Genomic DNA, 72,089 nt, shown 5'->3' with positions numbered 1-72,089 from the left:
AAAGAGGCATAGGCAGTAGCAGCAGCAGAAGTATTTTGTAGGGTCCTAGTGAGCCATCTGCTTAGGAGTGTGGACCTCCGTGTGCCGTAGAGTAACCGCTCTCCTCCATATGAGTGACCAACCAAAGAGCCCATATAATACACAGAGTGTCACTCTTTCCCTGAACGCTCATTTCCTGAATGAAGACTCAATGCCTGGTTGAGACCCACAACCAGTGGTCACAGAGGTGTTCCCCTGAGCCCAACATCAGTCATAGCTTATACTGGAATTGATACACATGATTCAATTTGGGGACACAGTTAGGTCCAGGCCATGGACTGGACTCCTGAGTCCCTCACAGACCTCAAGCAGGCTAGATTAGGCATGTTATTATAGCAAGGCTGAGATACGACAGCAAGCAAGTCCACCTGAGTCAGAGAGCAAGCAGAAGTGCACGAAGACTCAGAACTAGCACATGCCACCTCTGCCATATTCTGTTGGACAAAGAGAGTCACAAGACCATCACAGAGTAAAGAGAAGGTAGGGACTACAAAAGTATAGGGCAACAGGTATGGGTATAAGATGGCCTTTCATTGGGGCCATCAATGTCATCAAAATATGGGAAAGTCATAGTTCCTTGGGCTAATCACCTGACTTCAATAAATCAACACCTTCACTTGTAATATATCCAAAAGTTTGTTGGATACAATATCTGACACACAGTAGACCCTAAAAAAGAGCCATTTCTCTCTTTTCTCTATGTCCAGGGACAAGCTGTACTTCTAATAAGAGGAGTCTCCTCTCCTGACCAAGCTAAATGATGCAAAGATGAGCACCTGATGAAAGTCAATCCAATTACAACTATTCCTTCTTTTTTTAAAATCAAGTTAGTGATAAGAATCAGTGCGAATTCAACTTTTGTGGCTATGAAATAGAAGTCTGGGGAGCTATTAGTGACTCTGTTTCCTACCATCCTACTAAAAGAGGCAATCTAGAGTACAAAAGAATAAAGTGCACATAGAATAATTTATGAACCAATGCCAAAGAGACAGAGGGTCTTGAGGAGGTTCAAGTGCTTATTTCTAGTTGTCTTTGGAACCTACCAACCCCAATGGCTTCTGTTAGTGAGATACTCCCATATACATGCAACAAATTTTCCTTTTACCAATGTCAAGTTGGATTTCTGATACAACTACTAATACAAAGGAATACATAGGTTCCAGTCAAAAATTGCCCTACTTGGAACTATTGCACAAGTAAACAAGAAAAACTAGAAACTGTTTTGATAGCTTTCAAGGATTAACAAAAGAACATAAGACAAATAATTTAGGTGACAATAAAATTTAAAACAAAATAACATTTGCATTTTATACTTATATGAATTTTAAAAATTTGACATATCAATAGTATGCTCTGAAAATATTAATATAAGTTTGTTTTATACACAAGATTTGAGATAATGCAAATTCCCTCAAATGAAATCATGAATTTCAATTCCCAGGTGTGTTTATGCTCAACACATGGCAGTGTCAACTTAACTGAAAAACGCAAATATTGATTATTCTTCCTTATGATTAATCTCAAATTTTGCACAATTTCAATTATGCAAGTTTCGAAGGCTGCAACCATCATGTAAAATATTATATTCTGTGTGATTAACAAATAGTCTGGTTGAAAATTGACTGAAAATTGTTATATGTTGGTTGGTCAAGAAATTTAAAGTAGCGGGAATTTGCTGGTGGTCCAGTAGTTAGGACTCCGTGCTTCCACTGCAGGGGGCACGGGTTTGACCCCTGGTCGGGGAACTAAGATCCCACATGCTTCTCGGTGTCTCCAAAAAAAAGAAAAGAAAAGAAATTTACAGTAGCATCATAAAAGCATAGTCAGACACCGATTTTCAAATTGCTGGGTACAAAACATCTATAATTAATGGAAAAAACCCAGACTATTACAAAAATTTCATTTGAATATAATCAATTTTAAGCATTAATTATTAGAACATAATAAATGACTTGAATTATTGGGAGAATGGACATTCTCTTTTTTTAACTTTGTCTAAGATCCTTAGGGTATCAACGAAAATTAGTTTAAATTCTTTTTGTATTTACAGCAAAGATGACCAGTATGTAGTAGGTGTAATAATTGGTTAGATAGCTATTTACAGTATACACTGAAAAATTGAAACTGGATCAGAAATACAAAATATAATGACAAGCGATACAAATAACTAACACCTATTGAGTGTCCAGATGTCTTTCAGGGTGTTCTCTATGTATTAAATCATTTAATCCTTAAACATTGTATGTAGTAGATCTTATAATTTTAAAATGAAGAAACTGACACATAGAAGTGCTAAGTAACTAGACCAAGGTCAAATAACTAGTTAGTGGCCAGTACTTGAACTGGGTAGTCTGGTTCTGGGGATATGCACTCTGAACCACTATTCTATTCTGTCTCTCATTATATTACTGGTCAGAAATTTTTGAAATTAAAGTGTTATGGGCTGAATATTTCTGTTATCTAAAAATTCTTATATTGAAATCCTAACCCCCAATGTGATGGTATTAGGAGGTGGGGCCCTTGGAAGGTGACTAGTTCATAAGGGTAGAGCTCCTTTCTACCATGTAAAGACACAGAAAGACGACAGCCTTCTATGAACCAGGAAACGGACCTTCACAAGATACCAATCAGCTGGCATCTTAATCTTGGATTCCCCAGCCTCCAGAACTGAGAAATAAATGTTTGCTGTATAAGCCACCCAGTATATTTTATTTTTGTTATAGCAGCCTGAACAGACTAAAATAGAAGGTAACCATTCTGGCCTTGGTAGCAAGAATATACTCTATCCCTACATTCGACATGAAGCTACATTTTGTGTACTGGTTGAAAGAATTAGGGTAGGGGAGATGAGGAGAGTTGGGGGCAGAGGTGGAGCATTTTGAGTCCCACAGAAACAAAAATCCAGAAACTCATGATATTCTGAATGACAATAAAACTGTAGGTCAGTCACAACTGACTCTAGGGCCCAGTGGGTGAAAATGACTGGTGATACCTTTTAATAAAAGAACAAAGGACATTTACTATTTAGAAGCTACTAAAAAGTAGTTGGAATGTAGACACTGTCAAAGCTGGAAGAAATATCAAGAGTAAGTAGATAGTGTATGAAATAAACTGCATTTAGTACTGTGCTCTAAGAAAAGGAATCTTGAATATGTAGGTCTGCTCACAGGTGCTGGGGAACATTGAAATCAGGCCACCCTGGAGTGGGAGAGTCCTAAAGGCTGCCTGAAGCAGTGTTTAGGCTAGAGTAGGAAAGCTTCAAGGCTCTTTTTGAAAGACAATGCTTTCAAACTCTGAAGGGTGAAGAAAAAGTAGAAATGAAAGACCACATGGCAATATCCATAGTTAACATAATTGAGAACAAGATGAAATGAGACTCAAGAAATAGCTGGAAATTGTTACTTGGAGAAGACAATTAATTGTAAGTCCATACCAGTATGTCACTTTTATGTGGTTGTGGGGTGTCACCATGTACTACATCAGAGAACCCTAGACACTTGTCTTAGTCTGTTCTTGCTGCTATAACAAATATACCACAGACTGGGGAGCTGCCCAGTAATAAACAACAATCATTTATTTCTCACAGTTCTGGAGGCTGGAGGTCTCTCCAGGTGCCAGCATGGTCAAGAGAGGGCACTCTTTGGTTGCAGATTTTATCCTCATGTGGTAGAAAGGGCTAGGGGTCTCTGTGGGGTCTCATTTACAAGATTATTAATCCCATTCATGAGGGTTCATCCTCACGGCCTAAAAATCTCCCAAAGGACCCTCCTCTAATACCATCACAATGGAGTTATGATTTCCACTTGAATTTGGGGGTGGGGGTCACAAACATTCAGACCATAACAACACACTTACAATCATTTTCTGACGTATGTGACTAGGAGAAATAAAAGCAAGGTGTTCTTACTGTAAGAAGCTCACAAAATAGTTGAGCACTATCTGTGCAACCTTGTCCTATATAAAAGTTTAAATTGTTTTGAAAGCAGGTAGTGTCTTGGGATTCTCAAGAAAAGGTTAAAACAATCTTGACTTCCTGACAACAGAGGAATCCTAAAAACAGATGGAGACGCAATTCCAGAAAATCATCTTTTCAGCTTTATTCTTCCTGTGATGTGAAACAGCACACCCTTTCCACCTCCCTTTTGTAGGGGATGAACAATGGGTCAGTGCACCAAGTTCTGAGCACACCTATGCACAAGTTTCCATGTTTTTTACACTAGTGTCTTTGGATAGAACTTTAAATTTTAAATTTAATCAAACATCTGTGGGTGGGAATAGACGGACCTGACACTTCTCACAGAGCCCATTGAGCTCTCTCTATAGGCCAAAGGCCAGACATGCACTTGGGCCCCAAATATTCATATGCACTCATTTTGTGAGCATCTACTATGTAGAGGACCCAATTCTAAGTATTTGCTACACCTCAATAAAAAAAAAGTCCTTTCTCTCACACAGCTTACCTGTAGTAGAGAAAACAGATTATTAAAAAATATACACATGAATGTATAAATTATCAAATGGTGGTATTAAGAAAACAGACAAGGAGGACTGGTTCAAGATGGTAGAGTAGAAGGACGTGCTCTCACTGCATCCTGCAAGAACACCAGAATCACAACTAACTGCTGAACAATCATTGACAGGAAGACACTGGAACTCACCAAAAAAGATACCCCACATCCAAAGACAAAGGAGAAGCCACAATGAGATGGTAGGAGGGGCACGGGCACAATGAAATCAAATCCTATAACTGCTGGGTGGCTGACTCACAAACTGGAGAACACTTATACCACAGAAGTCCACCCACTGGAGTGAAGGTTCTGAGCCCCATGTCAGGCTTCACAATCTGTGGATCTAGCAACAGGAGGAGGAATTCCTAGAGAATCAGACTTTGATGGATAGTGGAATTTGATTGCAGGACTTCAACAGGAATGGGGGACACAGAGACTCCACTCTTGGAGGGCACACACAAAGTAGTGTGCACATCAAGACCCAGGGGAAGGAGCAGTGAGCCCATAGGAGACTGAAGCAGACCTACCTGCTAGTGTTGGAGGGTCTCCTGCGGAGGCGGGGGGTGGCTATGTCTCACCGTGAGGACAAGGACATTGGCAGCAGAAGTTCTGGGAAGTAGTCCTTGGTGTGAGCCCTCCCAGAGTCCACCATTAGCTCCACCAAAGAGCCCAGGTAGGCTCCAGTGTTGGGTCACCTCAGGCCAAACAACCAACAGGGAGGGAACCCAGCCCCATCTATCAGAAGACAAGTGGATTAAAGTTTCACTGAGCTCTGCCCACCAAATCAACAGCCAGCTCTACCCACCACCAGTCCCTCCTATCAGGAAACTTGCACAAGCCTCTTAGATAGCCTCATTAACCAGAAGGCAGACAGCAGAAGCAAGAAGAACTACAATTCTGCAGCCTATGGAACAAAAACCACATTCACAGAAAGATAGACAAGATGAAAAGGCAGAGGGCTATATACCAGATGAAGGAACAAGATAAAGCCCCAGAAAAACAACTAAATGAAGTGGAGATAGGCAACCTTCCAGAAAAAGAATTCAGAATAATGATAGTGAGGATGATCCAGGACCTCGGAATAAGAATGGAGGCAAAGATCGAGAAGATGCAAGAAATGTTTAACAAAGACCTAGAAGAATTAAAGAACAAACAAACAGAGATGAACAATACAATAACTGAAATGAAAACTACACTAGAAGGAATCAATAGCAGAATAACTGAGGCAGAAGAACGGATAAGTGACCTGGAAGACAGAATGGTGGAATTCACGGCTGCGGAACAGACTAAAGAAAAAAGAATGAAAAGAAATGAAGACAGCCTAGGAGACCTATGGGACAACATTAAATGCAACAACATGTGCATTATAGGGGTCCCAGAAGGAGAAGAGAGAGAGAAAGGACCAGAGAAAATATTTGAAGAGATTATAGTCAAAAACTTCCCTAACATGGGAAAGGAAATAGCCACCCAAGTCCAGGAAGTGCAGCGAGTCCCATACAGGATAAATCCAAAGAGAAACATGCCAAGACACATAGTAGTCAAATTGGCAAAAATTAAAGACAAAGAAAAATTATTGAAAGCAGCAAGGGAAAAATGACAAATAACATACAAGGGAATTCCCATAAGGTTAACAGCTGATTTCTCAGCAGAAACTCTACAAGTCAGAGGGAGTGGCATGATATACTTAAAGTGATGAAAGGGAAGAACCTACAACCAAGATTACTCTACCTGGCAAGGATCTCATTCACATTCAACGGAGAAATCAAAAGCTTTACAGACAAGCAAAAGCTAAGAGAATTCAGCACCACCAAACCAGCTCTACGACAAATGCTAAAGGAACTTCTCTAAGTGGGAAACACAAGAGAAAAAAAGGACCTAAAAAAACAAACCAAAAACAATTAAGAAAATGGTCATAGGAACATACATATCAATAATTACCTTCAACTTGAATGGATTAAATGCTCCAACCAAAAGACATAGGCTTGCTGAATGGATACAAAAACAAAACCCATATATATGCTGTCTACAAGAGACCCACTTCAGACCTAGGGACACATACAGACTGAAAGTGAGGGATGGAAAAGATATTCCATGCAAAAGGAAATCAAAAGAAAGCTGGAGTAGCTATACTCATATCAGATAAAATAGACTTTAAAATAAAGAATGTTTCAAGAGACAAGGAAGGACACTACGTAATGATCAAGGGATCAATCCAAGGAGAAGATATAACAATTATAAATATATACGCACCCAACATAGGAGCACCTCAATACATAAGGCAACTGCTAACAGCTATAAAAGAGGAAATCGACAGTAACACAATAATAGTGGGGGACTTTAACACCTCACTTACACCAATGGACAGATCATCCAAAATGAAAATAAATAAGGAAACAGAAGCTTTAAATGATCCAATAGACCAGATAGATTTAATTGATATTTATAGGACATTCCATCCAAAAACAGCAGATTACACGTTCTTCTCAAGTGCACACGGAACATTCTCCAGGATAGATCACATCTTGGGTCACAAATCAAGCCTCAGTAAATTTAAGAAAATTGAAATCCTATCAAGCATCTTTTCTGACCACAATACTATGAGATTAGAAATGAATTACAGGGAAAAAAACGTGAAAAGCACAAACACATGGAGGCTAAACAATATGTTACTAAATAACCAAGAGATCACTGAAGAAATCAAAGAGGAAATCAAAAAATACCTAGAGACAAATGACAATGAAAACACAACGATCTAAAACTTATGGGATGCAGCAAAAGCAGTTCTAAGAGGGAAGTTTATAGCTATACAAGCCTACCTCAAGAAACAAGAAAAATCGCATATAAACAATCTAACCTTACACCTAAAGGAACTAGAGAAAGAAGAACAAACAAAACCCAAAGTTAGCAGAAGGAAAGAAATCATAAAGATCAGAGCAGAAATAAATGAAATAGAAACAAAGAAAACAATAGCAAAGATCAATAAAACTAAAAGCTGGTTCTTTGAGAAGATAAACAAAATTGATAAACCATTAGCCAGACTCATCAAGAAAAAGGGGGAGAGGACTCAAATCAATAAAATTGGAAATGGAAAAGGAGAAGTTACAAAGACACCGCAGAAATACAAAGCATCCTAAGAGACTACTACAAGCAACTCTATGCCAATAAAATGGACAACCTGGAAGAAATGGACAAATTCATAGAAAGGTATAACCTTCCAAGACTGAACCAGGAAGAAATAGAAAATATCAACAGACCAATCACAAGTAATGAAATTGAAACTGTGATTGAAAATCTTTCAACAAACAAAAGTCCAGGACCAGATTGCTTCACAGGTGAATTCTATCACACATTTAGAGAAGAGCTAACACCCGATCCTTCTCAAACTCTTCCAAGAAATTGCAGAGGAAGGAACACTCCCAAACTCATTCTATGAAGCCACCATCACCCTGATACTAAAACCAGGCAAAGATACTACAAAGAAAGAAAATTACAGACCAATATCACTGATGAATATAGATGCAAAAATCCTCAACAAAATACTAGCAAACAGAATCCAACAACACATTAAAAGGATCATACACCATGATCAAGTGGGATTTATCTCAGGGATGCAAGGATTCTTCAATATACGCAAATCAATCAATGTGATACACCATATTAAATTGAAGAATAAAAACCATATGATCATCTCAATAGATGCAGAAAAGGCTTTTGACAAAATTCAACACCCATTTATGATAAAAACTCTCCAGAAAGTGGGCATAGAGGGAACCTACCTCAACATAATAAAGGCCATATATGACAAACCCACAGCAAACATCATTCTCAATGGTGAAAAACTGAAAGCATTTCCTCTAAGATCAGGAACGAGACAAGGATGTCCACTCTCACCACTATTATTCAACATAGTTTTGGAAGTCCTAGCCACGGCAATCAGAGAAGAAAAAGAAATAAAAGGAATACAAACTGGAAAAGAAGAAGTAAAACTGTCACTGTTTGCAGATGACATGATACTATACATAGAGAATCCTAAAAATGCCACCAGAAAATTACTAGAGCTAATCAATGAATTTGGTAAAGTTGCAGGATACGAAATTAATGCACAGAAATCTCTTGCATTCCTACACACTGATGATGAAAAATCTGAAAGAGAAATTATGGAAACACTCCCATTTACCATTGCAAAAAAAGAATAAAATACCTAGGAATAATCCTACCTAGGGAGACAAAAGACCTGTATGCAGAAAACTATAGGACACTGATGAAAGAAATTAAAGATGATACCAACAGATGGAGAGATATAGCATGTTCTTGGATTGGAAGAATCAATATTGTGAAAATGAGTATACTACCCAAAGCAATCTACAGATTCAATGCAATCCCTATCAAATTACCAATGGCATTTTTCACAGAACTAGAACAAATCATCCCAAAATTTGTATGGAGACACAAAAGACCCCGAATAGCCAAAGCAGTCTTGAGGGAAAAAAACGGAGCTGGAGGAATCAGACTCCCTGACTTCAGACTATACTACAAAGATACAGTAATCAAGACAATATGGTACTGGCACAAAAACAGAAATATAGATCAATGGAACAGGTTAGAAAGCCCAGAGATAAACCCACACACCTATGGTCAACTAAACTATGACAAAGGAGGCAAGGATATACAATGGAGAAAAGACAGCCTCTTCAATAAGTTGTGCTGGGAAAACTGTATGGCTACATGTAAAAGAATGAAATTAGAACACTCCCTAACACCATACACAAAAATAAATTCAAAATGGATTTGAGACCTAAATTTAAGACCGGACACTATAAAACTCTTAGAGGGAAACACAGGAAGAACACTCTTTGACATAAATCACAGCAAGATCTTTTTTGATCTACCTCCTAGAGTAATGGAAATATAAACAAAAATAAACAAATGGGACCTAATGAAACTTAAAAGCTTTTGCAAAGCAAAGGAAACTGCAAACAAGAGAAAAACAACCCTCAGAATGGGAAAAAAATATTTGCAAATGAATCAATGGGCAAAGGATTAATCTCCAAAATATATAAACAGCTCATGCAGCTCAATATTAAAAAAACAAACAACCCAATCAAAACATGCGCAGAAGACCTAAATAGACATTTCTCTAAAGATTACATACAGATGGCCAAGAAGCACATGAAAAGCTGCTCAACATCACTAATTATTAGAGAAATGCAAATCAAAACTACAATGAGGTATCACCTCACACCAGTTAGAATGGGCATCATCAGAAAATCTACAAACAGCTAGTGTTGGAGAGGGTGTGGAGAAAAGGGAACCCTCTTGCACTGTTGGTGGGAATGTAAATTGATACGGCCACTATGGAGAACAGTATGCAGATTCCTTAAAAAATGAAAAATAGAATTGCCATCTGACCCAGCAATCCCACTACTGGTCATATACCCAGAGAAAACCATAATTCAAAAAGACACGTGCACCCCAGTGTTCATTGCAGCACTATTTACAATAGCCAGGTCATGGAAGCAACCTAAATGCCCATCGACAGATGAATGGATAAAGAAGATGTGGTACATATATACAATGGAATATTACTCAGCCATAAAAAGGAACGAAATTGGGTCATTTGTAGAGACGTGGATGAATCTAGAGACTGTCATACAGAGTGAAGTAAGTCAGAAAGAGAAAAACAAATATCATATATTAACGCATATATGTGGAACCTAGAAAAATGGTACAGATGAACCGGTTTGCAGAGCAGAAATTGAGACACAGATGTAGAGAACAAACATATGGACACCAAGGGGGAAAGCCGCGGGGGGTGGGGGTGGGGTGTGATGAATTGGGTGATTGGGATTGACATGTATATACTGATGTGTATAAAATTGATGACTATTAAGAACCTGCTGTATAAAAAAATTAACAAAATAAAATTCAAAAAAAAAATTCCCCTTGGTACTCAGTGACTTTAAAAATGTACACAACTTTTTAAAAAATAGTATTGGGATGGGCTTCTCATTATAGAACAATTTGCCTTGGGCAACAGAGGCTCAAATATCCTTAATATTAAAAAGTATATAATCGTATGTATTAGAGGACTATGAATACTAAAATGGATATGCCACACGCAATTTAGAAGAACATGGGCTCATCGGATTTCTCGTAGTGTTAATTACCTGCGTAAGGAGGGTCCACTAAAAACTTTTGCATTAGAAAGCGATTATCACTACTTAATAAATAATTCTATCCCACTAGAATTACATTCCATTAGGGCAAATATTTTTGACTGCATTTTCATTACCTTACCCCCAATTCTTAGAACAGTGCCTGGATGAACAAAAGTGTGAATGAATGTGTTACTAATGCTAGTCAAAATACTATAATTAACAGTATAACAAAGAATATGCTATGAACAATGTGTCACTATACTTATGCCAAATGACTACAGATTAGGCTAGAGTTCTGTTTTTAAAAGGGGGGGGGGTTATTTTATGTCTTCTGATTTGTTTTATCAGTCAACATTTGTAGAACCAAGAAATTTAACTCCTCATGAATTATCCATGATTGAGAAAAATGATGTGTTCTAAAAATACAAAATAGAAAACAAGTTATTATGTTTGTGTGTGTGTTGAATTGAATGTTTATATTTGCCTAGGTGCTTTAAGTAAACTTTTTCCATTTAGACTTTTTTCATTAAACTCATATTATTTTATTAATCAAGGTTGATAGGTAAAGCTTACATACAAATCTTTGTCTAACATCAAAGTTCAAGCTCTTTCCACTGTTCTAAGAGATTGCTTACCCCATTAGGAGAAAGCCATCTACCTTATCTACCAATGGTGATAATCTGTTCTAATCCAGTTAGTGGGAAGTACTCTGGTATTGCAGTCAGGTTCTGAGTTCTAATCTCAAAAAATCTCAAGTACCATTGGTATTGAGTCAACTTTCTTGTTTGTAAAATTAATGTTCTGCCTATCAAGGCATAAATTGCTGTCTAGAACAAAGGAAATTAAAAGTATAGGAAAGCAGTTTATAAACTGTAAAGCAATACTGAAGTGCATATGATACTGTTCACATTAGCACTTACCTATATTCATTCATATTTTTAAAAAACTTTTTAAGAACTGTGACCTTATACCAAATTTTCTTTGTGGGGATGCAGTAGATTCCCAGATATCTGAAGTAAGAGGACAAAAAAAAAAAAAAAATAGAATAACAAATAGCCAGTGTTTAAATTGTATTGTATCCCTTTACATTTAACTGGACTCCTTTTTCAGAGTGAATCCTCATATAGCATTCACATGGCAGGACTTTGAAACAGGAAAGGGAGAAATATGTAAAGTTTTCGTTATACATTAACCTCCTGTTTAAAGTCTCCACATTTGAAGTTAAAGTCCAAAGTAAACTATCTAACAGGTAATCAGATTCCATTTTTTAAAAGAAACTTGATTAGAAATAGAATGAGAATAAAATTTTTTCTGTTACCAGAAAACAACTTTTCTTTGCTAGTGCTTTTTATCCCCAACCCAATTAGAGTTTAGATATGACATCAAACTGAGTTCATCAGATCCCTTTCTCTCTTAGTCACACATTTGAGTGTTCCAAATGGTGGTTTGACTGAACTAGGCAGCGATTTGACTGTTATCCAATCAATTCAATCAAAACAATGTGTGAATAGCACTAATTAAACTCTGGGATATCAAGAATGAGAAGAGCAATGTGAAAACAATGTGACAATTTTGTATTGTTTAATTTTTTTTTAATTCCCTGTAATTAGACTACCCATGCTAATTAGACTGCCCATCCTAAGGGTCTTGTTTTCCTGTGAAAGATCATCTTGACCTAACCTAATGATTTTGCATGTGGATACTTCTAGAAGGTAAATGTCAATCCAAAAAATATATATTGTATATACATATATACATATGTATACACACACACAAATAATATTAAACTTCAAACAAACACTAATTGTACTAATTAAATGCACTGGAGAAACTAAGACTATTAAAATAATGAAGTGTTCACCAGAATAGGTAATAAAAAATAATTAAAATGGTGAATATATGAAGCTATTACACTAAAGGCTTATATCAAATACGCAGAGTCAAGACATCTGTTCAAGCAAAGCAAAGAAATAAAGGTATTATTCAAGACTACAATAAAGTCAATTAGTTCAAAAAATTACTTCGTTCACTTCAACAAAATTACAGAAAATTTAAGCTGGTTTCTTCAAACACTTGATCTTTCCAATACTAAGATTAATTTCCATCTTAGCATTAAAATAGACTTTCAGAACAGGTAAAAAGAAAAAATTACACAAAGTTACAGGAAAGTTGAGGAGAAATATAAACATTTAAAAATTAAAGTCTAGTCATTTTAAAATTTTAGAATATGCCAGTAAAGTTCTTGAGTAATTATTTATTATTGTTAACATTTATAGGCAAAGTTTTTTTTATATTTTTGGTATTTGTAATTGTGTTTATACATTTATAGTATTTTCCCTTCTGGGTATAAAGGAATAGCAGGAAAGTCAAGTACCATACTAGAGTTCAGGCTGTAAGAAAGCATTAATGAAGTACCTGTTTTCAGGACTGGACCACAGATAAGTTTGAGATCCCTCTGGGTAAGGACCCTCACAAAGGTGAGCCCCAAGGTTACCTTGATTCTCTATTTGTGTAAAATGTCCTGACCTTCGTGTATCAAGCTGAAATCCAAAAGTGGAGCACAGTGATCCCACTGAGCTGAGGAGGCAGAGATTAGAATTTAGGGCAGCTTAAACAGTGGAATTTGCAGAGTAGGGTACCAGAGGGGAAGAATCTGTGTGCAGGCAGGAAATATACTCAGGGGGCATGGCTTCCCCATAGGTCCCACACAGAAGTCTGGGCTGTGTGTGCACAGGGCAAAGACATATGAGGCTTGCTAATGGGTAAGCCATTAGAAAAAATAATATCTGCTTTATTGAAATAATTCACATATTATGTAATTCATCCATTTCAAGTATTAATATATTCACAGATACATGCAACCATCACCACTGTCAATTTTAAAAAATTTTCATCGCCTCAAAAAGAAATGCTATAGCCTTTAGCTATCACCACACGGATCCCCCATTCCCCCAAACCTAGGCAACCACTAATCTACTTTGTCTCCATGGATTTGCCTATTCTGAATATGTCATATGAACAGAATCATGTGATGTGTGGTCTTTCATGGCTTGCTTCTTTCACTTAGCATAATGGTCTCAAGGTTAATCCATGTTAAGCATGTATCCATATTTCAGTCCCAGTATTCTGTAAGGATATACCACATTTTGTTTACCCATTCATAGGTTGATGGACGGTTGAGGTTTTTCCACCATTTGGCTAATATGAATACTGCTGCTATAAACATTTAAATTTTCATGTGGACATATGGCTTCATTTCTCTTGGATAGAAATCTAGGAGTAGAATTGCTGGGCCATATGGTAAGTTTAACCATTTGAGGAACTTACAGATGATTTTTCAAAGTGGCTGCACCATTTCACATCCCCACAAGCAGTTTATGAGGGTTCAAATTTCTCTACATCCCCAAGAACACATTATTATCTGGCTGAGAATATAGTCATTCTAGTGGGTATGAAGTGGTGCCTCATTGCCATTTTGGTTTGCATTTCCCTGATGACTAATGAGGTCAAGCATCTTTCGTGTACTTATTAGCCATCTGTATACCTCCCTTGGAGAAATGTCTATTCAGATCCTTTACCAGTTTTAATTGGATTGTTGTTGTTGAATTGTAAGAGTTCTTTATGTATTTTGGATACAAAGACTTTTTTCTTCCTTTTGGCTGCGCTGCACAGCTTGTGGGATCTTAGTTCCCCAACCAGGGATTGAACCCAGGCCCTCAGCAGTGAAAGTGCCAAGTCCTAACCACTGGACCACCAGGGAATTCCCTGGATACAAGACCCTTATCAGATATGATTTGCGAATATTTTTTCCTACTCTCTGGGTTGTCTTTTCACTTTCTTGATAAAAAAAAATTTGCACTTCAAAAGGATACTAATTTTATCTATGTTTTCTTTTGTTGTTCATCCTTCTAGTATCATATATAAGAATCCATTGCCAAATTTAAGATCCTGAAAATTATCCCCATACCTTTTTCTAGGACATTAATAGTAAAATAGAAAGTATAGAGTGTCAGCTGAGCTGAGCACCCAGCGGAGGGAACAGGCATCAACCCCAGATCCCCTTGGCTTGTCTCTCTTGTCCTGGGGCTCCCTACAAGCCGAAGCAAGGGCAATTAGCCATGCCAGGCCCAAGGTGGAGTCTACATCCCACAAGTGGGGGCTGGGAGGAAAAAGGGCACCAACTTTTAGGCCACACTCACCCGGAACTTAGCCCCAGCAACAGGTAGGTAAATGTACAAGGAGAAATGCTGGCATCCTGCCCCTCTCAAGAAGATAGCCTTCTAACTGGGAGATGGGGTGAAAGGGAGCCCTGAGTACTCAGTTATACTTGTCTTGCTGAGCTGGAGCTAGGAGTGAGTGAGTAGGTCTTGGCTCAGATTCCACAGACTGTCACTTTTCTTACCAAGTTTAGTCGATTTTCTTAATTAAACTTTTCATTTGCTACATGCCCTTAGAATCATTTCCATAGACTTTCACCAGTTTCTTTGGGGAGGAAGTCCATGGAGCTCCTCATACTATCATGCCAAAAGGAGAACTATAGGGCTTCTCCTTGGGGCAAAGAAAATGTTCTAAAATTAGATAGGGTGCTGGTTGTCCAACTCTAAATATACCAAAACCCACTCAATTTTATACCATAAATAGGTAAACATTATGGAATTTAAATTATATCTCAGTAATTTTGCTTTAAGAAAATTATATATATAGTTTTATATTAAAAATTATATGTAATTATATATATAATTATATATATGGCTTACCAAAAAGTGGCTAGTAAGGTGTTGAGAAAGGAAAAGAGACTAGAGGTCAAGCAGTGCTAGAAGACTTTGGAGACCCCACCTTGATAGTGGGAAAACCTCATTATCACCTTTTTAAACACCAAAGCACCCAGCTAAGACACTAGAAAGACTATACCTTGGAAGTAGAGACCTCACTGTAGAGTAAGGCCTACTCCAGACTCACCTGTACAGAGCCTAAAATCTACATCCTTACAAGAGTAATAGAGTTTAGAAGGGTTGAGCCCGTCCACGTTACAGGGGCTTGGGAAACGCTTTGTGCTCTCCACACATCCACCCTAAGAAAAGACCATATTAAGCTCACACGAGTTTAAGATGATTGGCCAGTAACTGAAGTGCCAACTGAAACAAAATTCAAATCTTTACAGGAATATAATGGAATACAGAGTTATTATAACACATCTTCAATAAAGTCCAGTGTATAGTGAAAAAATTTCTACACTTGAAGCAAATATCACTGATAATCCAGATTAAAAAAAAAAAAAATCAATAGAAACCAACTCTGAGATGGCCCAAACATAGTATTTAGTAGACAAAGACTACAAACAAAGCAGCTTTTATTAATATGGAGAAAGATTTAAAAGATAACATGTTTAAAGCATTTAAAGCAAATACGGTCTTGAGTAAACAGAAACTCAGCAACAAAACAGAAACTAAGAAAATCAAATAGAAATTCAAAAACTGAAGAATGCTAAATTTATTGAATGAGATTGGAGATACAAGAGTAATGAACTTGAGACTAATGAACAGTAATTATCCAAACTGACGAGCAGAGAGAACAAAGGTTAGAGAAGCTGAGTAGAACATCAGGGATGTGAGATAATATCAAATAGTCTAATAAACCACCGGGAGCATGTGTAATTATTATCCTGAAGAGGATGAGAATGAAGCAGAAAAGTCCTTCAAAAATAATGTCTGAACCTTTCACAAATTTGATGAAAAACACTGACCTACAGAAACAAGAAGCTCTATGAACCCTTATCAAGATAGATAGGGGGGCTTCCCTGGTGGCACAGTGGTTGAGAGTCTGCCTGCTAGTGCAGGGGACACGGGTTCGAGCCCTGGTCTGGGAGGATCCCACATGCCGTGGAGCAACTGGGCCCGTGAGCCACAATTGTCGAGCCTGCGCATCTGGAGCCTGTTCTCCACAACGGGAGAGGCCGCGATATTGTAGGGCCCGCGCACTGCGATGGGGAGTGGCCCCCGCTTGCCGCGACTGGAGAGGGCCCTTGCACGGAGGCGAGGACCCAGCACAGCTATAAATAAATGAATAAATAAAGAACTGATTGAAGGACTTAAAAAAAAAAAGATAGATAGGGAAAAAACCACAACATGCACATCAGATAATAAGTACTGAAAACCAAAGGTAAAGTGCTAATCTTGAAAGCAATTGGAGAAAAAAAAAGACATACCACATACAGAACAGCAATAATAACAATGACCACTAACTACTTGTCAGAAGTTAATAGGAAAACATGTTTAAAGGGCTAAATAAAATATAAGGCAAAAAGAATAGCTTTGAAAGAAAGATTTATAAAACAAAGAAATACAAAGTATGACAAAGTACAAAGGATGGGATGGATAAATGGTATTATGCTGTGTAAGCTTTCAAAATATGTGAAATGGGAATGAAAATATGAAGTGGAAAGTAGGAAATAAAAACTATCAGATGTGAAATGAGAAGTGGGAAATAGAAAGTGTCAGATATAAAACCAATAAACTTTGATTAAAGATGAGTATTGTTAGTCCTAGAGCAACCACTGAAAAATAAAAGTGAAGCTGCAAAAAATTAATAAAACATTCAACAAGAAGAGGCAAGAAAAGAACAAAGGAACAAAATACAGAAGAGAAAAATGGAAAACATTCAAGTACATAAAACAAGATGATAGATTCAATTATATCAATAATAACATTAAACATAAATGAACTAAACACTCCAATCAAAAGATGGAGATAAGTCTTAATAATAAAGATGCAACTATACTCCTTTTTCAAGAGATTCACTTTAAAAAGACACAAATAGCTTCAAAGTAAAAACATGGAAAAAGCTATACCATGTAAAAGTATAACAAAGCTGTCATGGCTATATTAATATTAGACAAAAGAGACTTCAAGACAAAGTATTACATAAAGGACATACCAATAAAAGGGAACATGTATCAGAAAGATAACAGTTAAAAGTCTGTATGTATATAATAACAGAACTTCAAAATTCAAGACTCTACAACAGTAGAGGAATATAAGAAAAAATGGAAAAATCCTCAAGAGCTGGAAATTTTAACATCCCTGTTTTCCTGCCCTTTCCAACTTCTAGAGGCTGCCCACATTTCTTGGCTCATGGTCCCTTTCCAGCTTCAAAGCCAGCAATCACATTACTCCAATCTCTGCTTTTCTCCTCATAGCTTTCTCTGACTCTCATTTTCTGCCTTATTCTTCCACATTTAAGGGACCCTTGTGATTATATTGGGACTACAAGGATAATCCAGGAAAAGTTCCATATTTTACAGCAATCCAATCAGCAACTTAATTCCCCCTTGCTATGTAGCATAACATTCACAAGTTCCAGGCATTAGGATGTGGGCATTTGGGGGGCGGGAGGGGGGAAGGTTGGGGGGATGGGCGTCAGAGAGGTCTGCGGGGAATTATTCTGCCTATCACAATTAGTTTCATAAAATTTCCTATTTCTTAACTTTCCAGACCCACCTAAAAAGAAATTCATAAAAACCAAGGTAATACATTTTCCCCCAAGTAGAATTTATTAGATTATCTAATATGAACTAGTGTCACAATATGCTCCTGAAAACTTCAAACCCATATAATCCAATTTAAGTATCACTTTTTATTCAAATTGCCAGACTTTCTTCTATAGAGTCCTGCTTATTACAGAATATATAGGAAACAGCATTATTAGAAACTCTTAATGAAGTTTAACACAGGCTATGAATATTAACACAGTCTATCTTTATAGACCCTATTCTGAGAAAGTATTTTAAAATTTGGAAGAGAAATATGTACATTTTGGGCACAACAATCTGTACTATTCACAACAGATATTTTACCATAAGTAGACTCATTTTCTCATTCTCATTTTCTTTCATCTTTTATTTTTCCCCCATTCTCTCATTTTCTCTTTTATCAACCTCTGCCTCTTTCTCTATAAATGATACAAAAAATATACCACCATTGGCAATGCTCTAGAAAATAACTGCAGTTTTAATAGGCAGACCTGTTTTCACCAATTAGTTGGTTTCAGTGTTGGAAAATAGCTGAGCAAGAAGTTGCTATAAAGTGAATTCTTTTTAACTGAAAGTAGACATCTTTTTTTCCCAATAGTACTAAGAATACTTAGCTGACAGTTTACTAGTTATGACTATGCTTATAACAGTGGTGACTATGGAGTCTTCATTCCATCAGAGGCAGAAATATGTAGCTGTTTGTCCAGGGTTATTGATGAAAGCTCCGATGAACCTTGTTCCTGGATTCCTTTACTTTCTTTGTCTTTCCAGGCAGAATATAAAATTGTTTTCTAGTCTGAATAAGCATTTCTCTTAAATATCTATGGTTCTCTTTAGCGATGTGTGTTTCTTTATGAAAGTGTTCTTGGGAAATTGATGATTTGCCAGTTTATCATATAAGACTTCTTAAACTACTGCAGTCTTGGTAGATAGAGCCATGGTAGAAGACAATTTTCTCTAATTTTAGTTCAAATTTTCCTTTTAAAATAAATGAAGCCATCTTGCTTAATAAACCATTTGTGCCTGTGAGATTTTTCTAACTTCTGCACTCTGTTGAAAATATTTATCTAATAGCCTCTTTTGTTTTAAATACAAAGGAATCATTCACAGATTTGCATAAAAATCCAAGTAAAATTATAAATGAATTAGCTTGTTCATCAAAACAGTGATTTGTTCAAATTTTACCTGGATTTCAATGAGCAAAATCAAATTATAGACTTCTATCATAGTCCTTCACTTTAAACACAGGATTGACAAACTCACAAGATATTTAAATTCCTCCATTAAACTGATTGTTTCTCAGGATTTACCATGTTGAGTTTCTGTGCTAGCTGCTGGGAATACCTAGATGAACAAATTTTAGTTAGACTAAGAGCACTGTGGGAGAGCACAGCTCAGAGAAGGAAGACTCAGTGAAGACTGGAAATTCAGATCTCTTCTGCACTCCAGGGTAGTAGTTAACCCTTGATCTCCTGGGGGGATTGCTTCCACAATCCCCACAGATATCAAAATCCCAGGATACTCAAGCCCCTTATATAAAATGGTGTAGTATTTGCATATAAGCTACACACATTCTCTGGTATACTTCAAATCATCTCTAGGTTACTTATATCTAATGCAATGTAAATGTTATGTAAATAGTTGTAAATACAATATAATGCTATGTAAATAGCTGTAAATACAACATAAATGCTATGTAAATAGTTGCCATGGTCAGCAAATTCAAGTTTTGCTTTCTGGAATTTTCTGGAATTTTTAAAATATTTTCAATCCGAGGTTGGTTGAATCCAAGGATGTGGAACCTGCAACTATAGAGACCCAACTGTATATCCATGTACCTAATCAAAATTCTCCCTAACACATCTTCCCCCAAACTATGTGTCTCCTCCAGTTTGTTCTATCCCAGAAAATGGCATTAATACTCACTCACTTGCTTAGGCCAGAAACCTAGGGAATCACCTCTGACTCCTACTCCCTCCCAACATCTAGTCAATTATCACCCCCTAATTCTGTCTTCTAAGTAGAGTCTCTTCATCCCATTGCCAGTACCGCAGGCTGAGCCACTGTCATCCCTTGCTTGGACTTCAAAGCAGCCTTCAGACTGGTCTCTCTGCATCTACTTTTACCGCCTCTGCTTCCGCTTCCGTCCTGCACACACTCACCATTCAACACATTTGTTGTTTTCATTATCTGCTTTCCTAGCTGAATTAGAAGATCCATGAGGACCGGGTAGTTATGTACACCGTTATAATACCAACTATTTGCATGACAGCTGGCGTAAAGTGGTGTCAATTTAATATATGTTAAATGAATAAGTGAAAGCCTTCTTCTAGTAAAAGATAAGAGCAATCACACAAAATGCCAAAGGGGGTCTTTCAAGGAAAAGAGTGTGAACAAAGACCTTTGGAGGCCCAGCAGCACAATGTGTTCAGTGAACCACAGGCAGTTCAGCTGTACTAAATTTTAATATGCAGAGTACCCTACAGAGGTAGGTAGCATGAAGTCACAAACTTTAAGCACGGGCATTTAACTGAAGGGTTATAAGTAGGGAAGCAATAACATGGTCCTATTCACATTTCAGATAAATAATGACAGCAACAGAGGGAAGACTGGTCTAAAGTACATTAGTTAGGATGCTTTTAATTGCAAATAAATGCAGCTTGAATAGGCTTAAGTAAAAAGGGAGACTTATTAGGATATTGGAATTTCTCATGGGAGTCAAGAAAAGCAAAGTGATTGGGTTATGAGAGTACCCTGCAATCTAGACTGTCCTCCATTCCTGCTCTGCACATCAACTTTAAGGATATCACTTTATGCTACTAATATCCATTTCACCAGGTCATTTATCAGGGAAAGATGCTGATAATGCACTTTAACAATATAAAGAGAATCTGAATGAAAACACTCTGGCAAATGAAATCGATTTGAAGGTCATGTTTACTGGACTACTATAATAGGAGAGTTTTAAGCAGCCCGTTGCAGCATAAAAATGTTAAAGATACTCTTTTAGTAAAGGGTGTAAGATCTAAGAGTTACTACAAGAAGAAAATGTGATAGCGAAAGAACTAAAGATGGGCTTTATCTCATAATTTTGCCTAGAACTAGCCCTGTTTAGGGGAAAACCTACATTTCTTCTGAAGCCAATGGCAAGATAAAGAGGTGGGAGATTACTTCAAATCAGCTTTTTAACTGGTTTATAATATTATATCAATTTCATGTGTACAACAACTTATTTCGACTTCTGTATATGCCATTTGATTCTTTATGGGCAAAAAATTCCTGTGAAATTCTACTGCTTATTTAATAAATAATTCTTCTAAAATAACTATTTCTATTATAAATTTCTGAGTTGCTGTCACTACTGCTGTAACTGTGGCAGAAGATTTCACTTGGTCTTTTTTATCTTTTTCCCCCCCATTGGACTTACTAGAGTAGTCATGACAAGATGAGATGTCTCAATTAAGCCAATTATTTCTTTCCAACAGAATGATGGTGAGCTATCAACATGTAAAAGAATTAAAGGAGAGTTATATAAATAAAACTGAGAGAAGGTTCATGTATTTAGCTATTAGCACATGAGTGCTGATTTTCAGTTGGAAAAAGGTAAACTCAGCCAAGAGAAGGCATTTGGCAGCTTGTGTAGAGATTTCTCAGGAGGACCTAAATGAGATGTTGCAACTCTTGCTACATGTAGTTTATCATTAAACAAAAGTGGTAGATGTTATTGCAAAATCAGAGATAAAGTTATAATTGTTTTTTAAATGAAATAACAGGCTAATCTTAAACTGTAGAAAATTAATGGGAAACAATCCAGTATATCTTTGAATGAACTAATCATCAGAAGATGAAATACTGTTAAATACAAAACTCTATAAAAATGGATATGTGTATTATCTTAAAAATGGAAACTATAATGTGTTAATAATATTTCTGAGTTCTGGGCTTCTTAGTTATTTTTAAGTGTTTTGGCACTTAAGATAACACTTGATTATTAGTGCCACTTGATTATTTGGCACTTCCAAATAATCTATAGTAAGATTAAAACACACTTTTAAATTAACTTGCAAAGTAAACTAAGAGTTTAGCCAAAGGAAAAGTTCAGAAGACTTGTAGTAGGAAGGAAGTTCATCTTTGAACAGCATATAGTTGGTCCTTGAACAGTAAGGCTATCTTCCCATATTGCCCCTAGCAATATTTAGAGTATCTTTTTGTCTCCTCTAGCATGTGAATTTCTGTTGGCTTTATAGCGATATCTCTGCTTTAATCTTGCTTAGTTATCTTTTTCCAACTACCTGGACTGTATTTTCTGAACTTAACACTCAACAATTTTCAATATAGATGGAGAATCTTACTAAAAATGTAACTGCTTATGCAATTTGAGATTTTGATGGAATCTGACCATGTAGTTAATCCTTAGCTACTAAATTGATATCAGAATTCTTTACCACTTATCTGTGATGGTCATAAACTCATAATACAAGCTGGCTTCAAGATTTTCCACTGAGTTCTAAGTCTCATTAGTTTCAACAACCTTCTCAGATATTATAAATTTGGAGAGCCAGTGAAAAGAGGGAGCAATAACTAGAATAAGAGCAATAGTTAACATTAATGCATGCTACCATGTGTTTGTTATTATGGTAAACCTTGCACAACATCTTAATTAAGCTCACAACACTCTTGTAACAAAAGTACTAGAAGTTATCATCATTTTGCATAGGAGAGAGATGAGGCTTAGAGAGATGATTTCCCAAGGTTATATAGCCGATAAGAGCTGAGTAGGGATTTGATTCCAGAGCTGGTGTACCCAACCCTTATCTGACCCTGTTTCCTGAAAAGATGACTACTGCAAGAACGAGATGCTGACCTGTTTCCAATGATGGAATGAATGACAACTACCTGTGCCTCTCTGGGCAAGCCACAGAATCTCTGGGGTTTAGTTCCTTCTTCTGTAAAATGAAGATGGTGGATTCTGCATTCTACAAGGCCAACTGTGTACTCTCAAGTTATATTATCCTAAAATATACTAGTTGTATAGTACTAGTAAAAAGAACTTTAAATTAGCTATGGGGAGTCCAAGATTTGCCACTAACTTTTGTGATTTCAAGGGTTATTTCTAATATGTATGTCAGTGCTTTAGAAATATATTTGTGTAATATAGCACATAAATATAAAGTACTATCCCAATCATCTTCAATAAAATATATAGGATTAAAATTATAGATTTGAGCAATTGTGATAAATTGGGTTCTCACTTTTTTTGCCCTTATTAAACACCTAGTCTGCGATATTTTAAGATAATCTTTATTTGTAGTAGGTTTAAACAAAGAGACACCTCCAAGTTTCCATTTATACACATGAGAAGGGTAGGGAATGTCCAAAGACAACACAGAAAGAGGGAGGGAAAATGTGCCCATAAATACATTAGATAAGCTTTAGCAAAAAGCAGAAGTGGGGGGAAAAAATCTATATATACCCTGACTCTTTTGCAGTTTGACAAAGTTAATGATTAAAATCTCCTAGATTTTCCACTACTTTTCCCCCAGGTTGTCTATTTGCCTTGATTGATGATATTTTATCTCTTGTGGCCCAAGGATGACTGCCCTTCCTTCCATGTAGAGATTAATAATTGATTAGCTCACAGTCAGGAGTCTTATTAGTAAAAGGGAATTGGTTACTTTTGGATGCCATTTTTTTTTTTAACTGGGTAACATACAGGAGACGGGGGTGCTACAGGACTTGCCGGCAGAAAAATGAAGAGGATCCTGGTTTTCCTGCTTGCTGTAGCATTTGTGCATGCTCTAGAGAGAGGTAAGACTTCCAGTGCTGTGACCATTTACAAGAACTCTCAACTAGTCTAATTTTGTTACCATTTTGAAAATTATACACAAGGTGAAAAACAGAAGAATCAGTGAATATGTTGGGGAGAGAGGGAGGAATCAAAGGGGGGTTAATCTGAGCTCAAATGTCACATAGAGTGTTCAATTAGAATAGCCAAGAAATCACGATAAGAATCTCATGAAAGAAAGAAAAACTATATAATTTGTCACTTATCTTTCCCTGTTTTCTTGATAACCAAGATCTAAAAAAATGGTTCAAAATTAGAATTTTTTTATTTGTTAAAGAAGAACTCAAATGGAGGCTGTGATCCATCACTGAGCTTTGTTTTTCAGACTTCAAATATTCATTGCCATTGAGAGTACAATATACCATATCAATGATGAAGTCAACAGATATCTTCGATCTTCAAGGAATCCTCTATATGTAATATTTGAAAACGCATTATAGTTTCTAAAATATCTCACATAAAAGAATTCATTAGCTAAGAAATATGACTATCAAGGTCTCTGAGCTATATTTTTCATTAAGTTCATTCATCACATGGTGTCTTCGTCTTTGAGCAATATACAACTTTATAAGTTCCCAAGCTGCGAAATTTATAATCATAATCAGTTCCAATTTACTTTCAGGCTGATTCTTTAATGCTTATAAAAGGAATCTGCATTCATCCAGCTTCAAAAAATTAAAATTTTCTTGTAGTGTTGCCAGTTAACTGCTTTACCCAAGTCATACATTAATACTCATATTAATAACATTTAACCAGTGGAATAAAATGCGTGTATCCCAGGAATCAAGTTATTAACTATGACAAGAATAACCTTACTCCTGACTTTCTTATTCTTTTTACATTCATTTTTTTTAAAAAACCTCATTTTTGTCATTCAAATTATTTTAAGTTTTGTCTTATTCATGTCCCTTGCAAGACCTCTGAATAGCCCAGGTCCCAAGGAACCCTGAAAGCTTACTCCTTCACCCATGGTTTCCCTGAGGCAGATCTGAACCTGAAAAGTCCTCCTGAAGTAGGTTCAGATCTGGATTTTCAAAACACAGAAAGTCCAGTAATGGTTACGTCCTGGGATTATATGTGGATGCCATAATGTGCCATTTTGAACTACTGACTCAGTAAATGTACATTGGCTTCACTTCAAAGAATTACAGTGCTTTGGAGAATAACAGTATTCTGCAACCTCTATTTCAACATCCTTTAGCATTCTCTCAGCCTCTGATGAAACAGATGCTAAAAACTTCAAGTAAGCTCCCTTGAAGGTCTGAACTTCACAATGAACTCGATTACCTATGTGCCATAGGTCAGATCATGACTCCTGAGACATAAAATACAATTACCTACATAATAAATGTCCAATATTTGGGGACAGTAGTCCTGACCCATCAGTCCTCTGTTCTGTAATACCTGAGCATAATCCAAATACCAAGTCAGTGTTTTACCTGGAAGCTAGGTGTGCTCACTCCTGGCAGGAAGTGTACAGATTGAAGGAGTTGAGAGGAACTTTGGATGCTGGAGGATTGGTTTGGGTGCAGTTCTCTGCCTAGTTTTACAGAGCTGACCAACCACCCACAGCATTTGTCTAGAACCTCTTTTCCAAGGTGTATTTCCTTCAAGACTCATTTTGGAAAGATGTTTCTATGGCCAAACATATTTAAGAAATAAGCCAGACATTAGTCTTTCTCGGTTGGTTCGTAATCAATGCTTTTGTTGTCCTAAGAGTTCTGAGAAATCAAAACAAGATAATTTAACTTTATTCAAAACAATAAAGTTTCCCAAACACATGGGATCTTTTCTAAAATGCCTATATCCCATTGAAGCAGTCTTTGGAAAACCTCAGTTCTAAAGTGGATACAATATGAACGTTAGCTCCAGTCAGGCTCATCCTCTTCTATCAAATGGCATTGGGGATTCAGTTCACAAGCCCTTGGGTACATCTTGAGAGAGAAGGGCTTACCAAATATGCCAAATCTAAATGATATTATAATATCCACTTTAGCTACCCTGTGAGAGGCAAGAAAGTTATGTTTGCCAATTGCCTCCACTTGGCTTCTTTACTCAAAACTGAAATGGATAAAGCACTAATCTAAATCATATCTTTTCCTCTTCCCAAGAAACAAGAAGGCTACTGACACTGCTACGCAATTACCAAAGAAATAATGCTACAGGAAGTAAAGCACTGCTGTTTATAAGAGCTATCGACAAGAACATTTTCCTTTTGTTTTAAGCATTTCATTCTCAGCATAATTGTATTAAACATGGTATCATATAGCAAGAAGAAAGTAAATTCCCCGTGAGGTGGGGGGGGGGAAGTTGTATTTCTCCTTCTCCCACTTACTTGTCAAAACAGCCCTAAGATGATGTGGTTCATCCCAACCTTTCAAACCACCACTGAATCACTGTTTCTCTTTTCTACAAGTTTTCCACCCCTTCATCAGGAGCCATGTGAAAAACAAAATTGTCCTCAGTTTGATTCAGGAACATAGCTGTACAGAATGCTAAAGAGAAGTAATTTAGAATAAGAAGATATTCTATTGATACTTTCCCAGATATGTCTGTATATGCTCTCTGTAAAATAAGCATAATGGTGACTGAGGAGGCAACATAGGATTTGAGATCTACATGATGAAAAGAAGACAGCCATGCAAATATCTAGAAGTATGTTTCAAGCTGAAGGAACTCCGGTGCAAATGTCCTGAGCTAGGAACAAATATGGCCTGATCCAAGTTCACAAAGCACCCAGAGTAAAAGCATTAAAGAGGCTTAGCTGAGAAGGGAAAGGAGGAAGAGCTGAAGTCAAAGAGGTAGGCTAACTCCATCATCAAAAGCAATGTTAACCTAATAGCAAAATTATGCTTCATTACTATGAGGTGCAATGCCAGTATGAATTCACCATCACATATGGGGTATGGGGATGAGTAAGCATACTTTAAAAGGCCACAAGGTTGAGCTATACAGAGAGATGAAGAAATGCTTAAAAGGAACTGATTACCCTCCCCCTAGTATTTATGGTCACTTAACTTCTTTATTCTGCCCACTGCTACCCTCCTCTCTATTTTCCCCCAGTTCACTCTGTTTCAGCCACGCTGGCCTCCACACTAGCTCCCACTCTCTGAATTCTGCACCCCAGGGATTTACCTTAGGCTCCTCCCTCCTCTTAGAACATGGATCCCCTCTGTCTGCTCCAAGTTCACATATAGAGAAGACTTCCCTGACCAATCTACCTCAAATAGCACCTACTACTCCATTTTTCTCTATTCCCTTACCCTGTTTTTGTTTTGTTTTATTTTGCTTTTATTTTTAGCACTCATCACCTTATTACCAGCTGTTCATTTGTTTATTGTAATGAAAGTAAGATGTAGAATGTAAGCTCCATGAAATCAAGGACTTTTTGTTCCTTGCTGGAATTCTCAGTTTTAGAACACTACTTGCCATATAGTATGTGTAGTAGTTTTTTGTGTGTAAAATCACAAAACTAAAGTTATTAGAGTACCTACCTCATAAGGTAGTTTTGAGTATTTAAGAAAAATTAAATATCAACTAGGACACATAATAGATATCCTGGAAGGAGTAAACTTTAAGTCTTTTGTTATTTTCGTTATAAGTTTTATATATAGTATCCACTGTGAAGCATTGGCACTAGATTTTATCCATTGAATAAAATAGCTAATAGTTTATTTGCAATATGTTAACATGTTTAAAATCTTTCAGATAGATTTCTTTCATCCTTTTAACACCATGATGAGCTCAGTACTATTATCCCCATTTTATAAATGGGGAAAACTGAGGAAAAGAGGGGTTAAGTAACTTATCCAAAGTAACTGAGCTAGTGTCAGGATCAGAATTTTACATCAATTCACTGGGTTTACAAAGACAATCACTCAAAATCACTGCTTTGCTGCCTCTCATGAGACACATACCTGAAATACTTTCACTAATCTTAGAATAAGTGTAAGAGAGAACCAATCATTGACACCAATTTAGGGGGAAGTAAGTGAAATTCATTCTGTCCACCACGGTCATCCACAACTGATCCAAATCCCAGTTCATCCCTATTCCATGAAACCAGCTCTGTCTTCTAACTTCCTGTTTTCCTGGCACTATCACCTCTAAATCGTTTATGTTCAATCCTGTAGAGCACTGTTGGATTTTATTTTATTCATTTTTGTTATCAGTATTCAATCATTTCTATATTCTATAAATTTCAGCCCTAAAATATGTCAGCCTTGTACCAAACCTTCTCAGTGTTCCCTTTTGTCTGTCTCCTTTACCCCCTGCATAGATCTAGTTCTCAAAGCCTGGGAACACTGGCTCTTTTGTCTACTACATTTCCACTTTCTTATACTGTCCTTGTGCAGGCCCTTATTAACCTTCACCCAGTTACTGTAATGGCTTCCCTAACGAAATCCCTACCTCCCATCCCTTCCCCAATCAATTCATATTAAAATACAACACAAAACCTGACATAACGTGGTAAGTGGAGTCCAAAAATGAAATACATAAAAATTAGGCTCACTGTTGGGAGGTCAATGAAATGCTAGGGGTGAACATGTAGAGCTGACTGGTGGGATTCTAGCTATCAGACTGTCTGATACAAACCCACCCCAATTCTGGTCTCTGTTTGGAGTCATCCGAGGGTGGGTACAACCTCAGGCTTAAATAGTAATGTGTATGTTGGGCAGAAAGAGCATCCTCCAAAAATGTTGACATCCTAATGCCTGGAACCTGCTAAGAGGTTAGCTCACATCACAAAGGGGAATTAAGGTTTCAGACAGAATAAAGGTTACTAGTCAGCAGACCTTAAAGTAGAAAAACAATGCTGGATTTTCTGAGTGAGGCCAATGTAATCACAAAAAGGGAGCAAAAGAGAATCAGTCAGAGGATGATGTCACTAAAGAGAAAAGGCACAAAGAGACACAAAGTTGCCAGCTTTGAAGATGGAGGAAGGCGGCTTTGAGCCTAGAATCCTAGGCCACCTCTAGAAGTTGGAGTAGGCAAGGAAATGGATTCTCCCCTAGAGCATCCAGAAAGAACACAATCCTGCTGACACCTTGATTTTAGCCCAGTGAGACCTGTGTCAGTCTACCCAGTAGAAATGTAAAGCAGTAAGTTTAAGCCACTGAATTTGTGGTAATGTGTTACAGTAGCAATAGAAACCTAATACTGTAGGTTTCTGGGTTCTGTGACAGGGTGGGACTTCCCCAAGGAAAGGATCATTGAGTGAAAGCATCTCACTGTTGATAGACTATAATCTCATTGGTCAGATCCAGGGAGAACTGGCCAGGAGATAACTGGGGTACATGTTAACTCATTTCCATGCTTCCTGGGAGTTTTCTATTTTTATCTTCTCTTCCATTTCCTTCTGACCAGAAAGTAATTTAGCCTACCGTCTGAGAGAAGGACTGGAGCAAGTCACATGGGATCCTTATCACAAGGGCATATAATATATCTCATAATAGGTATCATCACCGGATTTTACTATAAGAAGAGCTGCTAACATTCATTGTGTTTTTACCACGTTAGGCAGGAGATGTGCTAGGCATTTTTACATAGACTAACATATTTCACAGAACAGCCTTAATAACAAGGTACTATTTCGCTTAGATCCCAAGATTACTCTTCCTTGAGTACAGCTCTGAGTTGGTCATTCCTCTCCATGAATGTATTTCAATAGATACCCCATTACCTTAAAAAATAAGTAAAACTTTGGTGGTCAAGTTTTCTAGTATTTAATTCCACTGCTTCAGTTTTATTGGATTACTCATTCTCCAGATATGACTGGTGATTTTCTAACTTCAGATATTTCTTCATGTTCTTCTCTCTACTTAAAATTCCTCTCCCAATTCACTTATTCCTGTTAAAATCCTGCCCATCATTCGTGGTCCACTTCAAGTAATAGTTCCTTTCATGAGGTTTTCTAAAAGCTCTCTTCCATTCCATGGGTTCATATGCTTTGTTTCAATCTCTTCCATGGCAATGATCACTACTGATGCTATTGGTGTTGTATTCTTATTCTTATCTCTACTATCAGACCTCAGTTCCTTAAGTATTGGTGGCTTTCAAGTTTCTTGTATGTGCTTTACCATGTTATTTATTCTTATATTGTTTTAAAAACTAAGCCCTGTAATGCATTCTAAGTTTCCAATTCAGGATACCAAAGACACCACCCTCACTCATGCCAAAGGTGGGAGAGGGAAACTTGCTCCCTTATCTTCACCTCTGCAAAAGCATTTGTTGATGACAAGGTGCTCAACTTGTGAAGGAAAAGCGAGGTGGAATGAGATGTGTGGAGGAAGAATGCCTCCTCTGGGACTTTGGTGAGTGTAGCATCTATATGGGCTACCACCTGTGTTGAAACCAAAGGCATCAAATTTGAGTGAGTCTATGAGGCCATCCTCTATGGCAATTTTAGTATCGGAGCAACTGACCCATTGCCCCTATATCTTCTACTGGTTTTGAATTTTCAACATCTGAAATGTTCCACTGATGGCATCCTAAGAGGTACAGTTAATTTCCTCTAGATTAGTTAATCTATAGATGTCATGCAGAACTCTAGGCTTACTTTCCACTGACTTAAGCTCAAAACTGCACCCCTGCTTGCAAACATCAATATGAAACCAGATCAATGCTTTATATAATAGTGATTTAAAATGTCAACGGAAATGAGACCCAAAAAGCCTGAAAAATGAAATAAAAGTACTAATTTGAATACCACTTCTTCGTTGACAATGTTTTTAATGACATATCAGCAGTTTTCTTTAGTTCCAATAATCAGGGCAACTTCCTAAACCAGCCCAACAATGTTTAATTTCTCAACTAAAACCACTACTCTGAATATCTAGCCCACCTAGTTTGAATGAATACTACAAACCATATTCTTTAAGTTAAAAAAAAAAACGCACTAATGCACTGACCTTTTCTGACATAGATGAGTCTGTCAGTGCAGAATGGAAATAAAAATGTCAAAGGAATAAAATTTCAAAAATATAAATGCCCAACAGTTCTGAAAGCCCATGATTCTCCAGAATAGGAAAATAGCAACGTAAGACAGTTCCTAGCATCCTATATAAGCGTCTTTATTCAACTCAGCGTTATATAGGGTCCAACCATTGTTCCTAGTATACAAACAGCTTTTCTAGAGGACCAAACTGGTTTTAGAGAATGATTATAACAATAGTTAAAGCATTCAAAATACCCTTTTTAGTAAAGTTTGTACCATAACAATGAGTATCATATTGTCTATCCCCACTAGTTTAAAAGTTCCATAAGGGCAAGGATGTGTCTATTTTGCTCTTATTGTATATTCAATACTGAACCCAATGCCTGGCACAGAGTAAGTCTTCAAGACATGTCTGTTGCATGTATGAATGAGTATCGTCAGCTGTGTTGGGAGAGGAGATGCATGAATCAGTAAAGATGTCCCGAAAGTAAACCAAATGTTTTCAGAAGTCCAGAATTAGGCACAACTTACCAGAATGTTTCACAATACAGACAGAAAAGGGACATGCTATTGCAAAAAGCAACAATTCTGTTAATGACATTTGTAAACATTGAGTGTTTAGGGGTCACAATGTGAAAATGATTTCGCCAGTGTCACTAGGATTATGCCAATATTTACTAGAGCCGTATCAAAGTCCAGATTGCCCTCTTCATAACCACCTGGCACATTAAAGAACAGAGTATGTCATTTACAACTCATTTGATGTAGGATTTAATTATATAAATGAAAGTGAGCTCAACTGGTGTGAAAACATTAAGCAGTACTCCATGGATTAGGGAATTGATTTAGAACAATCTCATGGCAAATTAAGTTCAGTATTTGTTACATTTGGAAGATGAGAAAGTGATTAACATATTCGCTTAACCAGTTCAGCTCCAGGTCTTCTCTTTGAATAAATGAATAGATTAATTTTTTTTAATCAGAAATATTTCAAGTAATCCACCTGAAAAATACATGGTGCAATGGCTTCCTCTACAGGTTACTTTTCTAAGAGCAGTTTTACCCTCATATTTTAATTCTGAATTTCTTCAATGCCTATTTAGGCTTTTTCCCTTGCTTCTGTTTCGCCCAAGACTGAATATTCCAGCAAAAATGGTTCCAAAACCATTTTAAGTCTTGTGTAGTTGATATAGTTTCCCAGTTTTCTGTCATTGCATTCTAACTAAAGCAGTACATAACACCCATGGATTCCAATGTGTTTCTGTGCAATCTCAGTTGATTTAATTAAAGCTATTTAAACAGGAGATAAACTGTAGTCTCCACTTATACTATATTCACATGCACTCACGTTCTCAACACACTGAATGAAACTCTACTTTCTTAATGAAGTGAGAAATCTGGAAAGTTAAAAACAAAATAGTTTTTTAAATGTTCAGAGGTGCCCCCGTTGAATGCAGGCTCTCATTTTGCATGGTCACAATAAAACAAAAGTGACCTCTGAAGTTTTATAGGGAGAGTTTATTAAGCAAAGTTATTTCCTTTGCATTAAGAACAAAGGAGTTCTTATTTGAGTATTTTTTGTGGCTTGAAACCATACGCTTTGGGAGAAAAAAGATTCTGTATAATTTTTTACTGTTTCTAAAAGGGGTGATTTTGTAAGCTTTTAGAAGTGATCTCAAAGACCATGAGAGGGCTTCCCTGGTGACGCAGTGGTTGAGAATCTGCCTGCCAATGCAGGGGACACGGGTTCGAGCCCTGGGTCTGGGAAGATCCCACATGCCGCGGAGCGACTAGGCCCGTGAGCCACAACTACTGAGCCTGCGCGTCTGGAGCCTGTGCTCCGCAACAAGAGAGGCCGTGACAGCGAGAGGCCAGCGCACCACGATGAAGAGTGGCCCCCGCTTGCCACAACTAGAGAAAGCCCTTGCACAGAAACGAAGACCCAACACAACTAAAAATAAATAAATAATAAAAATAAAAGAATTCCTTTGAAAAAAAATTGCTTAAAAAAAAAAAAGATCATGAGGATACGACTGTGTACTAAATTCAGGAATCTTTAATACATACCGTTATTTAAACTCCATTTGAATATTTTAAGGACAAAACAAACTCACTTCAAAAAGCTGTTCATCATTTCAGTTATTAATTAGCCACAGCTATAAAGTTCTCTCACACTGAACTAAAATCCACTGCCAGCCATTTTCCCCAGTTCTACCCAGGAGCAACATAAAACTCCGTTGACATCCTAATATTACATCTTCTCATTATAGGAAGACAGCTCTACCCTAAATTTTTCCCCTCTGTGCCCTAATCTTCAGTCCCACTGAATACCATTAATGATTAACAGAAAATTTCTGCCTTATTTTGACCTTCTGAAACTGTGACAATATCCAACCTTGTAAACAAGTCAATAAATTACAGAAAATGTACTAGATATGAAGGTTCTCAGTCAATAGAGTATAAAAAGCCACTATCAATCCTACTGTCTCGTCCTAGTTTCCAAGATAATGTGAGATTTGATCATGCAGGTTTATCCACCTTCTTTGTGATTTTGATGGTATTTGAGTTGGTCCCTTATTACAAAATGCCGCTTAAGGACTTTGTCCCTCAATTCTGACTTCTCACCTTAGTTATATGCATTGAACAGTTCACCTGAAAGACATAGAGTACAGCAGCTTCCTCTACAGGCAATTTTCACTAAAATCGGGCATTTTTAACATTAATTCTAACAAATCTCAAAGAGAATCTTTTTATTTTTTATTTTTTTAGTTTTTTTTTTGGCTGTGTTGGGTCTTCTTTGCTGTGCGCAGACTTTCCCTATTTGCAAGGGATACTCTTCATTGCGGTGTGCGGGTTTCTCACTGTGGTGGCTTCTCTTGCTGCGGAGCATGGGCTCTAGGTGCACGGGCTTCAGCAGTTGTGGCTCACGGTCACTCTAGAGTGCAGGCTCAGTAGTTGTGGCGCACAGGCTTTGTTGCTCCACGGCATATGGGATCTTCCCGGACCAGGGATCGAACCCATGTCCCCTGCATTGGAGGTGTATTCTTAACCACTGCGCCACCAGGGAAGTCCCGAGAATCTTTTTAAAACAAAAACAAAAACAAAACAAAATCTTCTCCAGCCAGTATCCAACCACTACCACCTCCACTCCAAACCATAAAACAAGAATTTCTACATATAAGCAATATCATATGATATAAAATAGACGATGAATAAAGACCTACTGTATAGCACAGGAAACTCTACTCAGTACTCTGTAATGGCCTATATGGGAAAAGAATCTTAAAAAGAGTGGATACATGTATAACAGAATCACTTTGCTGTACACCTGAAACACAACATTTTAAATCAACTATACTCCAATTAAAAAAAAAAAAAGAATTCCTACCCTGCCTTATGTATATTCATTCATCCACGGAGCTGAGGCGAGGACATTCAGGGGGTAAAATGCATACCAGTAGTTGCCATCATATCATCCAAGATGGATTTCCCAATATTTAAATCCAGGAGGATGTTACTAAATGTTAAAACCATTTAGAACAGGAACTGGGCCATTTCTATACTTCTTACATTTTTTTGGAAAGATATAGCATCAAAATGTTGGCAAATTTCCTAGACTTTCTTGCATAAATGATGAATCGGGGAAGAAAAACACTGGCAGCCTTCCATGTGTCATCTATTGTATATGTAACAGGTGCGTTAACAAGTAGGTCTCACCATCCATAAAGAACTCATCCCCTGTGGGCTTCCCTGGTGGCGCAGTGGTTGGGAATCTGCCTGCTAATGCAGGGCACACGGGTTCGAGCCCCGGTCTGGGAAGATCCCACATGCCACGGAGCAACTAGGCCCGTGAGCCACAACTGCTGAGCCTGCACGTCTGGAGCCTGTGCTCTGCAACAAGAGAGGCCGCGACAGTGAGAGGCCCGCGCACCGCGATGAAGAGTGGCCCCCACTCGCCGCAACTAGAGAAAGCCCTCGCACAGAAACAAAGACCCAACACAGCCAAAAATAAATTAATTAATTAATTTAAAAAAAAAAAAAAAGAACTCATCCCCTGTGCAAACTAGCTCTTCCCAACCACCCGAATAGACTTAAGAGTAGGTTCTATGATTTTTTTGATCACTCAAATAAGGTCCTCTGGTCCTTTTGAACATCAAAATAACCACCTGTTAACAGTCATGGGACTGTCTGGTTAAAGTAAAAAATTTGTAAATTCATTTAAAATTGAAGCTACTCCCCCAGATCAGGCATGTTTCAGTCCTGTTGCCTTTAGTGGCAAAGGGAGGCATACACTTTCCTCTGCCTGTTCTCTTCTCCTTCCTGCTACTCTCTAGGCTGCTTTTAGTTCCTCCAGGGTTAACACAGGGAAAAGAAAAGCTAGTAGGAAACGTAAGCAGCAGCAAACACTCATTCAAATGGGCAGCTTGGTGAGATAGTGTTGTTTCCTCTGGTTACAGGAGATGTTCAGAGTTGATATTTTCTCTTTGTGGGTTCTTTGGAGATCTCTTTCCCCATCATCCCTGGGGATCTCCCCATCCAGCTGGCACCTTAAGACCTCCCTTTGATTTTCAAGTTATCTGCATCTGCACAGAGGTGTCCTACTTTTGGTAGCCTGCTGCCTTCTAGATAAATGTCTCTCTGCCTTTAAAAAAAAAAAAAAAAAAAAAAAAAAAAAAAAAAAAAAAGATAGGATGATTCCAGGACAGTTTGTTCTCCTGCTTGATCTATATCAGGTACACAGGCCACAGCAGAGCTTCCCACTCACAACCCTCTCCTTTGTTGCCTCAGGCCACTTAACCAGCCCTTCTAACCTCGTAGATTTCTCCAGTCTGAATCAGACACCTGTCCATTGTACCCCACCTTCAAAGGGTCACCTATCAAGGTCTGAGTGTTTTCTTTGAAGCCCTTCTTACTATGCTTGAAGTAAGGAGATGCACTCTCGCATCACTCTCCCAAACCCACCACACTGACAACTTTCTCCAAAACTTATTTTGCCTACTTTCCATCTTCTTCCTCAGCTGAATTCCTAGGCTTCCCTTAGAGAGTCTGGAGGTGGGTAATGAAGCAAGGGAGGCAACACCAGTGCTCACACACCCCATTTAAAGGCCCGCATTACTGGGCCTAGCTCTTCACTTTGGAAGGTAGACATATTCTCCATTTATTTTTTGTTCTTCGTTCTTTTGAGGCCTTAGGTGAAACTGAGGCAAAGAAAGGAAGGAGGGATAAAAAGCTTTATTTGAGCATTATTATAAAGATGGGACCTAAGAATGATTGCTATATCAGCAGGTTCTGACTCACTGGTTGGCACATATATTTTGACTTACCTGCTTTCAGTATTAGTTCATTCTTTTTTTAAATTTATTGAAATATAGTTGACATACAATATTATGTTAGTTTCAGGTGTAGTACATAGTGATTTGACATTTGCATACATTATGCAATGATCACCACGGTAAGTCTAGTAATCGTCTGTCCCCAAAGTTATTGAAATATTATTGCCCATATTCCTGATGCTGTATATTACATCCTCATGGCTGACTTATTTTATAACCGAAGGCTTGTACCTCTTAATCCATTTCACCAATTTTACCCATCCCCCCCAGTACCAGCAAGGAACCACCTATTTGTATCTGAGTTTGTTTTCTTTTTTTTTTTTAATTTTTAATTTTTTTTTGATATGGACCATTTTTTAAAATTTTTAAATTGTATTTATTTTTTATACAGCAGGTTCTTATTAGTTATCTATTTCATAAATATTAGCGTATACATGTCAATCCCAATCTCCCAATTCATCACACCACCACCCCTCTTACACTTCCCCCCTTGGTGTCCATATGTTTGTTCTCTACATCTGTGTCTCTATTTCTGCCCTGCAAACCACTTCATCTGTACCATTTTTCTAGGTTCCACATATATGTGTTAATATATGATATTTGTTTTTCTCTTTCTGACTTACTTCACTCTTTATGACAGACTCTAGGTCCATCCACCTAAATACAAATAACTCAATTTCGTTTCTTTTTATGGCTGAGTAATATTCCATTGTATATGTGTGCCACATCATCTTTATCCATTCATCTGTCGATGGGCACTTAGGTTGCTTCCATGACCTGGCTATTGTAAATAATGCTGCAATGAACATTGGGGTGCATGTGTCTTTTTGAATTATGGTTTTCTCAGCATATATGCCCATTAGTGGGATTGCTGGGTCATATGGTAATCCTATTTTTCATTTTTTAAGGAACCTCCATACTGTTCTCCATAGTGGCCGTATCAATTTACATTCCCACCAACAGTGCAAGAGGGTTCCCTTTTCTCCACACCCTCTCCAGCATTTGTTGTTTGTACATTTTCTGATGATGCCCATTCTAACTGGTATGAGGTGATACCTCACTGTAGTTTTGATTTGCATTTCTCTAATAATTAGTGATGTTGAGCAGCTTTTCATGTGCTTTTTGGCCATCTGTATGTCTTCTTTGGAGAAATGTCTATTTAGGTCTTCTGCCCATTTTTGGATCAGGTTTTTTTAATATTCAGCTGCATAAGCTGTTTATATATTTTGGAGATTAATCCTTTGTCCGTTGATTCATTTGCAAATATTTTCTCCCATTTGGAGGGTTGTCTTCTCGCCTTGTTAATGGTTTCCTTTGCTGTGCAAAAGCTTTTAAGTTTCATTAGGTCCCATTTGTTTATTTTTGTTTTTATTTCCATTACTCTAGGAGGTCGATCAAAAAAGATCTTGCTGTGATTTATGTCAAAGAGTGTTTTTCCTATGTTTCCCTCTAAGAGTTTTACAGTGTCCGATCTTACATTTAGGTCTCTAATCCATTTTGAGTTTATTTTTGGGTATGGTGTTAGGGAGTGTTCTAATTTCATTCTTTTCCATGTAGCTGTCCAGTTTTCCCAGCACCACATATTGAAGAGACTGTCTTTTCTCCATTGTACCTCCTTGCCTCCTTTGTCATAGATTAGTTGACCATAGGTGCGTGGGTTTATCTCTGGGCTTTCTATCCTGTTCCACTGATCTATAGTTCTGTTTTTGTGCCAGTACTATATTGTCTTGATTACTGTAGATTTGTAGTATAGTCTGAAGTTAGGGAGCCTGATTCCTCCAGCTCCATTTTTTTCCCTCAAGACTGCTTTGGCTATTCAGGGTCTTTTGTGTCTCCATACAAATTTTAAGATTTTTTTTGTTCTAGTTCTGTAAAATGTGCCACTGGTAATTTGATAGGGATTACATTGAATCTGTAGATTGCTTTGGGTAGTACAGTCATTTTCAAAATGTTGATTCTTCCAAGCCAAGAACATGGTATATCTCTCCATCTGTTTGTAGCATCTTTAATTTCTTTCATCAGTGTCTTATAGTTTTCAGCATACAGGTCTTTTGTCTCCTTAGGTAGGTTTATTCCTAGGTATTTTATTCTTTTTGTTGCAATGGTAAATGGGAGTGTTTCCTTAATTTCTCTTTCTGATCTTTCATTGTTAGTGTATAGGAATGCAAGAGATTTCTGTACATTAATTTTGTATCCTGAAAATTTATCAGATTCATTGATTAGCTCTAGTAGTTTTCTGGTGGCATCTTTAGGATTATCTATGTATAGTATCATGTCATCTGCAAACAGTGATGGTGTTACTTTTCCAATTTGTACTCCTTTTATTTGTTTTTCTTCTCTGATTGCCGTGGCTAGGACTTCCAAAACTATGTTGAATAATAGTGGTGAGAGTGGACATCCTTGTCTTGTTCCTGATCTTAGAGGAAATGTTTTCAGTTTTTCACAATTGAGAATGATGTCTACTGTTGGTTTGTTGTATATGGCCTTTATTATGTTGAGGTAGGTTCCTTCTATGCCCATTTTTTGGAGAGTTATCATAAATGGGTGTTGAATTTTGTCAAAAGCTTTTTCTGCATCTATTGAGATGATCATATGGTTCTTATCCTTCAATTTGTTAATATGGTGTATCACACTGATTGATTTGCATATATTGAAGAATCCTTGCATCCCTGGGATAAATCCCACTTGATCATGGTGTATGATTCTTTTAATGTGTTGGTGGATTCTGTTTGCTAGTATTTTGCTGAGGATTTTTGCATCTATATTCATCAGTGATATTGGTCTGTAATTTTTTTTTTTTAGTAGTATCTTTGTCTGGTTTTGGTATCAGGGTGATGGTGGCCTCATAGAATGAGTTTGGGAGTGTTCCTCCCTCTGCTATATTTTGGAAGAGTTTGAGAAGGATAGGTGTTAGCTCTTCTCTAAATGTTTGATAGAATTCACCTGTGAAGCCATCTGGTCCTGGACTTCTGTTTGTTGGAAGATTTTTAATCACAGGTTCAATTTCATTACTTGTGATTGGTCTGTTCATATTTTCTATTTCTTCCTCGTTCAGTCTTGGAAGTTTATACCTTTTTAAGAATTTGTCCATTTCTTCCAGGTTGTCCATTTTATTGGCATAGAGTTGCATTTAGCAGTCTCTTAGGATGCTTTGTATTTCTGCGGTGTCCATTGTAACTTCTTTTTCATTTCTATTTTTATTGATTTGAGTCTTCTCCCTCTTTTTCTTGATGAGTCTGGCTAAAGGTTTATCAATTTTGTTTATCTTCAAATAATCAGCTTTTAGTTTTATTGATCTTTGCTATTGTTTTCTTTGTTTCTATTTCATTTATTTCTGCTCTGATCTTTATGATTTCTTTCCTTCTGCTAATTTTGGGTTTTGTTTATTCTTCTTTCTCTAGTTCCTTTAGGTGTAACGTTAGATGGTTTGAGATTTTTCTTGTTTCTTGAGGTAGGCTTGTATTGCTATAAACTTCCCTCTTAGAACTGCTTTTGCTGCATCCCAAGGGTTTTGGATTGTTGTGTTGTCATTGTAATTTGTCTCTAGGTATTTTTTGATCTCCTCTTTGATTTCTTTAGTGATCTCTTGGTTATTTAGTAAAGTATTGTTTAGCCTCCATGTATTTGTGTTTTTTATGGTTTTTTTCCCTGTAGTTGATTTCTAATCTCATAGCATTGTGGTCAGAAAAGATGCTTGATATATCAATTTTCTTAAATTTACCAAGGCTTGATTTGTGACCCAAGATGTGATCTATCCTGGAGAATGTTCCATGTGCATTTGCAAACTGTAATCTGCTGTTTTTGGATGGAATGTCCTATAAATATCAATTAACTCTATCCAGTCTATTGTGTCTTTTAAAGTTTGTGTTTCCTTATTAATTTTCTGTCTGGATGATCTGTCCCTTGGGGTAAGTGAGGTGTTAAAGTCCCCCACTATTACTGTGTTTCTGTCAATTTCCTTTTATAGCTGTTAGCAGTTGCCTTATGTATTGAGGTGCTTGAGGTGCATATATAATTCTTATATCTTCTTCTTGGATTGATCCCTTGATCATTATGTAGTGTCCTTCCTTTTCTCTTGTAATAGTCTTTATTTTAAAGCCAATTTATCTGATATGAGTATTGCTACTGCAGCTTTCTTTTGATTTCCATTTGCATGGAATATCTTTTTCCATCCCCTCACTTTTAGTCTGTATGTGTCCTTAGGTCTGAAGTGGGTCTCTTGTAGACAGCATATATATGGGTCTTGTTTTTGTATCCACTCAGCAAGCCTGTGTCTTTTGGTTGGAGCATCTAATCCATTCACATTTAAGGTAATTATCAATATGTATGTTCCTATTACCCTTTTCTTAGTTGTTATGGGTTTGTTTTTGTAGGTCCTTTTCTTCTCTTGTGTTTCCCACTTAGAGAAGTTCCTTTAGCATTCGTCATAGTGCTGGTTTGGTGGTGTTGAATTCTCTTAGCTTTTGCTTGTGTGTAAAACTTTTGATTTCTCTGTCGAATTTGAATGAGATCCTTGCTGGGTAGAGTAATCTTGGTTGTATGTTCTTCCCTTTCATCACTTTAAACATATCATGCCACTCCCTTCTGGCTTGTAGAGTTTCTGCTGAGAAATCAGCTGTTAACCTTATGGGAGTTCCCTTGTATGTTATTTGTCATTTTTCCCTTGTTGCTTTCAATAATTTTTATTAATTTGATTACTATGGGTCTCAGCATGTTTCTCCTTGGGTTTATCCTGCCTGGGACTCTCTGCACTTCCTGGACTTGGGTGGCTATTTCTTTTCCCATGTTACGGAAGTTTTCAACTATAATCTCTTCAAATATTTTCTTGGGTCCTTTCTCTCTCTCTTCTCCTTCTGGGACCCCTATAATGTGAATGTTGTTGTGTTTAATGTCGTCCCAGAGGTCTCTGAGACTGTCCTCAATTCTTTTCATTCTTTTTTCTTTATTCTGCTCTGCAGTAGTTATTTCCACTATTTTATCTTCCAGGTCACTTATCCATTCTTCTGCCTCAGTTATTCTGCTATTGATTCCTTCTAGTGTATTTTTCATTTCAGTTATTGTATTGTTCATATCTGTTTGTTTGTTCTAATTCTTCTAGGTGTTTGTTCTTTAATTCTTCTAGGTCTTTGTTAAACATTTCTTGCATCTTCTCAATCTTTGCCTCCATTCTTATTCTGAGGTCCTGGATCGGCTTCACTATCATTATTCTGAATTCTTTTTCTGGAAGGTTGCCTATCTCCACTTCATTTAGTTGTTTTTCTGGGGTTTTATCTTTTTCCTTCATCTGGTATATAGCCCTCTGCCTTTTCATTTTGTCTATCTTTCTGTGAATGTGGTTTTCCTTCCACAGGCTGCGGAATTGTAGTTTTTCTTGCTTCTGTTGTCTGCCCTCTATAGTTCATTCTTTTTCTTAATTTATTTCTTTAATTTTCATTAAAGTTTATAGCATAGCGTCAAATTTTGATCCATTGTGATAAAACAGAAAGGCACCAAAAAGTGAAATTGCATATAGGTATTGAGAAAAATGGTACTTTCACCATTGATGAATCATGTGGAAGATCCCCCTTTGTATATATACATTTAATGCAACATTCATTTAAAAGGAAAAAGATACTTTTATATATATATATTTCTGGTTTCCTAGGTCGAGATTATGAGAAAGATAAAGTCTGCAAGGAACTCGCCAGCCTGGGGAAAGATGACTTCACATCTTTGTAAGTATGTGGTACTTGCTCACTCTCCTGGTTACCTGACCTTGAATGAAGCTAAGTGTGAGGTATCTTCAATTCTGCGATGGGGACTGAACTGATCTCCATTAAGATTAAGAGGATAGAGCCCCAGGGTCAAAGTGGGCAGAGATGTCAGGCAAATGGAGGACATCCAAAGATTCCAGTTGAACAATTCCGTATTGTTAATATGGTCTAAGAATTTGTTACAAGTATACTAATGAGTTGAGAAAACAAGTAAGCATAGTTTTCTAAGGTGAATTAAAAGGCAAATAATACATGCTAGGACGCTGGCAAACAAAGGCAGCAAGGTAAAGGACAGGTTCATTTGGGGAGGCTTGAGAGAGGAAAGAACATGAGGCTGGTTTGATGGAACTCTCAAACCCAAGTTCTACTGTTACAAGATGCGTTTTTGTTCTAGGTAAACTTATTTTTAAAGCCAATGTCATATTTTCATTAGTCAAGAACATGTGTGCAATATTCCACTAAAAAATTGAATAGATTTCATATTAAAATATGTGCAAATGTGAAAACTTTAAAAAAATTCTGCATACATTGACTTCTATTTCTCCTCAGGTCAATGGTCCTATACAGCAGAAAATTTCCCAGTGGCACCTTTGAACAGATCAGTCATCTTGTGAATGAAGTTGTCTCCTTGACAGAAGCCTGCTGTGCTGAGGGGGCCGACCCTGACTGTTATGACAACAGGGTAGGGTTGTGTGGTTGGCCATGTCTATGCTGGCCCATAGAAGGGGGTCAAGACAGGCCTTTACGTCATATCTTGGGGAAATTTTAGACAGCAACCCACCTACTCCAATTTTGAGGGAAATATGAAGTCTATTATCCTAGAGCCCAAATTTATTCTGGTATAGTGAACCAATTCTGCCCATTAGTCCTACAAGGTTCAGATGAGAAAACTGGGGTGTATATTATTAATTCATGGACCTCTCAAAATAATTCTAATATAGTCTGTGTATCTTAGAAGCCTACCAATACCCATACCTGTATCATGCCAAGACTGGTACCAACTGCCCTGTACCAACTGCCCTGGAAAAACTTAGTGTTGGTTTCAAGTTATTTGGGGGTTCAAAAATTGCCCTATATATACACACACAGTTCTGCGTTTTCTACCTTAGAGTATACATGCAGAAATAAAAAATGCTGAAATGACAGTTCTCAAAATATAGACAACAGCTGAAAAATGTGAAACTACAGGTGTTTCTAGCAATTTACTGATACTGTCCATCAGGATGAATAAAAATGACATTTAGCTGCATCTTGATAAAGGCCTCTACAGACAAATGTCTCCTTGCTCAAGACTGCAGCAGTTACCCAACAGACACAATGCTCCAAAGATCTGATTAGAATATATTCTATGACTCTTACCTATTAATTTCTTTACCTGGCCCTTATCTACTTTCTAAGAACTTTATTGTTTTCTCCCACCAACAACTCCACAAATAACATGTCATTTCAACACAACCTTCTGCACTATCTTAAAATAAACAAGCAAACTACCAACTACAATCAAAAAAACAGAACACATGTTTATTTCCATTTTATTTTATATATTTGCTAACCCATCCCTTGACCAGAAATGTTTGGTCATAACCCATCTAAGATTGTTAGAGACAGATCATAAGAACAGAGATAGCATTGACATTTTTTGGATAACACCTTTTTCCTGCTGTACAATTTTTTTCTACAAATATGTTACTTTCTTTGTAAACTTTGTTTTTTTATTTGAAAGGAGGTAATAAAAAAGGAAAAATAGGAAAGTTGCCAGGGAAAGAAATGGGAAAAGATTCACTGTTTACTTTTGGTTTACATAAATGATTCATCATGTTGCTTTCCTTCATCGATAGGAAAGATCTTTAGAAGTTTTACCTTCAAAAGATATCTTCTAAAATAATTGTAAAGATGTCAAAATCTTTTTCCCATGTAAATCCCCAATTTTTTCCATGGGCTTATTTCTATTTCCATGGGACTATTTCTATTCCACATTTTTATTCCAGATATCAAATTCTTTCCAAAAAGAACATTTTGTTGCTACAACTGCTTTGGTGGTACTCTTACCATGGGCTTAGTCTGCCCACATGTATCTATGTACCACTGTTGAGGCAGTAAGTTAAATTGTACCAGTGCTTCAACCCATGATGCACAGGAGAATAAACTTTGGGACTTTGGGGAAAAAACAGACCCTCAGGCCTCATTGACCTACTGAATCAGAATTTCTGTGTTATGCAGCCCAGGCATTTCTTATTTTTATACACTGATGCAAAAGCAGGCTCAAGAACCACTGAGTAGGAGAATGCAAATCAATGTTGAAGAGGAAAGCAGTCAAGGATTAAGAGCTTGTTCATTTAACAAAGGGAGGGGAAGAGGGAAGAGGGAGGTTCCCATTCTTAGCGGTATTTAGAACAGAATACAGATGGGAGATCACATCAGAATCAATGGAGCTTTTTCAAATGACCTCCCTCATCCTTAGAGATGTTAATATCCCTGTGGATAAACACTGAACTAGAGGATCAAACCTCTTACAGCTGCAATCACATACAGTTCACTTGTTAATGAAGGTTCTCTTTTGGTACCACTCTGAGTCTTAACATAAGACCCTGTACTAGCCTATAACTAGAATAATGCAGCTTGTCATGGCCAGTTTGTTACTAATGAGAATTTTAAAATTTAAGACTAAGATGTTATACTAAATGGAGAACTATAAGCCTGGAAACTTGCACATATGTGAGTTTACTTTTCTTTTCTCATTCTAGACTTCAGCATTGTCTGCTAAGTCCTGTGAAAGTGACTCTCCATTCCCAGTGCACCCAGGAACTCCGGAGTGCTGCACCAAAGAGGGCCTTGAAAAGAAACTCTGTATGGCTGCTCTGAAGCACCAGCCACAAGAATTTCCTACCTATGTAGAGCCAACAAATGATGAGATCTGTGAGGCATTCAGGAAAGATCCCAAGGGGTTTGCTGATCAGTAAGCTGCTTTCATCATATGTAAAACTTCAGGGCATAAAATAACATACATGTCTAATCTAACCCCCTATTCTATATAAACACCTCTTATACCGCAACCCGGACAATTACCAATAACAAAAACTTGACTGTCACCCACAATATCCCATCTCTGTCAGTGCCTATTACAAATAGCTTTCTCAGATGGAGATGAAGTCAACTTTCCCAAATGCCTACCCTCTCTCATCCTAGTTCTAGTCTCTGAAGCAGACTCACTTGGATCCCCTGTCCACATGACATGTTCAAATATTTGACAGCAGCTATCGTGATTCCTCTTACGTTAGGGATCCTTGCATACTCCATCTGATAGAATTTTATTGCTGTGCACAAGTATTTAATTTCCAGTAGAGCATAAGAAATAAACAGCTTTTTTTCATTCTTACAGTACATTCCCAGAAACACTTGTGAACATGACACTTGTTGTACCACATTAGTGGACATATTACTTTTACCTTCTTGTTTAACATTCATGAAGAGCCGATTATATATTGATTCTTTACTCTCAGAAGATCATAAAGTTGGAAAAAAATTATGATAATAGAAAAAATATATATATACACACAGAAGTCAAAAGCAACATCATTCAAACTGGCTTTAGAAGTATGAAATCAAGGTCATGATTTCATAAAAGTTGGTTGGCTTGCCCATCCCTGTAAATTCAGGGAGGATTTTGCCTAAGATCTCAGTCTCTTTAGACACTTAGTGGCTTATGCTCACAAAAATTAAAATAATTTCAACAAACAAGCCTATACATAGCAATTGTCTAGAATAAACAGATAATTAAAGATAATTCCATTACCTTCATTTCAACTTTTTCCACCAACGTTAATAAGCAGCTACCATAGGCCATGCATATGGCAGACACTAAAGGAATAAAGGGACAAATGACCTCTCCCAAGTAATCTACATGGAAATTTAGAAAAGATTTTTTTAAATGAAGATATTGATTAAAAGTGACTAGTATTATAACCCTTTCTCTAAATCCCTAGTGCTTTTTAGATATTATAACTATCAACTAACATGCACACTTTTTCCATCAAAATACTTCTGAAAAAGATGGTTTCCCACACATGTTTTGACCAATCATATTTTTCCCCCCACAGATTTATGTATGAATATTCCATTAATTATGGACAAGCTCCTTTGACACTATTAGTCAGTTACACCAAGAGTTCTCTCTCCATGGTAGGGTCGTGCTGTACCTCACCAAAGCCAACAGTATGCTTTTTGAAAGAGGTAAGTGTCATTTTGTTACATAGTTATGTTCTTTTTTCTTCTTCTTCTTCTATTAATGCCGTTCCTTTCAAATAATGTTAGAAAGATTCCGATTCTGGAATCCGTAAACGTTTTTAAAATGTCTCTTTCGTATTTTGTTAATTGGAAAAAACACACAACCACCTCTGGGGAAAAAGTTCCGTTGGTCAGAATTCAGCTTTCTAGTCATCAAAAGGAGTCCAAATGGTCTCTTTTTGGCCATTCCTGCACAGTGCTTTCAATGGATCCTGACCATCTAATGACATTCTCTCATTTATTTTCTAGAGACTTCAGCTTAAACATTTATCACTTCTCACCACAATGTCAAATAGAATCTGTTCACAATACTCTGCTTATGGGAAGGAGAAATCAAGGCTCAGGTAAAGATTTAGCACCATCAGCATGTATAGCTGTTTGTTTCTGCACTATTGTTCCATAATATTAGGATTCTCTAAGAAAATGTTTGTAATAGAAGATACAAACCATAGTGTTATGCTCCAATAATCCTCAAATAGGGCCCAGTTATTTTTTTTCTCTACACAAAATATGAATAAGGAACAAAACTTTTCTAAAACATAATTTGATTTTAATCAACCTTTTCCATATACTCATATGGGAAGACTGGTAGACCACTAGAAATTATCTCCTCAGTATTCATATTAGCATGTATTACGAACACACGAGCAAAAACAATCGTTTTTATTCATCACCTGTTACTTGCTTTGCCCATGTTTATCTTGGGAAAAAACTTCCTGAATTCTTGTTATATGAAGCTTTGTGCCCTATAGTGTACATCTTGTAAGCTTCATGAATTTATTCTAATTACTTACTTTGTTTATAAGCTTCACTTTGATTTTTGTATGGCTATTGTTAATTTCACAATTTTGACAGTTTCTATGTTTACACTTCTCTCAACTCCTCAGACATCTAGATTTGCCAGCTTTATATCTTCAGTATTTAGAGTCTCTTTAATTCCTTTTACTCTGATACACAAGTTTTTTCCTCTAATGGTAATGAAAGAATTCATGCTGGCACCAGATCTTAAGGTTCCCCCAAAGGGCATAGAAACTACTTTCATGAGTCCTTTAAAAATAATCTTCCATTAGAACTACTGAAATACTAAATGGCATCTTCTCTAAAACTTCCCTTTAGTTTTCCTTGCATTTAGAGTATTTGGCATGCAGAGCATAGGAATTCATAGTATAAAACCCCCTATAACAATATACATATATGTCTTAATCACAAATTTATACTTGCATTAGTGTCTAGGAATTTACTCCAAGGAACTGAGTGTGGACAAAGATTTAGCTAAAAACATTGCTGCCACATTTTTTTTTTTAAATATGAAAAACTTAGATATTTCCTAATAGAGCATATTTAAATCAATCATGATATATCCATTTATGAGAGAAGGTCAGTTTGTTATAATTATATTTTAAAAGAATATTTAATGAAAACAAAGTGTTGCTAAAAGAAATCAAAACTACAAATAGAAAGACATTTCATGCTTATGGATTGGAAGAATTAATGTTGTAAAAATATCCATACTATCCAAAGCAATCTACAGATTCAATGCAATCTCTATCAATATCCCAATGGCATTTTTTTTTTTTGCTGAAACAGAAAAAAAAAATCACCCTAAAGTTCATATGGAATATCAAGGGACTCCTTATAGCCAAAACAATCTTGAAAAAGAACAACAAAGTTGGAGGTCTCACACTTTGATTTCAAAACATATTACAAAGCAACAGTAATAAAGACACTGTGGTATGGGCATAACAAGATATAGAGAGACCAGTGGAAAAGAATAGACAGCTCATATAGAAACCCTAATATATATGGCCAAATGATTTTCCACAAGGGTGCCAAAACTACACGATTGAGAAAAAAGTCTCTTCAACAAATGGTGCTGGAAAAATTGGATTTGCACTTGCAAAAGAATGAAGTTGAACCCTTACCTTACACCATATATTAAAATTAATTCAAAATAGATTAAAGATCTAAATCTATAAAACTCCTAGAAGAAAACATAGGGAAAAAACCTCAGGATGTTGGATTTGGCAATTTCTTGGAAATGACACCAAAGCATAGGTCACAGCAAAAATAGATATATAGAACTACATCAAGCTTAAACTACTGCACTTTAAAGGAAAAAACCAAGTGAAAAGGCAATCTATGGGATGGGAGAAAATATTTGCAAGTCAGCTATCTAATAAGGGTTTAATATCTAGAATGCGTAAGGAACTTCTACAGCTCAACAAAAAATAACTTGATTAAAAATAATTGAATAGATGATTCAACAAGAGATACATAAGTGGAAAGATATTCAACATCACTAATCATAAGAGAAATACAAATCAAAGCCACAATGAGATATCATCTCACACCTATTAGGATGACCACTACCAAAAGAACAGAAAATGAGTGTTGGCAAGGATATGGAGAAATTGGAATCCTTGTGCACTGCTGATGGGAATGCAAAATGGTACAGCCATTGTGAAAGATAGTATGAAGGTTTCTCAAAAATTTAAAAATAGAGTCACCATATGATCCAGCAATCTCACTTCTGCATATATATCCAGGGAAATTCAAAGCAGAACCTCAAGGAGATATTTGCACACCCATGTTAATTGCAGCATTATTCACAATAGTCAAGAGGTAGAAGCAACCCAAATGTCCACTGACAGATGAATGGATAAAGTGTGATACATACATACAATACATACCTATATTACATATTATATAGTCTTAAAAAATTCCTGGGCTTCCCTGGTGGCGCAGTGGTTGAGAATCTGCCTGCCAATGCAGGCAACACGGGTTCAAGCCCTGATCTGGGAAGATCCCACATGCCGCGGAGCAACTGGGCCCATGAGCCACAACTACTGAGCCTGCGCATCTGGAGCCTGTGCTCCCAACAAGAGAGGCCGCGATAGTGAGAGGCCTGCGCACCGCGATAAAGAGTGGCCCCCGCTTGCAGCAACTGGAGAAAGCCCTAGCACAGAAACGAAGACCCAACACAGCCAAAAATAAATAAATTAAAAAAAAAAAAAATTCCTGTCACATGCTACAACATGGATGAACATTGAGGACATTAGGCTAAGCAAAATAAGCAGTCACAAAAGGACAAATACTGTATGATTTCACTCATATAGAATATCTAAAGTAATAAAAGTCATAGAAAAAGAAAGCAAAAAGGTAGAGGCTCACGAAAGGCTGAGGGTGGATCAGTGGGGAGGGGGCAGTATTTATGGGTATCGAGTTTTAATTTTGCAAGATAAATTTCTAGAGATCTATTATATAAAAGTAAATATACTTAACATTACTGAACTATACACTTAAAAATGGTTAAGATGGCCAATTTTATGTTTTTTGCCGCAATTTAAAAAGAATGATATAGAACCTATTCCTGATATATTAAGTGAAAAAGGAAAATAGGTGAATGGTATAGCAGAGCATAATCGCTTATAAAATACCTTGTAAGCCTTATAAAATACTTCAGGGTAATACACCAAAACATCAACATTTATTAACTCTGTAGTCTAGGGCTATAGGTCTTCATTATTTCTTTTATCTGTAGTTTCTAAACGAACTTACGAAAATTTTTAAAGACTATGAGGGGTCACAAAAACACAACGCTGGCCTTATGAATAGACATTAGTGCTTTCTTTATTGCCATTTTAGATCTAACATTTTTTTTTTATCACAACTATTTTATTTTACTTTTTTTTAACATCTTTATTGGAGTATAATTGCTTTACAATGTTGTGTTAGTTTCTGCTGTATAACAAAGTGAATCAGCTATACGTTAGATCTAACATTTTAAAGGCATGCTTCAACTACGTAGATCTGGCCAGAGGAGAAGCTCTATATCAGTACTGAAAATATGAAAAGATTCATTGGGGATGACTGAATTTTGAATAGTGACTTCTGCACAAAGGATCCATCACATAGCAGTTGTGCTCTATGCAGCCGTTGAGGAATTAAAACTATGCTATTACTCCTCCCGACTCTGTGTTCATAATGAAACCAAAAAAACTGAGAATATGGGTAAACTACTAATTCATTTTTAACTGTTTAGCCATCTCATAAAATTTGCCCAGAAAGTGCCTACTGCGAATCTGGGAGATGTTTTGCCACTGGCTGAAGGTGTTACCACAATCGTCTCCAAGTGCTGTGAGTCTACCTCTGAGGACTGCATGGCTAAGGAGGTAAGAAAATCGTCATCATCACGAGCCACATACTGAGTGGCAGGCATTCTCCTAAGCTGCTTTCTACATGCATCATCTCAATGAATCCTCATATGTATCCTATGAAATTTAAATATATTGTTAACTCAATTTTACAGATGAGGAAACAGAAGATTAGCAAGGATTAATACTTTGAAGTCATACAACTAGCAAGTGGCAAAGTCCACACACAAGGACAAGATTCTGATTGCCAAGACCTTACTCTACCTACAGAGCCCAATGCAGATCTACTAGTCATATATAGTTAAGTTTAAATTAAACTTAAAGTTTAAACTTCAACTTTGGTAACACTAGCCACTTTTCAAATGCTCAGTATGGCACAGTACAGATAGAAATTATTTATTTCATCATTCATCATCTGTTCTATTAGACAACACTACAACCATTATTAAAAGTGTCTAATGTTTTTGTTATGTCTATTAAAATTTGATAGTCATCCAAATTTCTCACCTTTCATTTATATAATCCTTTCAAGTAGATACAAATTTGAACTGTTACTTAAATAAAAGTCACTACCTGTCTGTGGACCTCTTTAGAAATAGATACTTTGTTACCTGGCCTTTTTTCATTAAGGATACCTGTCTGTGTCCATAGGTGTTTTTCTATAACCTGACTTATAATGGCTAAGTGGGACTCTATGTATGTATTGCATATGCTGCATTTATCTACCTAGATATGCCATCTTTTTATTTAACCAGTCCCCTTTTATTGGATTTAGGTTGTTTCAGTTTAATATGTTAAGCAATGCTGCCCTTAATAGCCTTATAGCTAAATCTTCCCTTCACCCGTAATTATTTTCTGAGAGTAAATTCGTGGAAATCAGATTGTATACTTTAAGGCTCTTAGTACACATTGACAAATTGCCCTCCGCAAATGTCCTACCAATGTACCTTGAAAGAGCATTCACACTGACTTTTGTAAGCCTTCCTTATTTTTAATTAGACTAACTAGGAAACTAACAATGCACAAACTCACAATTGCTTTTGTAGCTGCCTGAATACACAGTAAAAATCTGTGACAACTTATCCACAAAGAATTCTAAGTTTAAGGACTGTTGTCAAGAAAAAACACCCATGGACATTTTTGTGTGCACTTACTTCATGCCAGCTGCCCAAAACCCCGACCTGCCAGATGTCAAGTTGCCCACAAACAAAGATGTGTGTGATAAAGGAAACACCAAAGTCCTAGATCAGTAAGTAGGGTTGATCTAATTTGACAGTATTGATATTCACTAGCATTAAGTGACAAAGAAATTAAAACGGGAAGAAATGGTAATATATAATGTTTTCCTCCAGCTAAGAACTAAAATAAACCATTGGTTGCGTATACTGAGTTGCATGAACTACCAGTACGTGCATACTTGAGGTGTAAAAATATTTCTCAATTAAGTCAACAGGCCCCAAAATCAATTACCAGTATTAGAGAGCAGGATTTAGACTGAATTTGGATTGAAACTAATTTACATTTGTCTAAGTACTCATTGTTTTTATAAATGCATAAACAATGGGATGAGACAATGGAAGAATTTACACAAACTACTTTCACAGAAAAGCTACCTAAGTTGCTCACTTGATGCTTTATATAGGGTTCACTGCATTATAGTTGCATAAAGGACAGTTCCATAGGCATTTGAAGTAGATCTGTTTATATATAAATATATAAACAAATTTATATGTAGTATATACAGCATTTTACTTGAGTTAAATTAACTAGTTACAATAGCTTCAAAGCAACTGTTGATAATTTGCATTCAAATGAGAATACTGATTTTAACTTCAAACCTGTTGATTTGGAGTCAATTTTAATTAAATCTTATTTTTAATTAAGAAGGCAGGTATTCTGCCTTAATAGATGTCAAATTTCAAAACATGACATGCTTACACAAATCTACCCATGTTAAAGAGTGTTATCTCCTTTCTCTTTCATGCCAGGTATACGTTTGACCTAAGTAGGAAGACTCATATTCCAGAAGTATTCCTCAGTAAAATACTTGAGCCAACCCTGAAAAGTCTTGATGAATGCTGCCACTCTGAAGACTCTACTGCCTGTTTCAATGCTAAGGTACAATGTGCTACCTTTTCTTTATCAACTTTGCTATAGATCAAGGGTTGGCAAACTGCAGCTCATAGGGCAAATCTGGCCTGGTGTCTGTGATCTAAGAATGGTCTTACATTTTTAAATGCCCTAAAAATAAAAATATTTCATTATACATGAAAATTATATAAGACTCCAACATCAGTGTTCATAAAGTTTCATTGGCATATAGCTCTACTTATTGTTTATGGCTGCTTTCTTGCCATGGTGGCAGTTGACTAGGTACAGCAGAGACTGTATAGGACTTACAAAGCTTAAAGTATTTACAATCTGGTCTTACGTAGAAAATGTTAGCCAATATCTGATAGAGATAATAAACACTCATCTTGATACATTGCATGGAGTTCTGATTTCACATCTCCCTGAACAGTGTTTCAAGACAAATAATTGTTTTCTTACAGGGCCCTCAATTGACGAGAGAACTATCTTCTTTCATTGAAAAGGGACAAGAACTGTGTGCCGATTATTCAGAAAACACATTTACTGAGTACAAGAAAAAGTAAGGGACTTGTTCTGGCTGATTCCTCCAAATTTATCAATAATAGTAGCCCAGTACTGCTATTTGAAGCAGAGTTGAAGACTCTAGATGTGCTAAGTCAAAAAGGAAGGCATGGGCTTCCCTGGTGGCGCAGTGGTTAAGAATCTGCCCGCTAATGCAGGGGACACGGGTTCGAGCCCTGGTCTGGGAAGATCCCACATGCCGCGGAGCAACTGGGCCCCTGAGCCACAACTACTGAGCCTGCGCGTCTGGAGCCTGTGCTCCACAACAAGAGAGGCCGCGATAGTGAGAGGCCCGCACACCGCGATGAAGAGTGGCCCCCACTTGCCACAACTGGAGAAAGCCCTCGCACAGAAACGAAGACCCAACACAGCCATAAATAATAAATAAAAATTAAGTGAAACTCTTTTTAGAAAAATAAAGGAAGGCATTTCTTTATAAATAAGTGTTAACACTAAAATAATAGGCCATAATAATGAAAAGTTTTACTGGCTTCCTGGAAAATCTCTGTTGAGAAGATCATGTCACTCTCAACTTTATTAATTTATTAGATTCATTTCCAATCATTTTGAACAACACAGATCAAGTAAGCACAAATACAACCCCACAAAAAAACCTTTATAAAGAATCCCAAAAGGATGACACCTTCTTCAGTGACCCCCATGAAGTCTACCTTAACAAAGCTCTAAAAGAAAAAAAAGCTGTGAAATCCTTTAAGTTCAAAATGGTTATTTCCCAGTTATCAGGAAATTACATAATTAATAGATTATGGAGGCGTTATAGAATGTTACAGATAATGCAAGATTAAGTTCTCTGCCAACAGTTTTGAACTCCAGGACTACCCGGGGCAACTGAGTGATAATTTATATAATCTCAATACATTAAAAATGTTAATGCAGTAAAATTGACATTTTGAGTTTTGAAAGCAGAGAAGATTGAAACGATTGCGTCTAGGTATTTACAATGCCATACGTGCCCTTTTTCTCCCTATCCTGTGAGTTCCTTCTGGTCTGACTTGCTTTCCCTCCCAGCTGGGACCAACTCTTTTCAATAACGCTTTTATAAGCAAGCTAGTCCCCCTCACCCTCTTGGCCTTTCCCTGTATCCATCTTACTAATCCCAACTCCAGATAAACGTGGGTATCTACTACTTCCCAATCCCACTACCGACTGGGCTGGCAAGTATTTCTTGGAGAAAGTCGTAAACCAGGCTGAGTCATAAACCATTATGACGGTAGAGAGTTACCAAGATCATAGACCAATCAAACTGGGAGAGAATCAAGAGAATTCAGATCCTAGCACCGTCTTGAAAGGGAGATAGAGAGTTAGTTAATAGTAGAGCTCAAAACAAGAGCCAAAGTTTCTAACCTTTTTTGTGTTTTCTAGCATAGCTAGTTGAGAAGTTGGCAAACTGAAGGGAAAATTACATAAAATGAGGGAGAATACATGAAGGTGACAAAGTCCTGTAAGGGAAGTATTCTTTGAGGAGTTTGAAATCTAGAACTTGAGAGAAGATGAAAGGTCAGGGAGAATAGAGGAGGAAGTCATCCATGCTGATTGATGCAACTGAGCGAATGAAAGGGGAAAGGCGGGAATTCAAATTCAGCAACAGTTTGTATGTTTACTTTCATGACCTAAAGAGACAGGTTTCACTTTCTAATCTCAAATTGAGGCACTAAAAATCATTCCACAGATATTAAATTTTCTTAAGAAGGGCAACTATATTTTCCTTTTTTGTTGCTAAAGATCTGAAATGGCTATCATTTTGCACTAGACATGTTTATAAAACACATCTAGTAAAACTTTACATAAAATTGGCCTTTCAGACTGGCAGAGAGGCTAAGAGGAAAACTGCCTGATGCCACAGAGACAGAACTCGAAGAGCTGGTTGCCAAGCGCTCAGACTTTGCCTCCAAGTGTTGTTCTATAAACTCACCTCCTCTCTACTGCAATTCAGAGGTAAGAAAATTTAACCCTCTACTTAATCACTGCATAGTATTAAGAACTTATATAGTAAGATTTACTCATTTGTTATTGATTGCCTGTCCTATTCATGGGGAAATGTTTTGTTGGCCTTTTCAGATGCAGTAATCCATTTGTTTACATCCTCCATTTGACCCATTATTCTCCAGCAGTCATTTCAGAATGCTATATTAGAATAGTCAAAAAAGATAAAGAGCACTCCATTTCACTTTACAGCTAATTTGGAGGTATTAGTGACAATTCCAAGAATTTTGATGTCTCACCCATTCTATTTCTGGAACATAGAGGCAGGGTTAAAACAACTCTATGCCATACCAAAATAGTATCTTCCTTTGCTCACCTCTTTCTAAAGTTCATGATATTAAGTTGTATCCCTTTTGGCCGGATTTAACTATTGTTGGTTTTGTTGTCTATTGGGAAGGAAACATTTATGATCCATTTTGGACCCATCATTTTTGCCTTTACATAAAAATAATTTAACTACAGTGTAAAAGTTAATACTACTTAGGCCAGTGATTTAATGCCAATCAGAGGTCCTTTTCTATAAGTTAAAGAATTTTTTCAAGAACTTACATGAAATTTTGTTCATTTAAACCATGAAAGCAACAAAGCCTGGTTTCATTTTATTATTCTATTATTTTTCTATTCTATTTCTATTACTATTCTATTAGAGCACATTTGATAATATCCAAGAACTTAATAAAAATCACAAAAGTTTATGTGTCAGAAGAAAACCTTGAAGCTCATTTAGTGTAATTTTTTACTCAGTTATTCCCTTCCACAGGTCATTCAGCTTCCATTTAAATACAGTCAATTTATTTTCTCCTAGAGGTAGACTATTTCACTGCCCGGTAGCTTCATTTATGAGAACATTTTTCTATAAACTAAACCATGATATTCCCCTCATAATTTCTACTGAGTCTAGTCTGGCTTTCTCTACCAACTAGAAAATGTCTTTTCTCTCTTCTCAGTAGAGGCTCTTTTATATTTGAAGTGGTTTTTGGAAAGTTAGACTGTGAAAAGCTGTTTGTGCCTTTGTTTTTGTTCTTTTAAGTTTGGGGCTATATGTACCAATTCTCTGAACATTTTAGTGAAGTTTTGTTTTTTACTGTATACTGCCAAACAAAGCCTTAAATTAACAAATCGAGCTACATCATATTGTTTGTCTTTCTCCTCTATACCCTTGAAGATTCTGATTTCTCCTCCAATTTCCATGTATACACTCCAATCCCAAACCTATTTGCCAACCTTGTTTGTAATAATTTGTAAAGTCAGAATTCCAGATGAAAAGGGTACAATACAATAAAAGCCTGTTCTTTAAATTCTGCTGAGAAATATATCATGTTCACCTTTCATTAAAATTCAAAACAAGTAAGATTCTAAACAAAAACTGAAAGAGTTGGCGTATTAGGATATTTTGGTCATTATCGGCATTAAAACATTTAGCATAAGGCAACTAAATCGAACAGTTCCTTCCTGGACTACCAACTGGCTTTGGGTAATATAAGTAGCTGCTTAGGCTGCCTTTTCCAGAAGGGAAAAAAAAAAAAAAGTCACCTTACCTAAAAGGTGTTTTCTATCAGCAGAATTTGCTCTGACGGCCTCATGCAGTCATCAAGAAAAAAAAAGCCTAAATCCTTTTCTTATATTCTGTCAAAAATACCACTTCTGTAACCCGTCTCTAGTCCCATCATCTGTTCATGCAGCTACACACTTTTCTTTTTGACCTCATCCGAGACAAACTGAGCTTTATGCACGAAGCACATGCTTCCTTCAAGCCTCTTGCTTTTCATTTCTTTAATCTGCTTTTCACTATATTTTTCATTATAACACATTGCCATTTTAAAACTTTATTTTCAACAATCATGATGAGAAGGCAGTTTTGTAATGTTCTATTTTCTTGCTTTATAACCAGTAAATTTATAGCAGTGCTGCTGCTGAGTAGCCAGACTTTCCGTAATTGCTAAAGAACAGTGAGAGGAATGGAGTTGAGATACTCATGAACATTTGATTATTTAGAGCCCTTGGACGTTAGACCCTTTGGTGTTTGTTAGCCTTTTTGATTGTCTTTCTACATTAATCTCATTGTCAGGTAGGTGTGCTCACCTCTGCTTTCTGACTTCAATCTGCTAGAACAGCATTCACTTTAATTCTCAATGCTTAGTGTAAATATTTGTCCCATTTACCCTATAATTTGGATTATAATTTATCATTAAATTTATCATTTAATCTCCTTGTCCAAATGCTTGACAGTTTCTTTTCCTTATAAGTAGTGCCCATCTACTACACTCACTCCAAGTCATTTACATCCAGGGATCCATTTCTGTCTGCCATTCTAAATATACTTGGCACAGTTGCTAGAAGAGTGGCAGAAGGGGCCTCTGAACCATACTAAATCAGTGTTTCATTATGTGGTCATCAACCCCTACCCACCCTCACCCTGATCTTGAAATAATCAGGAAACAGAACCATCAGTGTAATTTTCTTTTGGCTCTACCATGACACTCAGAACTGGTCCATTTTTATTTTCCATAGAGGCCCACTGACTGTAGAAAAACTTACAACTGCAAAATTAGACTTGATTTTTATTTCTCTCCATCATTCAGGCAAGGCATCCCTGTTCATTCTTCTGAAAACTCATTACTATGCTATCCCTAAGATGTCCCAACGTTTTCAGAAAGCCACTGTTATGTCCTGGAGTTGATCATTAAAATTTCGAAGACAGTCAAATGCAAATAGCCAAGAGAAGCTGGGCAAAGAGGATACTGACTTTTCCTCTCTCATCCCCTTCACCTCCTTCTCTCCCTTCCCTTGTCTTCTCTCCCATACTTCAGGAAAAATTGTTACATCTCTCAGTATAAGTAGATTTTATAATCCTCAGTGTCATAGCTAGCAATTATTAAACGATTTCTATTTGTTAAGCAGAATATTAATAGCTTTACATGTATTTATAGAATGATCTAAAACAATTCTAAATGTTAGGTAACATTTTAATTCCCCTTTTACACATGGGTTGAGTGAGAGATACAGAGATCATATAAGGAAAATCATAAGTTTATTTCATGAGTCCGTTACTGTCACTCCATGTCATTGTCAGAATTCAGCCCTAATTTAGCTAATAATGACAAAGGCAAATTACCGATACCGGAAAACTATTAATTACTGACTGAAAATCCAAAATTATTGTTAAAATAGCAAACATGATACCAGGTCAGTAGTATCACTCTGAATTCCATTCATCCCACTTCCTTGGATGCTTCTTTCATTAGTTATACTCTTTTGTTTCAACAATACCTTTTTAATGATTCTAATTTAAAGTTACTTATCTCCTGATCTTAGAAAACTAAGATACTTTAGACACTACTCCCTAGCTACTTTTCTCCTTCCCTTACAGCCATGATTCTTGAACAGTATATACTCTCATTCCTTACACCTCTTATTAATTCCTCTACGGAATTAATAAGAGGTACGGCTTTGCAGTACGGCTTCTGATGCTACCATACCACTAATGGCAAAGTCACACTGAAATCTTCTTGCTAAATCTAATAAACATTTTTCAGTCCTTATCTTACCAGCCTTCTCTGCAAAACACTCGATACCCACAATTATTTTTCTTCTTGAAACAACTGTCATCTGCATTATCATATTCTACCTTTTTCCTTCTGACTCTTCCCTTCTTACTCTCTTTAGTATTGTCTTCCTCTTCTACCTATCCCTTAAGTTTCCATGTTTTCCAGAGTTTTTCCTTGATCTTCTTCACTTTTCATGACATGACATTTTCCCTGAGTGTTCTCATCCATGGACATGCCTTCAATCTTCAAATCTCTACCTCTAGCCAGAATCTCTCCCCTCAGCACCAACATTTTTATCCAACTGTCCATGGGGGCTCTCTTGTCCCACAAGAAATTCAAACTCAACATGCCCAAAGTCTTTCCCTTAAAACCCCCTCTTATTTCCGAAATGTATAAACATTATCATCATTCACACATTGTCTAAAATGGAATCCTTGACTTCTATATACATTCAACTAAATTCCAAATCCTATCAATTCTAACTCTTCAATATCTCTCAGTAGATACCTTCTTCTACATTACCAGTACTTTTAGGCAATCTTTTGCCGGGATTACAACCTTGGTCTCCCCATCTCCAGTTTTCCTCCAGTGCCTCACACCCAATTCCATCTCTATACTGAGGTCAAAATAACCTTTGCAAAGCACAAAATGGTTAATACATTCTAATTGCTCTCCATTGCTTCTAAATTGAAGTACAATTTTTTTTTTTTAATCAAAGAATTTGGACCCTTGGTTTCCTCTCCAAACTGATCATTACTTCTTGTTCCTCTTGTGTTGGTTCTCCCGAACTACTTGCAATTTTTCAAGTACATTAAACTTACTCTTACCTCAAGGTTTTGCACCTAATGAATCATCCCAGATTGCCCTATTCGCACCCTATAACATGGCTCAATCTTTCATCAAGATTCTGGATTCAATTTAGACACCACCTCCTCTGGGAGTCCTTCCCTGGCACCCAAGCTGTTATGCCTTAACATTCAGTGCACACCCAATAATTAGCACCTATTAACTATTGTCATTTTTTCCTTGTCTTTTTTCCTGGAATACTGTAAACTCTTCAAGAGCAGGGACACTGTAAAACTAAATAAGGATGTGAAGGATGGTCAATTAAAAGTTCAATATAAAACTGCACTTTGACAAGAACACTTTCCTCTAAACAAGGTTCAAAAAAATTTGTTATACCTTCTGAAATGACCTACTAGTCTACAAACAAAACACTCCATGATTTAAATAATTTTTTTCATTTCAGATTGATGCTGAAATGAATACCCTACAGTCCTGATGCATGTGTATTGTCTTAGGTAAGTACGGTTTTTAAAGGCAGCAAAGAACCCAGCTTTGTACAATGTATTTTTAAAATCATAATGGGAAGGAGACTATTTGTCCAAATTATTCTAACAATTATTTAAAGTCATTTTATGAGACTATTTTATGAGATGAGATATTAAGCATATGGAAAAGTCAAGGAGCTTACGCAAGTATATACGACCAACTTCTGACAAATTTAGGACTAGAATTCAGATCCCCAGCCTGGTACTGTATCCATCTTAACCTCACATCTAAGATAATGACAGTATAGAGATCATTTCAGGGGTTTTAATGCATTCAATAGAAAAAACTGAGTTTGAAGACAGAGACCATCAAGTCTTAAAGATAACATGGCAGGATTCTCAGAAGGAAAGCGGCATTCCTCAAATTAAAGCAACACTGTTGAAATAGTACCACTTGCTTCTTTCAGATATTACATTTTCACCCATTAAAAAATGCCTGATAAAGATATTAAAAGTACAAAATAATTTCGATAGAACTCCATACTTTAAACTGAAGGTGACCTCAACTGTGCACATTTCTACAAAAATATTTTCTCTCTAGATTTAATTGTATTCATTTTAAAGATATTGCTTCTGAAATTTAAAAAAATGATTTAAAAAAGTGGTTTTGGTTTATCTCAGATCTTAAACAGGCTTTTCAATGATGTAAAATTTTAACTTTGCTGATTTACTGACATCTTTTCCTAAAATGATATGGAAGCAAAAGCCTTTGACTAATGAAATTCAAGCTTCCAGCTATCAACAATATGAATCATTAGAAACAGCAAAAGAAAATTAACATTCTGAGAGGCACTGCAATGGAGATGATCAAGGAAACTCATTTTTGGAATCACTCAATCTGGATTAGAATCCCCTCTCCATCTATCTTTATAAACTTAAATTATACTGCCTAGAGCTCAGTTCCCTTTTCTGTAAGAAGAAAATTGTAATATCTACCTCTCAGCATTGTTGTAATGATTAAGTGAAATGATTATGCATATAAAATTCCTAGAAAATAGTAGCAGTAATACTAGCAAAGTTGTTACTGCTGCCGCTTCTACTACTGATACAACTGTCGACTAAAGAAAAACATACAACCTGAAAGTTGTGAGTTATGTTTTATTTGGGGACCTTACTGAGGACTATAGCCCAGGAGACAGCCTCTCAGATAGCTCTGAGGAGGTAAGGGAGGAGCCAGGATATATAGGAGGTTTTTTGCTGAAAAAACAAACATGAAGTTGAACATCAAAGATTATTGCTAATCACAAAGAACAGACAACTCAAGTTAATGATTTTAGCTCTTTTCTATTATATGGAAAGGTGCAAGAATCTGGGGTCATTGAAATTATTGCTTTAGATATGCATAGGGCCAGCATCCAGAGCACCGAAAGTTTTCTGTTTTTCTCCATCCTGAATTCCCCTGAGGGCACACTGTCAGGACAGCTGCAGTGTCTGATGGCAGGCAACATTTATTGTTTATTGGCATGGCAGGCAACATTCTTTGTCTGCAATCTGAATCTAAACTAAAACAAGTTTCCCTGCCTATATATTCTTGTGCTCTTGCATATGAATATTGTGTCTTAAAGGGAAAGTAAGTTCACTGAACTATTTCTGGAGAAAAAGGCTAAAGGCCACACCTGAAACTAATATGTCACTTATCCCTCAATTAAAAAATTAAAAGCCAAGTTACTTGAGTATAAATATTCTAGAGTTAAAAATAGTATCTGGTCTCTGTTGCTGCTAAACTAATCGTTTTCCCTCATTTAAATTAATTCAGTCTCCCTTCATCTCAATCCACATATGATCTATATAGAGTTAAAATCCCAATACACAACATTACCTCACCTCCCACCCTTCGAGGTATCCCTAGCCTTAATAAGAATTCGGGTTGTTTGGAAAGCCATATAACTTCGCCTTTGAATTTGTTTTCACCGGATTATGTCATTCTCTAGGAACTCAGTGCATTTTTTGGTGTCTCATGTATATTCATATTCTTCCAGTCCCTGGGAGCACAAATTGAAAAAGAGGGTATTTTAAGAAGAGGTAACACTAATTTGATGGATTAAGAGATTTTTTTTTAATTAATTATTTTTATTTTTGGCTGTGTTGGGTCTTCGTTTCTGTGCGCGGGCTTTCTCTAGTTGTGGCAAGCGGGGGCCACTCTTCATCGCGGTGCGCGGGCCTCTCACTATCGCGGCCTCTCTTGTTGCGGAGCACAGGCTCCAGACGCGCAGGCTCAGTAGTTGTGGCTCACAGGCCTAGTTGCTCCGCGGCATGTGGGATCTTCCCAGGCCAGGGCTCGAACCCGTGTCCCCTGCATTAGCAGGCAGATTCTTAACCACTGCACCACCAGGGAAGCCCAAGAGATTTTTTTTTTTAAACCTAACAACTTTCTGAAATATTTAATGCTAGCTAAGTCAACAGGTAAACTGTTTTTTTCAGTGACAGATTAACGAAGGGTTCTAATATACTGATTCTTCTGGTTCTAGTCATTATCTTCTATAAACATTTTATCATTTCTCTCGCATTAGTCAATATTTTTCTATGGCCTTTAATTAGTCCTTCAATTTCTGCATCACCCAATTGTTTGGCCACCCAAACACATTTTGATCAGCTAGAAGGAAGCCCTAAAAATCACTCACATATTCCTTCCATAGGTTTCAAGCTCATTTTACCCACTGCCTGTTTATTATAACCACAATCTGCAATTATAAAGGGTTGTTATATTTGGAGCAGTTATGTGGCTTTGAAAGAGCAAATTATACCGTGTTCACAAGGTTGTGGGACTGGGGCACTTGATGTCTAGAAATAATGATGCCATAACCTAAAAGTTCTATTAGGTTTCTAGAACACAGCCAGCAGATTATAATTCTTGGGTTCCAGGTAGGATTCTGTAGCTCTGTAGGACAATCCTGGATTCATTTAATTATCAGCAGTTGTGAGCTGCTCTGAATCCAGCACTTGACTTTGATCGCAAACTAAGTAGTGAGCACTTGTCTTCCCTCCCCCCTCTCCCCATAGACCAGCCTTTTCTTCATATCTTAAATTGCTCTAGAATATATCCAAGCTCTTCTATGGTTTTTCTTACTCTAACAATTATGCTCTTGATGACAGAAGTGGCACATTATTTAGTGTGAAGCAGTTCCTAAATCCATTAAACTAACTTTGGCTGGCTATGTATTTTTCACTGAAAGCCTACCCCACTCTAGAGATTTGAACAGCTTGTAGAAGCTGAAGCCTTTGTCTCAAGGTGTTCCCATCCTTAGGTACACCCACAATTCATGTCTTCCACTCAACAGCTTGATGCTATTTCATTCTTAACCAAAGTCTTTTTTATAAACCTGACTTGTCATCTTGACAGTTATTGGGCCCCTTGATCAATTTCTTCTAACCCCCAAGTTGATTGTGACCACATTTGCATGCCCCACTGGAGAAGGAATTACTGTCTTTTAATAAATCCCACAAAGCCAGTTATCTTTTTCCTTCAGCTTTGGAAACAATTAGTGTTCCTTGGGTTGCCAACAGATAAAGGAGTTAGCTCATGCTGCAGAATCGAGTCAGAGGGAAAATGCTACTAGAATCACACGGAACATAACTAGGTGCTGACACCACGAGAGAAACATATGAGGGAAGCATGGAGGTGTCTCCTTTCTCATCCTCACTCCAAGGCATAAACTCATTGGGTCAATGAAAGATGGAATTTCCTGCACTGTGCAAATAGAATGATGATACAACTCTGCTGTAGTGTCTTGGAAAAGAAAATAAGCAAGGGGGAGACACATCTGCTTCATTACAAAGTAGAAGGTGATTTGATTAAAACCTCACACTCAGTGAGTTACTAAAATAACGACTGAACTATTATCTCAGTCCCATGACTGAGGGGCCTCATGTGCATTGGTGGCTTTTTTTCGCTCTGGCAGTGATTATTCATACTCCTACATCAGAAACTTACATACACCATTACTTCAAAGAAAAAAAAAAACTGTATAATGTACCTTAGCATAACAGTGATGGCTTTATATTCAGGCCTTGGGAATTTCTTACATTGACTCTGGACCCATCAGGTGGGCTATAGTGGATACACAGGTCACGCTAGACAGGTTTATCTTTATGCATAATAACCTGACCTTATATGCATCTGTTGAACTGTAGGATGATTGTCGCCCATTAGCTCTGGTTTTCTAACATTTCTTTCCATTATTCCCACAGACCTAGAGCTGGAACCACTCTGGGAATGACATCTGACAGCCTAACCTAAGCAAAACCAGAGCTCCTAGGGAGACAACTAGGATACTCCCTGCTTGTCATCAGCTGCAATAGCCTCGTACTATTGTTAATGTTGAGTATGATGATCTGTTAACAAAATAAATTGTACTATAATGCAAACCATAAATGCTACTGAGCATGATGCTACCGTGTTGATCTCCAGCACTATTCCTGTGACCTTCACAAAGACACTACAGGAGGCAGCCTCAGCCTCACAAGCCCCTGCTTTTTTCTAGATTTGCTGTGTCCTAAAAGATTCATGGCATAAGCATCCACTTTACACTTCCCAGCACACTGAGCTCCATGCCTTGATCGCTTCTCAGGCTTAATACGTACCATTAAGAAAAAGTTAACAGGGGCTTCCCTGGTGGCGCAGTGGTTGGGAATCTGCCTGCTAATGCAGGGGACACGGGTTCGAGCCCTGGTCTGGGAAGATCCCACATGCCGCGGAGCAGCTGGGCCCGTGAGTCACAACTACTGAGCCTGCGCGTCTGGAGCCTGTGCTCCGCGACAGTGAGAGGCCCACGCACCGTGATGAAGAGTGGCCCCCGCTTGCCACAACTAGAGAAAGCCCTCGCACAGAAACGAAGACCCAACACAGCCAATAAATAAATAAATAAAAACATGTCAATTCATTAAATATTTAAAAAAACAAAAAAAGAAAAAGTTAACAGCCTTCTACCATAAATAGCCCACAATAGGTAACTTCTTAAAGAAAAAATTCGTTTTTAATTAAAGAAAAAGCCTCCTGAGGATATCTTCTTGCTCCCAGCTGCAAGTTGTACGCCATTAATTAGGTAGTATCTGCCTGGCGAAAAGAAAATCTTTGGAGCCTGAACAAGTTTATTGTTGCTAAAGACGAGTCCTCAGAGCAATTTATTGGGTCAAAGTTCTAAATACAATGATTTCAGCTGAATTCAATTTACCGTATATACACTATAAGATATTCTTTCTATGTGCTTGATTTGCCCATGGAAACTGAAGGTGTTCTAACTCAACAGATTTTGCTTTAAAAGAAAGATTATGTTTTCAGAATAAATACTCCTCTGAAACCAATACAAGCCAAGGAAAGCCTTCTATATTTATAGTTAACTGCTTCAAGGAATTGAAATTCATCTCGTGGTCGATGTAGAGTTTTATGGTAGAGACGAAGCATGTTTTAAAGCAAATATAACTGGCGTCATATTAACCAAAATCATCCCTGGTCCCCTCTCAAGATTCTAAGTCCCAGCGGGTTGCATTTCATTAACTAAACCAAGATCAGGTGCTCAAGACTTCAGCTGCCAAGAACTGGGAAAGCCAATGCCTGCCCCTTGCAGCTTCTGCAGCAAAATGTGCAGTTCTACCCTCCCACAAAGATTCCAAGAGGGAAAATTAACCTCCAACAGGGAAGTTCTTTAGGTGATTCCATGAAGTAAAAAAGCAACAACCTACCCATTTCACTTGTAGGCAGCATTTTAGACCTTTTAAAGTCTATTTTTCATTTCTAAAATTAACTTGCTGAAGCTTCAAAACCAACTCTGAGAAGTAAACAGCATTGATAAAAGATATAAGAGGAATGAGACTCCATAAAGGCGGGTGAAGGGCCCAAGGTAGCAGTTAGTAAAAAACAAAGACTTAGCTTTCATTTCTAGCACACCAGGCAAGATTCATGGGCATACTTGAAGAATGTGCTCACTGATCAAATTAGTTTTGGAATCACAATGTAGTGTATGTCCCTTGAAGAGTTACAACTTACGGTATACAATTTATTACTGTCTACATTTAACCAGTGACCTCATTTCCTTTCAATATGGCCCAGAATTATGGCTCTATGAAATTAATTTTGAAAACTTCTGCTCTGCTCTTATCTGAGAAGTCACATTTACAAATTATTCATGAACTGCTTACAAACTGGTCCATTTTGGTCACGTATTTTTATGCCTGACTAGGCAGACCTGGGTGTTTTTTTTTTATCACTAAGTGTTCAATAAATATTACATGATTGGTTGAAGTAGTGTTGTCATGGTTCCCCTGGATATATTTTCCAGCAAACTCTGAACACCTTTCACCATTTTTTAATATTAAGAATCACTGACCCAAATATTCCATCATTTTAGTACAAGAATCTTAATTTTAGACTTTATACCCATAATTATGCCTGCATTTGTTCCATTTGGTAGGAAACAGAGATTTTTTGAGAAGATATTGCCAGAATTTATGCTTATTTCCTAAGTGCTTCCCAACATTAAAGAGACACTTCTGAATTTCCACCTACTACTATCAACCATAGCTGACTTTACTGGTTAATGTCTATTATATAAGTTGTCCTCAATTTTTTATACCTTACATATCACCTTCCTTGAAAAACACTGGTCCTCATGGGAGAAACAAACAAAACAATACTTTGTTACCAAGAATGAAATTCACAAACTCCATCAGTCAGGGTTTCTCCAAGAAAATAGAATAGGAGAGAGAGAGATTGATTTATTATTAAAATTGACTTACATAATCGTGGAGCTGGGAAGTCCGAAGTCCGTAAGGCAGGCCAACAGCCTGGAAACTCACGCATGTTACAGTCCTGAGGTAAAATTCTCCTCTGGGAAACCTCAGTCTTTGCTTTTAAGACCTTTGACTGATTGGCTGACGCCCACGCACATCATCAAGGATAATCTTTTTTTACTTAAAATCAGCTGGTGGGAGAGTTAATCACATCTACAAAATACCTATAGAAACATCTAGACTAATGTATGACTAAACAAAAAGGCACCATAGCCTAGCCAAGTTGACACCTGAAATTTAACCATCACACAAGCCTTCTGTTATTTTTGTGCCCTTTACAAGGTTTAAAGTCTTTCAAGTTGCAGTACTAACATCCTGTGTTTTTCTGGATGCCTAAGTCATCCCACAGGTGATTCTTAAACCATCACCTGGCAACCATCTCCTTAAATGGTCTACACAGGATTATTGTATTAATACCTAACTGGAAATTCTTGGAAAACAAAGCTTCTTTTCGTGGAGATTTAAATTTTAAAACATAAGGGGAAAGCTGTTCTATTATGTCAGTATGTAATATACTCTAATGAAGTGAGAATTTAATCAACTTAACTGTTTATCTCCATTTAGTGATAAATAGCTAAAAATAAACAAGAAGGCTCAGAAGGTTGTCTTTTTAAGCCTCTGCTCTCCCTTTTGTGTACCTCTCCCCACCACGGAATTCTCATCCCCACCCATCCTATAGACCAGTGATTCTCAAGCCTAGCTGCATATTAGAATCATCTGAAGAAGGGATCATCTGAAGGGAAACAAAACAGAACGGTGCCCAGGACCCCCATCTCTGAGATTCAGATTTAATCAGTCTTGATGGAAGCTGCTAGCCAAGACTGCAAATCACTGCTCCAGAAGCGTGGCACCTCACCCCACTTAGAAAAAGGAAAGCCTCGGAGATCAACCAGTTAAACACCAGTTGGCTAAGTGACTGACTGTACCAGAGAAGGGAAAATTTCTAACACTGCCTTATCTCAATCTGCTGTTGCATTTTGAAAATTCTGTCAAGTGTAGAATGAAATTTTCGTCTCTCATTATAGAAAACCCAGTCACAGATAATCAAGTCAAAAGATGGCCTTTCCCAGAAGCTATTTCATCCTTGTCCATTTCTTGCAGGATCTAAAGTACTCTTTTTCCCATTTGGCCAAGAAAGTACCTAATTGTTCTTTCCACCACACCCACCGCCACAAGGCTCTTAGTTTCGTAACTTAAGCTTTTTTGGCAAATTCTGGTTTACAGTTAATGATAGGACCTACTTACTCATCCATAGATCAGGGGTTGGAGGTTCCTATATTGCTTCTACCCCAGCAAGAAAGTTTCTAACAATGAATCGTGTGTCTGTGTCCTCAATCTTCAATTTTCAGAAGCACGGATCTTTTTTTTTAAATTTATTATTAATTTATTTATTTATTTTTGGTTGCGTTGTTCTGTCCCTTGTACGTTGCGCCATGAAGAGCCTCAGGAGGGCATGGCCATTTCAAATCAGAATCTTTACTGCCACCTTGTGGATGACAGTATAAATGCAGATGGCTGTGCAGAAATCTATTCTAAATTCAGATATTAATAAAATTGATAGCATGTAATCACCTTAAACAAGCTTACTTTGTGCTACAGCTCTATTTAGAACAACGTGAAAAGCTTGGAGGCAAGCTAACGACATACAGAATTTTCAACTTTTATTCTCAGAGATTTTAACTGTGTCAATTTGGCAACTTTGTGCACACACACCAAATGATCCATCTAAGTTTTTCATTTAGTTCCTTAGAATGTTTAAAATTTTGAGAAAAAAAGACCCGTTTTATCTCTTAAAAGATAGCAGTAGTGATAAAGTGTATCTTCTCAATATTAAACTCCTTCTAAGATTAGGTTAAAAGATGTTAAAAATAGTAAAATACTTCACTTTTTACATACTGTATTACTTTTCAAAGGACTTTCCTATATTTATTATCTCATCTCCTCTTCATCACCATTACATGAAGCAGATAATCCAGGTCCTAATACATCTAATTTACAGATAAAATGGGTTCAGGGAGATGAGCACACTGATAACAAGCTAACAGCAAACACTGATCTAACAATAACGAACATTTACTAAGCACTTTCCTTAAATCAGGTAGGGCACATACTGCTCTGTAACTGTGCCACTTATCTATTGTTTGTAATGTGCCACCCTGAAAGAGCAGCTTAGAACAATAAATAAATCATTAAATATGGTTACAAATCTGGGGATTGACTGGACTCAAAGTTTCTCATATAGTTACAGTCAGGCAATGGCTGGGGCTGGGACCATCTTGAAAGCTTTTTCATTCATATAAGCTGGCATGAGCTGGAAGGAATCAAACAGCTGGGGTCTGGAATAATGGGATTCCTTGGGCATCTCTCTCTAGGTGGTCTATTCAGGTGGTCTCCATACAGCAGCCTCAGGGCAGCCAGACTTTGCAAGTGGTGGCTGATGATTCCCAGAGTGAGTTTCCCAAGATATGATGGCATATCTAATCAACCCTCAGAAATCAGGCAGCATCCTTTCTACCACATTCTATTCAACAGGCAGTGCAAAGATCCATCCAGTTTCAATGGGAGGTGAAATAGCCTGCATCTTTGTGTGTGTGTGTGATGAATGGAGTATCAAATAATTTGTAGACATTTTAAAACCACCACCTACACATTAGTTTCATTGACCTCCATGACGTAGGTACTACTATTATCCACATTTTACAGATGGAGAAGTTGAGGCACAAAGTGGTTAAATAACCCTCCCAAGGTCAACAACTAATTTACAGTGTTAGAATTGGAATCCAGATTGTTTGACTCCAGACTCTATACTCTTAACCTATATACATACTCTACTGACATTGAAATTGGTAGCTGGATATACACTGGCAATACTGGGTATTTCACTATCAACCATAATTACCAGGTTAAAAAAAAAGTGGAAAACCCTATATTTATACTTCTCTTTATCCCATTTCCAAAAGGAAATCAGATCTAGCCAGGCTATGTTTTGCAGAACACATTATCTTTTAAATAGACATTTATTGAGCATCTGGTCAGCATTTACAAAGGACACTCCCCATCATCAGAGGAACTTCCATTCTAATAGGAAAGACAGGCATCTATACCCACAAACTAGGGAGGAAATGACACCAGCAAGAGAAAGGAATCACTGAGGTAGAGCTGAAAAGAAAACTGGTCAGTGGCAAGTCTCTAAATTTGAACATCAGCACAGGCTCTTGAAGGTGAGATGTTGCTCTCTGCTATTAAATCAGCTCCAGGGCAGGTTGCCTTGTAATGTTCCTCACCCCATGCAAGAAGCATGCCATCTGTCATTTCTTCTCCTGCATCTCACCAGCCAAGTCAACTTTCCTGAAAATTCCAGCTGGGAATTGAAGTTCAGAAGGACAATGAGAATGATAGATCAGTCATCAGCCTCTAGTTGAAAAGTTACCATAAATTGTTTGGGTTTTGTTTGTTCGTTTGTTTACCTTAGTGATAGGTGGAAAGATGACACATCAAATAATAGTAATTAAAATAAGTCATGCTAACAAATGTTGGAGAAGGTGTGGAGAAAAGTGAAGCCTCCTACACTGTTGGTGAGAATGTAAGTTGCTGCAGCCACTGTGGAAAAGAATGGAGGTTTCTCAGAAAACTAAAAATAGAACTACCATATGATCCAGCAATCCCACTGCTGGACATATATCCGGACAAAACTATAATTCAAAAAGAACATGCACCCCTATGTTCATAGCAGCACTGTTCACAATAGCCAAGACATGGAAACAACCTAAATGTCCATCGACAGATGAATGGATAAAGAAGATGTGGTACAGAGGACGTTCAAGATGGCAGAGGAGTAAGACGTGGAGATCACCTTCCTCCCCACAAATACATCAGAAATACAACTGCATATGGAACAACTCCTGCAGAACATCTACTGAACACTGGCAGAAGACCTCAGACTTCCCAAAAGGGTCTTGGTGCTCCGGCAGGGGTCAGGCCTGAGCCTCTGAGGTGGGAGAGCAGAGTTCAGGACACTGGACCACCAGAGACCTCCTGGTCCCATGTAATATCAATCAGTGAAAACTCTCCCAGAGATCTCCATCTCAATGCTAAGACCCAGCTCCGTTCAATGACAAGCAAGCTGCAGTGCTGGACACCCCATGCCAAACAACTAGCAAGACAGGAAGACAACACCACCCATTCGCAGAGAGCTGCCTAAAATCATACTAAGTTCACAGACATCCCAAAACACACCACTGGACATGGTCCTGTCCACCAGAAAGACAAGATCAAGACTCATCCACCAGAACACAGGCACCAGTCCCCTCCACCAGCAAGCCTATACAACCCACTGAACCAACCTTACCCGCTGGGAGCAGACACCAAAAACAATGGGAACTACAAACCTGCAGGCTGTGAAAAGGAGACCCCAAACGCAGTAAGTTAAGCAAAATGACAAGACAGAGAAATACGCAGCAGATGAAGGAGCAAGGTTAAAACCCACCAGACCAAACAAATGAAGGGGAAATAGGCATTCTACCTGAAAAAGAATTTAGAAAAATGATAGTAAAGATGATCCAAAATCTTGGAAATAGAATGGAGAAAATACAAGAAACGTTTAACAAGGACCTAGAAGGACTAAAAAGCAAACAAACAATGATGAACAACACAATAAATGAAATTAAAAATTCTCTAGAAGGAATCAATAGCAGAATACTGAGGCGAAAGAACAGATAAGTGACCTGGAAGATAAAATAGTGGAAATAACTACCACAGAGCAGAATAAAGAAAAAAGAATGAAAAGAACTGAGGACAGTCTCAGAGACCTCTGGGACAATATTAAACACATGAACATTTGAATTATAGGGGTCCAGAAGAAGAAGAGAAGAAGAAAGGGACTGAGAAAATATTGGAAGAGATTATAGTTGAAAACTTCCCTAATATGGGAAAGGAAATTGTCAATCAAGTCCAGGAAGTGCAGAGAGTCCCATACAGGATAAATCCGAGGAGAAACATGCCAAGACACATATTAATCACACTATCAAAAATTAAATACAAAGAAAAAATATTAAAAGCAGCAAGGGAAAAGCAACAAATAACATACAAGGGGATCCCCATAGGTTAACAACTGATTTTTCAGCAGAAACTCTACAAGCCAGAAGGGAGTGGCAGGACATATTTAAAGTGATGAAAGGGAAAAATCTACAACCAAGATAACTCTACCCAGCAAGGATCTCATTCAGATTC

The 72,089-nt window shown here is 37.2% G+C and overlaps 1 protein-coding gene across 1 annotated transcript; it reads left to right on the top strand.

Moving 5' to 3' along the window:
- Positions 1-23,959: 23,959 nt before the first annotated feature.
- Positions 23,960-64,319, top strand: GC (GC vitamin D binding protein). Its single transcript, XM_061191448.1, has 13 exons — positions 23,960-24,041; positions 41,993-42,062; positions 42,651-42,783; positions 44,846-45,057; positions 46,199-46,331; positions 46,635-46,729; positions 50,428-50,557; positions 51,586-51,788; positions 52,528-52,657; positions 53,092-53,189; positions 55,015-55,147; positions 59,993-60,044; positions 64,263-64,319. Exons 1-12 carry the CDS (start codon positions 23,984-23,986, stop codon positions 60,023-60,025), a joined length of 1,428 nt encoding a protein of 475 aa, XP_061047431.1. The 5' UTR covers positions 23,960-23,983; the 3' UTR covers positions 60,026-60,044; positions 64,263-64,319.
- The last annotated feature ends 7,770 nt before the right edge of the window (positions 64,320-72,089 follow it).

Source organism: Eubalaena glacialis, chromosome 5, assembly GCF_028564815.1.
Source record: "Eubalaena glacialis isolate mEubGla1 chromosome 5, mEubGla1.1.hap2.+ XY, whole genome shotgun sequence".
NCBI lineage: Eukaryota > Metazoa > Chordata > Mammalia > Artiodactyla > Balaenidae > Eubalaena > Eubalaena glacialis.
The sequence above is the reverse complement of the archived record's forward strand: the minus strand, read 5'-3'. Positions and strand labels throughout refer to the sequence as shown.

Bases quoted from the DNA above. Each gene is read 5' to 3' on its own strand.
- GC (XM_061191448.1), top strand. From the start codon at position 23,984: ATGAAGAGGATCCTGGTTTTCCTGCTTGCTGTAGCATTTGTGCATGCT. The intron at 46,332-46,634 runs GTAAGTGTCATT...TTTATTTTCTAG, and splicing joins CAGTATGCTTTTTGAAAGAG to AGACTTCAGCTTAAACATTT. The intron at 52,658-53,091 runs GTACAATGTGCT...GTTTTCTTACAG, and splicing joins CTGCCTGTTTCAATGCTAAG to GGCCCTCAATTGACGAGAGA.